Genomic DNA, 72089 nt, shown 5'->3' on the forward strand with positions numbered 1-72089 from the left:
CAGGAGGAGATCGAGCAGTTTTTCACCTGCCTCGTAGGAGTAAAAATTCCTTACGGTTACACGGGGAAGATAATCAGATACCTAGACTCAGCGAAGCAGAAGTTCAGCGGGATGAAGTCTCACGACTGTCACGTGCTGATGACGCGGATACTTCTAGTTGCAATCCGTGGGATCATGGACGCGCACATCGGTGAAACTCTATTTGGCCTATGCAACTTTTTCGACGTCATCTCTCGGAAGTTGGTTGGCATGAGGCAACTTAGAAGGCTATAGGAAGAGATCGTGGTGATACTATGCGAGCTTGAGATGTACTTCCCGCCCGCATTCTTCGACGTTATGGTGCATCTGCTGGTCCATATCATGGAGGATATCATCCAACTCGGGCCGACGTTCCTGCACAGCATGATGCCATTCGAACGGATGAATGGTGTCATCAAAGGATACATTCGCAACATGTCATGTCCAGAGGGAAGCATAGCGAGGGGCTTTTTGACCGAAGAGTGCATCTCCTACTGCACGAATTATCTAGGGATCAAGAACCCCATTGGTCTGCCCGTCAACAGGCACCTCGGCAGGCTCGCTGGATGGGGTCACCGTGAGGGTCACCGCGAAATGCATGTCGACTTCGAGGGTCGACTCGCCGACTTTGAAAGAGCAAACCTAGTCGCGCTACAACACATAGACGTGGTCGATCCTTGGGTGGTAGGGCACAAAACCTTTATTGAGAAGATGTACAATGACCGAGGCCAACAGAGGACGGACGGAGATATAATCAAAGAGCACAACTCATGTTTCACACGTTGGTTCAAGGAGAAGCTTCTGTCGTACCCTTTACATGAGGATTCTTCCGCGGAAGAACAACTCATATTCGCCTTGTCACAGGGCGCCGAGCACAACCTGATGACATATGAGGCGTACGATATCAACGGCTACAAATTCTACACCGAGGGGAAGGAGATGAAGAGCGATGGTTATCAGAACTCCGGGGTAACGATGGAATCCTACAACGGTAACGACAAGGACAGACACTATGGAAGGATCGAGGAGATCTGGGAGCTGAGCTACGCTGGAGAGAAGGTTCCGATATTCCGTGTCAGATGGGCCAAGAGCGTCCTAAAAGAAGACTGGTATTTCACCACCATGGTTATACCCGAAGCCAAATCCAAGACTGCGGGCGCAAACGTCACAGCGAAAAATGAGCCATGCGTACTGGCTTCCCAAGTGGACCAATGCTTCTTCATTACCGACCCGTCAAAGCCCAGTCGTGTTGTCGTGAGGAGAGGCAAAACGAAGATCATCAGAATGGATGGAGTCGCCAATGAGCAAGATTTCGACAAGTACGGCGACTCAAAGATGGAACATCACAACGACAATGAAGTACCAGCATACACCACGAGAAGAAGCAGGACCACCCTACCTAAAGGACGTCCGTTCAAGAGAAGAACTCCATTTGCGAAAAATAAGGGCAAGAAGATTGTGAACAGATAGCTAGCTAAGATCGATTGTATTGAAATTGTAGCCTTCATTTCTCGATTGTATTTCGACATATTGAAATGATATTTCTTCTGTTCTAGTGTCCTCATGAATATTTATTTATGTTTATTGTGGTATTGAATTTCTAACTCACAAAAAGTATTGAATTTGTTAATATTTTTTGAACTCATGAATATTTTTAAATTTCATGGGCACTTTTTGAATTCATGAATATTTTTTCAAATTTGATGATATTTTTTCATATTCATAAATGTTTTACCAATTCACAAATGAATTTAACTAAAAATCCAAAAAAAATATTGATGATATTTTTAAATAACAAATTTGATGATATTTTCAAATAACAAATTTGATGATATTTTTTCATATTCATAAATATTTTCAAATAACAAATTTGATCATATTTTTTCACATTCATAAATGTTTTCAAATTTGATTGTCATTTTCTAAAAAATTATTAGACGCAACTAAAAATAAAAAATATTACTTATGGCGCACCCCCCACGCCAGATCCCCCTCCATCTCGATCGCTATCCCCCATCGCCAGATCCTCCTCGCTGCCGACAACCCCCCGCACCGTCCTCCGCTCCACCGCCGACGACGACCCCCCGCATCCTCCCCCGCTCCACCGCCGCCGACGACCCTCCACACCCTCCCCCGCTCCACCGCCGCTGCCGACTCCTTGCACTCTCCCCTGTCTTATCGCTCGGTTCCCCCGAACGGAATCGGCCGAGCGCACCACCCACCCCCTCCCTCCCCCCAGAGCGAGACCTAGGGTTCAAGCCACCGCTGTCGGCCCTCCGATAGGCAACAAAAAATTGAATTTTTTTTACTAATGGAGCACCGCAAGGAGGTGCGCCATTGCTATCCAAAAAAAGATTACTAATGGCGCACCGCCAGGAGGTGCTCCATTGCTATCAAAAAAATTACTAATTGCACACCGGTAGGGGGTGCGCCATTGCTAACCCTCCCCCCCACTAAAATCCCCAATCCCATTTCTTCCCCAATCGATCACATCTCTCTCGATCAGCCCCCCCCCCACCCACTGCGCTGACCCACTGCGCCGCTGCCGCCGCCGCTGCCCCGACCCACTGCGCCACCGCCGCCCCCACGCCCCCGCTGCCTCCATCTCCCCATCCTCCCCTTCCTCCCCCTCCGACCCACCCCGACGCGTCTCCGTCTCCATGTCGTCGAGCACCAAAGCAGGCCGGAGAAGTCCAGCACGACGAACCGGACCATCGTCGACCCCACCCCGATAGCGTCTACGTCGTCTTCATCATCTCCGTCGTCTACCAAGGCAGGCCGCTCGCCGCTCACAGCTCGTCCATCGCGTGGAGGGGCCGCTCGCTGCCGCCGCCACGAGAGGGGGCCAAGGGAGGCCGCTCGACCTCGCCTTTGCTGCCACCCAAGAAACCTCGCCTCCCCCTCCTTCGCCCGCGAGGAAGCCCTCCCCTGCTCCGATCCTCGACAAGACCATTGACCCCGACACCAACGCCATCCCCTGGTACGCTCACCACGCCCACCCAACTCATTAACTCCCCCAACAGTGACACCCACCCGCCCGCCGTCTCGTCCCTCCGCTCGATTCGGTCTGCTCTGTCGCGTCCTAGCTACGTGCCGTGCTACTACTGCTGTTCGCCGTCGGCCATCATGGCCAGTCGCTAGATGCTACTGGTTCCCTTCTAGAGACTCTAGAGATTCGTGGGAATTTAGTGGCTGCAGGGTTTTTGCTAGGATTAGTTGCTGCAGTTTGCTAGTTCGAGGCCGCCGCTACTCCCTCTTCCTTCTGTGATTGTTTACCCTCTGAATCCGGGTGGTGGTATTTGACAAATTGAAATGGTCCGGACAAACGCATTTGGTGGTGGCATAGCTTTTCTACTAGAGGATTAATACCTTGGTAGCTCATCCAAGTTCCACCTCGGACAATAGTTCACTTCACCCCATCTCTAGTTGTTCTTGCATAGTAGGTTCACTATTGTCCTCGAAAAGAACCAAGTATCCAACTAGGAGCTGTTAAATTTGACCGACGAGCAATGAAGGTAGGATGGTTGTGAACAAGACCTGACCTGCTTTGCATGATTTCACCTGTCTGAGTCCAGATTTGCTCTAATAGATGTAAAAATAGCACTTGATGATGCAAATTTTGCCCAAGCTGCATGGTCCTCTGGTGGTAAACTTTGCTCTAAAGCATCAAGTGATGCTAATTTGGAGCAAATGTAAGTTAATGGAAGTTTGCCACGATTGGTACAACAAGTGTTGTGTTCAACTTTTCCTTGGTATGTGTTGTGTTCAGCATTTTTGGTTTGGTATATGCAAAAAGTAGAGGTTTTCCCCCTGATAGGTACAAGTGTGGTATAACAAGTGTGGCCTGATTGCATAGTTCCCTTCCTGTAGTGCACACACTCATTGCTGGAGTTTCAGTATAACAAGTGTGGTATAAAAATTGTTAGTATAATCAAAAAATTTGGTCCCTTGAATTCTAGGCAAGATAATGTGAGCTAGCCTGAAGGTGATGCACTAATGCCCAACCAATAAAAGAAAGAAAATAACCCCGTGAATGCCTTTATCTTTTATTTAGGCAGAAAAGTGCCACAAAGCAAGGATAAGATTGCTGGAGTGGCCTCTCTTTCCTTGTTATTTGATTATTTGTCAATATTTTGAAAATATTATGGGGGAACAATGGCTGGTCTAACTAGTTTATCTTTGTTGGAACCTGCATTGATTGGCCGATGCCATTCTTTTAGTATGCAGTGATTATGGCATCAAGTAAATCTTGAACTGGATAGTATTATCATGTTATATATTTCACCGTTTTGAAAAACGTTATATATATGCATGCTGATGTTGACTCTATAAATCATACTTATTGGACATGTTTTACGTGTTGATCCATCAATTGATCACATTGAGAAAGACTTGTAAAGATGATGATCATCTTTTACAGAAAACAATTTCTGTAAACACGTCCGTAACTTTGCTAGTTTGTTGGGTACCCCGAGAGGCCCTTGAGCTTGCTGGAATGTCGATTAACTTCCGTTCCGTCAAGTTCGGGTACTCCATATGTCCTATTTTCAGCAAAGGTCATGCTGAAATTTTCCGTGAATTTTAGCATGACTTTGCTAAAAATAGGACATATGGGGTACTTGCGGCTAATGCATGGGCTGGGGTATCTTAGTACTTAATTAAGTAGGATCAACTACCTCTTGTGTTATACATATAGAAGTGTGATATGTTTATTGTCTCTTGGTGTATTAGAATTCTCCTTCCCTTTTCTTGATAGGGTATATTATTAGAAGAGACCCATATATATCAGTCAACCTAGGGTGCCTCGGCATTGATAAACCCTAAATGATGAAAACTTAATTTAGCATTTAGGGTGCCTCAGCGTCGACAAACCCTAAATGATAAAACCTTGGCTTTTAGGGTGCCTCGGTGTCGATAAAAACCTAAATGATGAAAGCTTAGGCTTTTAGGGTGCCTCGGTGTCGACAAACCCTAAATGATAAAAGCTTAGCTTTTAGGATGCCTCGGTGTCGACAAACCCTAAATGAGGAGACAAGAAGAAGGGGGTTAGGAAGGGACTTGGACCTTAGCAACAACACACTAACTGGTTCCATCCCAAAACACCTAGGCAATATCACAAACATCTCTCAATTCTTCCTTGATAATAACCAACTTTTTGGCGACATTCCTCGAGAATTAGGTTATTTGGTCAACTTAGTGATCTTGTTCTTTGACAATAACCAACTTTTTGACCAAACTTTTTTCCTATTTAGAGCGAACATGGCCCACAACAATGAAGCCGGTGGTTCGGGCGGCAAGGCATTCTGGGAGCTGTGCCAGGAGATGGAGGAAGAACCTCACCGCTATGAGGACGCTGCGGAAGACACCGATCCTAACTACACAACCCCTAGTGGCGTCGGGGATGACACCACTGATGGTGCCGCCGAGGATGCCACCACTGATGATGGCAGCGCACGCACAGATGGCAGCCAACCGAAGAGGCAACGGAAGGACCGGCGCCAAGTGTCCTCCGAGGGGCATCCAACGGCGCCCAAAGAATTAGTAAAGGGGTACGCGGTTCAGCTCGGGTGCATTCTCCGGAGCACCGTCTCGATGAACACCGAGAACGTAAGTTATCCTGGTCGAGGGAATTTGCGCAACCTCCTCTTCATGAAGCTGCACGAACGATACAAGTTCCCTCGTGATGTCGCAAACACACGCCTCTCAGGGAATAAAGTGAACAATGCCGCTGTCACATCCCTAGTTCTGGTATGCAGTAGGCTAGCCCTTCATGTGAGCATCATGTTTAAATTCTAATGAAATTTGAATTGAGGAATTTTCAAAAGCCTCAGAAGACCTCTAAAAATAACAAAATTTAAATCTCATCAAATGAGTCCAAGAAAATGTTCCTGTTATTCTATGAAAATATTGGCATGAGGTAAAATGCAAGCCAATACTTTTGGAGTGACTGAAATATTTATTTTGGGCCATTTGAATTAAATCATAATTGTATTTGAGTTGGAGCAAATAAATTCTATAAATATTTTTATTGCTCCAATGATCCTGAAATGTTTTGTGGAGCTCTAGGATAAACCTTATTGCATCCACAATAGTTTCTAGATAGCTGCAAAAATAATTTCGTTAGCAAACCAAATTAAAACAAATCTGCAAAAATTAGAAAAACAGAAAATAGAAGAGAGAGAGAGAAAGAGCCAACATAGCCTTACCTGGCAGCCCACTAGCGGCCTAGTAGACAGCCGGCCTGCTAGGCCCAGCCGAGCCCACCGCAGCCGCCACCGTCTTCAACCTCCTGCCAGTAGGCAGGAGGGTGTGTGGCCGCTGTGTGCACACACGCGCGCGCCACCTCCTGCTTCCCGCCGCTACTCTGATGCGCCTGGAGACGCCACGACACCCCTGGCCTCTCTCTCACTCTCCCTGGACCCTTCCCCCTCCTCTGTTCTCTCTCTTGCACGCATCCGAGAGCGACCGCCGTCGCCGTTTGCTGCCACCGTGCCCAGAGCCACCCCCTCACCCTTCCACCATGCCCAAAGGCTCCACCTCGACGCCACGGAGCTTCAAGACGAAGCACGCGACCCCGGGAGGCCAGCAACGTCGCCATCGCCGTTGTCTTCCACATCGGGCTCCGGCCACCATCGTCGTCGATCCGCCGCACGCAGGACGTCCCCGAGCCCGCTAACCATCCCTACGGCACCGCTGTGAGCTCTGCCACCGTTTCCCCCTCTTCCCCTCTTTGTTTGATCACTGTAGCCATTGCCCCCTTGATGACCGAAATGCACCACCGCCCGCGCTCGTCGCCGGCGTGGCCCCGGTGACCTAGCGGCCCTGTGTGTGCGTTTGTTGTGCTTATCACACCGCGTAGAGGCTCTTGATCGCATTAGTTTGTGCGTTTACACGCTGCAGCCGCGTTCCCGTGCACCCCCGAGCTCCGGTCGCTGCCTGGCTCAATGTCGGCGTCATCTCCGGCCACCCCCGCACACACCGCCTGCACCACTCGATGCGCGAGTCCACCAGTAGCACATAGCGCATCTCCGCCGTCGATTTGGTTGAAGGAGGACAAAACCCGAAGCCCGCTGCCGCATCTGGCCTTGCCGGCGGCTAAACGTCGGCGGGTTGACCGCTTTGACCGGCGGGGTTTGACCCCGTCTGCCCAAGGGTTTGACCCCTCTCTCTCACTGAAGAGTGGGCCCAGGCCCCTGCTTAATTAGTGTTATGTTTAATTAGTGCTAATTAACTAGTTAATTAGATGATCCACTGACACGTGGGCTCCGCACTGCTGACAGCTTAGTTAGGCTAGGTTAGCACTAATTATCTCAATTAGTTACCTGACTCACTAACCAGTGGACCCCACAGGTCAGGTTTGACCTGGTCAGCCGCAGTTGACCTGCTGATGTCACAGTGATGCACTGCTGACGCAGTAAATGTTTTCTAGAATTTAAATAAATCTTAAATGATTTATTATTTTCAGAAAATTTCCTAAACTTCTAAAAATCATAGAGATTCAACCATAACTCCAAATGAAATAATTTATATATGAAACGTTATCAGAAAAATCCAATCTATCCATATGTACCATTTTCATGCATGTTAGAACAACTTATGACTACTGTTTAGGACAATTCAATTAAATGGCATTTAAGAAATCACATATGGAGTTTGAATTTGAATCTTTGATTCAAACCAACTTCATTTAATCTGGTTGCTAGTTGCATTAGCTCAAACCACAGCATATTGCCATGTCACACTCATGCATCATATTGTTGCATTGCATTGATTGTGTTCTTTCTCTGTTGCCGGTGTTTGTCCCCCCTCAGTAGATGTGGTTCGGACGATGAGTTCGATGACACCGATGAAGAACTATATTATCTTCAGAAGTTCTAGGCAAGAAAAACCCCCTTGTTCATTCCAATACAATCCCACTCTCTCGATCCCGCTCTCTTTTACTGCATTAGGACAACAACGATTCAACTGTTACATGCTGCGGTAGTTGAACCCCTTTCCTCTGCATGACCTGTCATTGCCACAGTAAATAGATGAAACCCACTAGCATGAGTAGGAGTTGTTTGAGCCCTGATGTGCCTACTCATTCATGTTTGTTGCCATGCCTGCTATTGCTTAGAGTTGAGTCAGGTCTGATTCATCGGGGATGAATTGGAGGTGTGTGAACATGTCCTACTGTTGAGAGCTAAGTTTGTGAACACAATTTGGTAAAGGTAGCGGTGAGAGGCCATGTAGGAGTACATGGTGGGTTGTCTCATTGAAGCCGTCCTCAGGAACTGAGTTCTGTGTTTTGTGATCCATGAACAGCTACTACCACACATTGGGTTCCGGTAACTCGGCCCCTCTCGACTTATTAATCAACCTGATCTTTGTCCAGGAGTTGCAACTAGTTTCTGGTGTTTGTAGGTAGTGTGTAATCTACCAAGTGACACCTGGTACAGGTGGGCTTGGGACAGACTACGCATAGTGGCACGGTGTACCAAGTGGCACCCGGATGGTGGGCTTGGGAACCCTGCTCACATCGTTCGGGGCCGTGAGCGACACCCTGGTCGGATCTCCTTGCGGATGGAACCCGGATAGGCGATAAACCTGGACGAGAGACTTGTGTGGTTAGTCAGGTCGTGGCCGACACCTCGCTGGGCTTCCGCTTGAAGGTTGCCAAGTACATGTCGTGTCGGCGATAAGTGGTGAGAGCGTGTGTGAAGAAGTACACCCCTACAGGGTTAACATTATCTATTCGAATAGCCGTGTCCGCGGTAAAGGACTTCTGGGTTGCCTGTACAGTTCATAGACAAGTGAAAGTGGATAATCTAAAATACGCAAGATAAGCGTGAGTGCTATGGATGGCGTTCTCGTAGGGAGGCGGGAGCGGATCCATAGTGGTGTATTGATATGGTGAATATGTGGACTCGTGTGCGCCACCTCAAAAGAGTTACTTGCAGTCGTAGTTCAGGATAGCCACCGAGTCAAAGCTGGCTTGCTACAGTTAAACCCCACCATCCCTTTGTTGATAATGATGCATCTGTAGATAGTTCTGATATAAGTCTTGCTGGGTACAATTGTACTCACGTTTGCCTATTTCATGTTTTTGCAGAGAGACTTCAGTCTCATTAGTAGTTCCGTGTGGACTTCGATGTTTAGCTTGTTACCTCAGCTACGATCTTGTGCCCTCGGTAGGATCTAGTAGATAGTCAGGCTTCTCAGCCTTTTTCATTTGTAGATATCTATACTCAGACATGTTAAGCTTCCGCATGTGCTTTGACTTGTATGCTCTGAATGTTGGGTCATGAGACCCATGTTTGTAATATCTCGCTCCTCGGAGCCTATTGAATAAAATACTTGAGTTGTAGAGTCATGTTGTGATGCCATGTTGTATTTGCACATATCGAGCATATTGTGTGTATGTTATTGAAATGCTTGGTATGTGTGGGATCTGACTATCTAGTTGTTTATCTTTAGTAGCCTCTCTTACCGGGAAATGTCTCCTAGTGCTTCCACTGAGCCATGGTAGCCTGCTACTGCTCCAAAAACACTTAGGCTTGCTGGCATGTGTCCTTCTTCGTTCCTGTGTCTGTCCCTTCGGGGAAATGTCACGCGATGAATACCGGAGTCCTGTTAGCCCGCTACAGCCCGGTTCACCGGAGTCCTGTTAGCCCAGTGCTACAGCCTGGATTCACTCGCTGATGACCGACACGTTTGATGCTGGGTCATGGATGCCTGTCCCTGTAAGTTTGTGCCACTTTGGGTTTACGACTAGCCATGTCAGCCCGGGCTCCTTATCATATGGATGCTAGCGACACTATCATATACGTGTGCCAAAAGGCACAAACGGTCCCGGGCAAAGGTAAGGCGACACATGTGGGGATACCGTGCATGAGGCCGCAAAGTGATATGAGGTGTTACATGCTAGATCGATGTGGCATTGAGTCGGGGTCCTGACAGCCGCCCTCACGAAGGTGAGCACGGCCCTGGCTACTTGGAGAGGCGCGGTGAAGAGAATGATTGACAAAGGTGATAGTTATGAGAAGATCAAGGCGAAAAATCCTTTGATCAACGAAGATGACTACAAGGAGTTTAAGATCAAGTGCGAGAGCAACGCAACCGTGGAATCAAGTCAGCGGGGGAAAGATATGCGGGACTTGAACTTAGGGGTCCACCAACTCGGTCCCGACAGTTACAGAGTGGTGGAACCTATATGGGACAAGGAGGACGCGGAACGTGCCGAGCACGGCCTACCGCCCCGCTTCGAGAAATACCGTGAAAGGCAGACCAGGAACTATGTCAGGGCCCGGTACAAGGTGGAGCCGGTAACAAAGGAGCTTACCACGGATGCGAAGACCAAGGCGCTTGAGCATGTTCTGGTAAGGAATACACCCCCGCGTAATTAGCTCCATATGGTTGCATTCTACTTAATGAAGCCTATTTTCTAAATGGTTCACATTCCTACCGCAGGACACTGAAAGCAGTAGCGCGGGGTCGTCTCAGAGCTCCCCTTGGGACAGCACTTTAAATAGGGCGTTGAACGTAATGAAAAACAAGGATAAGTTCAGTAAGGCGTCGTCAACTGGTCATGTGGCCGGCAAAGGCTTGTCCACGAAATAGTCGTCATACTATAACGTTGTTGGGCGAAAGGAGAGAAAGACCAGCTCGGAAAGCCAGTCACGCAAGGATCAAGAACTCAGGGCACAAGTGGCGCGGATTCCGGAGATGGTCCAAGAGCAAGTGCAACACCAACTAGGAACGACGCTCACCGCCATTGTGCCTACCTTGATTGAGGTGCTGCAAGCGTGGATTGCGGGCGGCCAACAGGGGCCGCCCCTGGTTCCCAGCTTCACGGCCAGCAACTCGCACAACGCGCAGGCGGCGCCATTGGTGTCTCCGGCGGAGGCGGTATTGGTTTCTCCAGCGCCGACGCGGGCATTGGAGCTTAATGCACCCGGGTGTGCGAAGAATATGCCGGCCGGCACCTCGGCAGCAAGCGGCCCCTCCGTCACTTGCACGCCCGCCATTGGCGGTGCCTCGACATTAGCTGACCTCGACGCCATCACGGTAACTAAGCCTCTCGGCTGATGACTTCATCTCCTTGCCTTTGACTGGGCATCACTGATGCCCTACATGTTTTTGCAGGGCGCCAGCGCCGATGTTCTAGGCACTCTCCTGCACTTCATGGGCGGCGAGTTGATCGATGTCGCCAAGGGCAGAATCGTTCAACCGGCAACCTCGTGTTCCACGGTAATCCGATGCCACCCACCGTGTATAGGGTTGAACTAGTTCAGGTGCTGCCAGGCCGCGACGACTTGTTACCTCCGTTTCGACCCGCTGGGGCCGACGAAGATGATGTCATGACCCTCAGCGCCTGCGTAAACTGGCCCCTGCTTTGGCCGAAGAGCCAGATTTGTTTGGGGCCGGTGGACACCACCCCATAGACAACACCGCCAGTCGTGCCGGCGCCAAGCCATGGCAAGACCGCCGCAACGCTACCGGACATGCCGGACATGCATATGGCATAGGATCGGACGATGATAGTACATTTACCAATGTCGATAAGTACTTTGCCGAGCATGGGTACGGTGACGAATTCTTGGGGCCTCCTTCGCAAGAACCCAACCCTGCAAAAGACGACCGCGATCTAGCTGGTACCGCGGAGAAACCGAGTTGCAATAGGCGTCGTCTGGCATTCAGTTCTTAGGAGACGCCTCCAGCTACCGCCTTCACCGAGCCTCAGATAGCCGAGGTGCGAAATATTATCATCCCCAACACACTCAAGAAGGCGGTCTCTGAGCAGAACTTGATCCCATTACAGAAGAAGAAGGAGGGACGAAAAAGAAAGAATAACAAGGGCGATGCGAGCCAGCCGGCACCGAGTACGATCCGTGCTTAGGACGGGCCACCTTCACCTAAGGATATCTCGAGGAGGGTGCATGTGGCGGGTAGGCCGATGATACCGACTAATCGGCTCAATGCTGCAACCGGTGCTATGCGGAGTCTGCATGATAGTGTTCTTTCTTTGGACAAGCGGTGTCTCTCCGAGAATGATGTGGCATACCCAGTTTTCGTGGCCAAGGTGCCAGAGGGAAAGGTCTTTATGGATAGCGCCATCGGGGGTACGATTGTCCTGCGGTTTGATGACATGTTCACTATGTTTAACCTTCATCCGCTGCACTACACCTTCGTTCGGCTATTTTTGCCAAGTATGGAGATGCGGATCATTAGAGACAAGACCCTGGACATCGTGATAGTCGACCCCTTCTACATGCGTGCCAAGATCTTGGGCAACACTGGGTGAGGGAGTGCTAGATTAGAGGGGTATCCGGACAGCCGGACTGTGTACAACGTCCGGACTATTGAAGCGTGTAGATACAAGACTCAAGACTTCGGCCCGTGTCCGGATGGAACTTTCCTTGGCGTGGAAGGCAAGCTATGCAATCCGGATATTATATTTCCTTCCTTGTAACCGACTCCATGTAAACCCTAGCCCTCTCCGGTGTCTATATAAACCGGAGAGGTTGGTCCTTAGAAGGCCGATCACAATTACATTCATACCATCATAGGCTAGCTCCTAGGGTTTAGCCTCTACGATCTCGTGGTAGATCTACTCTTGTACTACCCATATCATCAATATTAATCAAGAGGGAAGTAGGGTTTTACCTCCATCGAGAGTGCCCGAACCTGGGTAAACATCTGTGTCCCTTACTTCTTGTTACCATCAGCCTTGACGCACAGATCGGGACCCCCTACCCGAGATCCACCGGTTTTGACACCGACATTGGTGCTTTCATTGAGAGTTCCTCTGTGACGTCGCCGTCAGGCTCGATGGCTCCTTCAATCGTCATTAACGACACAGTCCATGGTGAGACTTTCCTCCCCGGACAGATCTTCATGTTCGGCGGCTTCACACTACGATCCAATTCGCTTGGCCACTTAGAGCAGATCGATAGCTATGCCCTGGCCCTCAAATCAGGTTCGGAAACCTGAAGCACACAACGGATACTCGAGGAGACTTGATCTTCTGCGGATTCGGGCAAGCGCCAGAAGCGCCGAACAGTCATGATGAGCACGGCTTAGACCTGCTGTCAGACGTTGCTTGGGATATCATCCCGGCAGAAGCCCCGGACCTAAATCCGGGACAGGTAGCGTTGCCTAAAGACGGAGGGCTGGACCCCGCCCCACAGGCCGTACCCTCATCGGCGATGGAGCCAAACACAGGCTTCACTTTTGAGGAAGTCGGTGACCTCGGGCCCCTGGACTCGTGTCCGGTTGTAGGCTCTAGTCCGTGCGTCCCCAGGCCCACCGATCCCGGTTGGGCTCCGGTGATGGAGTTCACCGCGGCGGACATCTTTCAGCGCTCGCCCTTGGCAACATAGTAAACTCATTCAAAACTCTCTCTTTGACAGAGAATCTCAGGCCGAATTATGTCCGGCTCGAGTGGGAAACAGGCGACGAAGACATTCGTTTCCCACCCACCACCCACTTCATAGCCAGGGTTGATGATTTAACCGACGTGCTGGACTTCGACTGCGAAGACATCGACGGTATGGACGAGATGCAGGAGAAGACTTAGAAACTATTAGGTGCCGGATTCACGCCTCACCACACGACATATACATGGTGGATACGCCCAAGGAAGGCGATGGTGAAAATTCAGAAGATAACACTCCTGGGCAAAACCAAAGCGACGGCGCAGACGCCGTTCCAAATCCGGCAACAGTAACAATATCAGCAAGAGCGCCAGAAGAATGGATACTCCGGTGAACTCCGATGGCAATAATGACCAAACAGAACCAGCGATGGAGCAGGACGAACCAGGTCACGCAGAAAATAGTCCGGGTCATACGCCTGAATAAAATGATCCAGAGGGACGAGTTCACCAATCCTGCCCATGACAAGAAGACAGTCCGAACGACGACGCATTCATCGTTCTGGAAGAACGCGTGGAACAAGAGAACCGCCACAAAAAGCTTATGGCCATAGCGAGAAGTCTGAAGAAGCAGAAGCAACGGCTTAAAGCCGCATAGGAAACGCTCAATCGCAGATGGAACAAAGTGCTAGACACTGAAGAAAGATATGGCGACGATCACCATACAAAGAGCTACAAAAAACGCAAGCTATTACCAGAATTCGACGACGAGGCTGCTCCACCGAAGAACAACATGACCAGGAGACCAGGAGTACCACCTCATAGCCACAATAAATCAGCTGCCGAAGACGCCCACGATCTACGTGAGTACCTGGAGAAGAAAGCTGGCGCAGCTAGGTCCATCTATGGACCTAAAGGAAACACCCCGGCGAGGGGCTATGTCCGTCAAAACAATTATGAAAACCAAACACCAGTTCGGAAAAAACACCGAACACAACAACAGCTGACGGCATGCCACAGCGCGTCCAGATACAGAGGGGCTGCTCACCCCCTGTGCTTTACTGATGAAGTACTCGACCATGAATTCCCACAGGGCTTTAAACCTGTAAACATAGAGGCATACGACGGAACGACAGACCTAGGGGTCTGGATCGAGGACTTTATCCTACACATACACATGGCTCGTGGAGATGACCTCCATGCCATCAAATACCTTCCCCTCAAATTAAAGGGACCGGCCCAGCACTGGTTGAAAAGCCTACCTGAAAATTCAATCGGGAGCTGGGAAGAACTAGAGGACGCTTCCAGGGACAATTTTCAAAGGACTTATGTTTGGCCTCCGGATGCTGACGATTTAAGTCACATAATCCAACAACCCGGAGAGTCTGCCCGCAAGCTTTGGAACGGATTCCTCACTAAGAATAATCAAATTGTCGATTGTTCGGATGCCGAAGCCTTAGCGGCATTCAAGCACACCATCCGGGACGAGTGGCTCGCCAGACACCTCGGCCAAGAAAAGCCAAGGACAATGGCAGCCCTAACAAGTCTTATGACCCGCTTTTGTGCGGGAGAAGATAGCTGGCTCGCCCGTAAAGGCACCAGCGACCCCAGCACATCCGAAATAAGGGATGGCAACGGGAAGCCACAGCATAATAAAAACAAACGCCAAAACAAGGAAGAGAGCCCGGACAACATAACGGTTAATGCCGGATTCCGAGGCTCTCGACCTAACCAGCAAAATAAGCAACCTAAAGGCAGTAAAGAGGGACCATTCGGTCTGAACAGAGTTCTGGACAGACTGCCAAATTCATGGCACCACCGACAAACCTGCGAACCACACGCACAGAGAGTGCTGGGTCTTCAAGCAGGCCGGCAAACTAAACGCCAAACACAAGGGAAGGGAAACACCAAGTGAAGACGAGGATGAACCTCGCCAGCCGAACACTGGGGGACAGAAAACATTCCCGCCAGAGGTTAAAACAGTGAACATGATCCACGCGACTCGCACATCCTTGGGAAGGCACGAACGCTCCCATAAAGATGCACGCGATATAGAGCCCATCGTACCCACACCTAACTACTGGGTGTCTTGTTCGATCACCTTCGATCATTATTCGGCGCGAAGGATGAAATGCCTTGGTGCTTGACCCAATAATCGACGGATACCATCTCACTCACGTCCTCATGGATGGTGGCAGCAGTCTCAATTTAACACATGAGGACACTGTCCGTAGGATGGGGATAGACTCATCCAGAATCAGCAAGATTGACACCACCTTTGAAGGGGTGATACCAGGCATTGAAGCCTACAGCAAAGGCTCCGTCATACTGGAGGTAACATTCGGCTCTCCAAGTAACTCCAGAAGCGAAGAACTAGTCTTCATCATCGCACCCTTCCAAAGCAGCTATCAAGCATTGCTTGGAAGAACGGCCTTCGCCCGCTTCAACGCATTGCCGCACTATGGCTACCTTACACTCAAGATGCCCGGTCCACGTGGCGTCATCACCGTTAGCGGAACAACGGAGCACCTTTCGTGCACAGAGGAATACGCGACGGCCCTTGTGGCCGGACTATAAGCGGCCTCTAAACAAAATTATACCAGGTCATTAAGACCACTTACACGGTTAGACGAGTCCGGCAGCCCACATTAAATCGGGGTAATTGTATATGTAATCTTATAGTGGACACCCGGGGCTAATAATAAAGCCCCACACTCTTGGCTGAACCTTATTGGCAGGCCAGCATTTTACATTTTCTACTATCCATCGCACACTTACGTTGCACTCTTCTATGAGATCCCTTTTTCCGCAGACAACGTTCGCGCGATACCCTTCCAGGATGCGGCACAACGGAGACAAAGGCATAGACGTGCAGCAGGGCCCCGTCCAACAGGTTTCTTTTTAGATTAAGCCACTATGTAAACCTTTTCTATTGCCTCTTGTTGTTTCATCATCCCACGGGTTCCATACCCACAGAGGATACTGCCGGTTTTGGCATTACGCCACGGCAGATTAATGCACGCACCTGGACATACAGGGTTTATAATGAATGGGCATTCTTGAGCCCATCACCTGTTAGAAAGTCCGAATACCTTTGGGAGTGTTCTGCGTCACGAGTTTGGTCTTATATGCATCAGCTCCGAATCATGTCTTTGGTCAAATGTTGGGATTGCCCGGCTCCTGGGTTTGCCACCTTACGTTCCGTTATAATCGGCTAAGGTGGCCAAAGGAGAACTACTGCGATTGTGCCCTGGTTATTCCGGATGAGCACCACAGTAGAGAAAGCCGAAAACTGACCGTCATGATACATCGAGAGACTCATCAACCACTCGACGACTCACCCAATCTCTAGGATTCCTCCGCATTAATGAAAGACCATTTCCCGACCAGGTACATACGTGCCCGTATTCGGATGCACGCGACGGTACCAGGGCTACATAGAAGCCCCAATATTAGAATCCCGCGGCTAAGCGAAAGTGTTACAGCTATATAGACCGGTTGCCTAGTTCGACGTGCGATCACCTCCTTGCCGGACCAAGACGTTGGATAAAGAGTGATCAGGCACATTTTTTTTCGCGAGCACCCCCGCGTTGTATGCGTGGGGGCTGAAGCCAACGACTGCTATCTTTCGGATCACACATATATGTATATATATATGTATATATATATACATATATATATATATATACATATATATATATACATATATATATATATACATATATATATATATATAAACAGCCGCACAGGGGACACAATCATATCTTCAGACACAAATTATAAATATAACCTTCTAACCAAAATGTTTTTACAATGATTTGAATCATCACTCGAAGAGGAGATTCTCTGGGCACTGCGCCTCTATCAGGCGGGCACCCTCCGTGACCTGCGCCAAGTAATGCCCGACCGGATATTCACCCCCTACTGGATCCTGAGACGCTACCATAGTGGCATCCATATCTGTCCAATATGTTTTAACGCGTGCAAGGGCCATCCGCGCACCCTCTATGCATGCTGACCTCCTCATGGCATCGATCCGGGGCACGGCCCCAAGGAACTGTTGCACTAAACCAAACTAGTTGTCCGGCTTTGGCTCCTTCGGCCAAAGATGATCTTTTACAGACCGCATCGCAAGCCCGGACAGCTTGTGAAGCTCCGCCACAACAGCCATCTTATCACTTAATAGCAGCGGATGAGTGGGAGCATAGAACTGCGACCAAAAAAGCTTCTCCACCTCCTTTTCACCCTGATCTTTGAAGAACTCCACAGCATCATCCGTACTCTTCGCCAGGTGCGCGTATGCGTCCGGCGAGCTCCAACGTCCATCAAGGGGAGCGTACTTCGGATCAAAGAATTTCGTCCGCAGCAAGGAGCCTCGAGCCGCGATTTTACCGGCCTGTTGAAGCTCCTCCCGCGCACCCCTGAGCTCGGTCCGTATTTCCTTGGTGGCGTTCAGCGCCTTACTCTGGTCAACCGATCTATCTTCATGCTCCTTCTTCAGGAGCTCATACCGGTCAGCGGCATGTTTTAACTCGATAGCTATTTCGGCTATCTTTTCCTCGCTTTGGTGATGAGCAGCCTGTTCGGCTCTCAATTCCTCGGCCGCCTTTAGGGCAGCCGCATTGCTCAGCCGAGCTTGTTCTTTGGCCAGAGCAAGTTCCGTCCTCAGGGCCTCCATGGCAGCAGCACCATCTGCAGTCGGAACAAGTTATATTAATACGTGCCACCTTGATATTTTCCTATGCAATGAGAGACAGGGCACATACCTTGTGATGTATCCAGCCGCTCATTCATCAGAGTAATATCGGCATCAATCGACCCAATTTGCCTCGATAGTTCGACAACTTCAACGGACGGGCCGACGGCCGGACCCACAGGTACCTGCACACGTTCACAACACTATCATTGTTTTATGATCCCCCGTTTGCTGCCTAAGGGTGGGTGTCGGTGTCAAAACCGGCGGATCTTGGGTAGGGGGTCCCGATCTGTGAGTCTAGGCGGATGGTAACAGGAGACAAGGGACACGATGTTTTTACCCAGGTTCGGGCCCTCTCGATGGAGGTAAAACCCTACCCCTGCTTGATTGATATTGATGATATGGGTAGTACAAGAGTGGATCTACCACGAGATCATGGAGGCTAAACCCTAGAAGCTAGCCTATGGTATGATTGTTGTTAGGTTCTATGGACTAAAACCCTCCGGTTTATGTAGACACCGGAGAGGGCTAGGGTTACACAGAGTCAGTTACAATGGTAGGAGATCTACATATCCGTATCGCCAAGCTTGCCTTCCACACCAAGGAAAGTCCCGTCCGGACACGGGACGAAGTCTTCAATCTTGTGTCTTCATAGTCTTGGAGTCCGGCCCATATGATAGTTCGGCTATCCGGACACCCCCTAGTCTAGGACTCCCTTAGTACCCCTTGAACCAGGCTTCAATGACGACGAGTCCGGCGCGTATATTGTCTTCGGTGTTGCAAGGCGGGTTCTCCTCCAAATTCCATGTGCTTGCCGAATAGTGTCCGGCTTCCTTATGAATGTTGTGCTCCTTGGCTTCCACACCCAATAATGGCCTTCTTCCACGTGTCGTTCGAATGCGTAAGGCCAGGGTATTTTTACTACCCCCAAGCCGCGCGAATAAGCTGCCTATAACAGAGGCAAGAATCCAGATACAAATCACACCATCCTCCTTTCGCGAGTACTCATTGGAGTGCCTCTGACAAAAACCACTCCATCATGGACCGTCGACGCGGCTCCTCCTCTCGCGCTCCCAGCCCTCAGCCAGGAGATTGGAGGAGATGTTCAGTCCCGCACAGCGAGCTGTTGACGCTCCAAGTGGAGGGATACCTTCCTCCGGCCTTTATGGTCCCGGTTCGAGCTGGGCTATCCACCTACAAGGGTGGAAAGCAGGCGGAGAACACCCCCAGTCCCTCCAAAGGAGAGCGGGTGGGTGCTTCGTCCCTTATCTAATAAGGGGGCTCGGGTTTCCCATACATCCGTTTCTCCGGGGGCTTCTGGAGTTCTACGGACTCCAGCTTCATCACCTTACGCCCGCCTCCATTCTGCACATCGCGGGCTTCGTAGCTCTTTGCGAGCTGTTCTTGGGCATCGAGACCCATTTTGCGCTGTGGAAGAGGTTGTTTTGCCTCATACCCCGTTCTTACGAGGGGTCGATATATCAAGTGGGCGGAGCCGAAATATGGCGCGTCGCCGGGACCGGATATCTATCCGGAACCCCGAAGAAGGCATCCGAAGACTGGCCTTCGGGATGGTTTTATGTGGAAGACGCTCCACTGCCGGACCCAGTTCGGATCGGCCTCCCGGAGTTCAGCAACGCTCCTCTGAAGAAATGCCTGAGTTGGCGCCCGCAGAGCCATCAACGGGAAGATGACAGGAGCGTCCATTATTTGATGGGCCGGATAAGGTTGCTGGCTCATTCCGGATTGACCATAATTGGAGTCATGGCCACGTGCATTATGCGAGGGGTGCAGCCGCTCCAATATAGGGGCCACCCCATGTGGGATTTTAACGGGGAGAATGACGCCACCCGTCATGGCCGCAAGGGGCCGGGATCGACCGCAGATCTGGTGAAGATCTTGTCCGGCTTGTACAAGGGGGAGAAGGAGGACTTCCTCCAACCGAGTCCATTGAACGGATTCTGCATGAATAACCCTCGGAGGTGGGTAAGCGGACGTTTTATCTATACAATCCGTGCTTTCAAAGTTAAGTGTCTTACTTCATAATTTCGACGCAGGAACTGCGCCGGGATGTGGAGGGCATACATAGTCCGACTCCACAACCCGAGGACCCGGAAATATCCCTCGATCCAGCCTCCGAAGAGGATCCAAACATAAAGGTGGAGCTAATTGACGGGGTGTTCCACCAACTCAGCATGGACAATGCTCTAGTCGCCATTACGGCTGACTACCCCGGTTTTCTCCGGCATCCCAGGTAACTATGACCGGAGTCCTGACACCATTACCTCATACTTGCTTATTTCTAACCACCGTATACCAACGATGTCTTACAGGAGGTGCCTTCAAGGCGGGAAGCCGAACCCGCGGCGGCTGACCAACAAGGGTCAGTTCGGCCCAGCAGGCGGGAGAGGGGTGCGGTGCGAATCGAAACGTCGCCGCAACGGTATGGCACGCCGCCGTTTTTAAGGAAAAGATTCCTATGAAGTATATTGATGCTCATGACTTTTCCAGGAGAAAGAGCGCTCGCCGGACTGTGCCCGGAGAGGTTGCCAACCAAGCCTCCGCCAGCCAGGCTCCAACACCTGGTCCAGAGGGGGAGGCGAGCGCAAGGCGCGAGCCGGATGCTTTATGCCGACAGGCTGTCCGCCACCAGGTCTGAGGTGGAGAGCGCCATGAATCACAGGCACCGCCGGACAGTTCTTCGTGACGCGTGTTTCTCCCCGGAGGCGTTGAACGCCTTTAACACGGGAGACGCGCACCTTCGTGCCGCTCAAGATGGTTTAACCAGAGCCACGGAGCAGTATGTGAAAGACATACGGGTAAGGGATTTTAATAGTTGTATATGCCAGTAGCCCTCGAGACTTAAAGTAGTTAAAATAACTGATTTAAGGATCATTTGATATGAAGGATCTTGCGGAGAAGAATACCCAATTGTCCCAGGAGCTACAAGAGTGCAAGGCCCAACTTGAGGCCGCACTAGCCACCGCAGGAGGAGACACAGAGACCCCCTCCAGTAACACATATTTCAAAAAGATAAGCGGTGTGCGGTGTGCGTATAAGTCTGACAATAATATTGCAGATGTTGCCGGACTTGATTCGGACAAGCAACAGCTACTGCGCTAGCTGAAGGCCGGCGAGAGGGTGCTTATGAAGCTGCAGCAGGAGAGGAACAAGCTCCAAGATGCCCGCACCCAGCTTGGAGAAGAGCTTCGGGCCCAGTTGTCTGGCTCCGTGAAGGAGGATCAGCGGCTTCATCGCGGCATCTACAGTAAGTGCTTGAGCAAACTCTTTTCAAAAGAAGAGTTCAGCGAGGAAGTCGATTGACAGGAATGTGTCTGTAGGTGTGCTCACAGGTCGCCCTGCGGAGGAAATGCCTGGTTCAACGGGTGACCAACTTCTCGAGCTGGTGCAACTGCACGAACGTGTTCGGTAGGCGATGAGTGGCGTTGCCCAGGCCTTATGGCCGCCCGTCTCCCTACCCGAGGGTCTTGGAGGGCTTGCGGAGAAGCTTCGGGGAGCACGGCAACGCTTCCGTCTATGGAAGATATCGGCCTGTCGTCAAGGCGCCAGGGAGGCCTGGGCCAGGGTGAAGACGCGGTACAAGAAGGCGGATCCGAACCACATGGCCGAAGTCGGACCAGTGGGGCCCGATGGGAAGGTGATCCCTGTGAGTTTAATGTACGGCCAAGTAGAGTTGGCCGCTAAGTATTCCCAACGGGACTGTAAATTAGACAGCCTGTTAGACGGGATTGAAGAGGAGTACAATCAGTCAATTTGACGTTGTATTTTAAAATGACATGTAAAATGCCTTCTAGCCGGATTGTAGATCGTTTGTCTTTGCAGACCTTTTCGCTTCAACCTCAGGACCCTAGAGTCCGGAGTGTGTCTGAATACCCTCTCGGTTATGAAAAAAACCGGGGCATGCATGGAGACTAGGCGTAGGGGTCATTAGTGCTTTATCAGACAAGTGCCCAACTAGTTATGTTATATTACATGGTTAGTAAGAAACATCTTCCAGGGAGAATAGTTCCGTTAGGGGTCCCTTTCCCTGGGAGGCATGCCCTAAAGTGCATGTCCGGACTGCGAAAAGAGCAGAAAAACATCTGGGGCAGATAAATAAATAAATAAGAAATCATCTTTCAAGTCACCGACCGAATATTCCCTTAAGAACGCTAGCTTTCGGCTTCACAAGTCTGAGGTACACATCCCGCTGACCCGGCAGTAACAATCGCAGAGGTGCTCCCTTTACCTCCTAGCAGAACAATCGGGAACGTAGGGGTAAGCACAGGAGCCAGGCAACCCAGCTTGGCCAAAACTTAAGTCATATCGATGCATATAATGGTGAATAAAAGGTACATGCGGAAGTTTGACACATGTGTTGTGCATAAAACCCGTATAAATAAGCTTCTGTTAAAGAAGCCCCCAGGTATAATGAGTGCGGGTAGCACATCAAGTGTGTACGAATAATGCGCAGATCGGCCCTCAAGGGCTCTATGAAAAAGGGGGGAGAAAAGAGAGAAACAAAAGACAACTGAAGTATAAAATGTGGACGGAGGAAGGAGACGAACTCTGAGTCCGGCGCTAGGCGTAGAATCTTCGGAGGCGGGCTGCGTTCCATGGGTTCGGCTCGAGTCAGTTGTCCGATGCGTTTCGCAGACGGTATGCTCCGCCGGTCAGGACTTGGTCGATGATGAAGGGACCTTCCCATTTGGGCTTGAGTTTGTCCTTTTTCTTGTCCGGCAGGCGTAGAACTAGTTCGCCAACATTGTAAGTTTTAGCCCGTACTTCTCTGCTTTGATATCTTTGAGCCTGCTGCTGATAGAATGCGGAACGAGCCTTTGCCACGTCATGCTCCTCCTCCAATGCGTCCAAGCTGTCCTGCCGATCCAACTCGGCTTCTCTTTCTTCGTACATGCGCACTCGAGGTGAGTCGTGAATTATATCGCAGGGCAACAATGCCTCTGCGCCGTATACCATAAAGAATGGTGTGAATCCGGTAGTACGGTTTAGCGTGGTCCGCAGCCCCCAGAGTATGGAGTCGAGCTCCTCTACCCAGTGCGTGTTAGATTCCGTAAGGGACCGCACTAATCTGGGTTTGATGCCGCTCATGATTAGACCATTTGCTCGTTCAACTTGACCGTTGGTTTGAGGGTGATAGACTGAAGCGTAGTCGAGCTTGATGCCCATATTTTTGCACCAGAGTTTAACCTCATCGACCGTGAAGTTCGTGCCGTTATCGGTGATGATGTTGTGGGGGACGCCATAACGGTGTACTACCCCGGATATGAAGTCTATCACTGATCCGGATTCTGCCGTTTTAACTGGCTTGGCCTCTATCCATTTGGTGAATTTGTCCACCATTACCAATAGGTATTTTTGCTTATGGGTTCCCCCTTTAAGGGGTCCGACCATGTCAATCCCCCAGACCGCGAACGGCCAGGTGATGGGTATAGTTTTGAGGGCGGTGGGTGGCATGTGGCTTTGATTAGCAAAAAGCTGGCACCCGACGCATCGTTAGACTAAGTCCTGAGCATCTGCCCGGGCCGCCGGCCAATAAAATCCTGTACGGAAGGCCTTGCCTACAAGGGCCCGGGCTGCAGCGTGGTGCCCACCGAGTACAGCGTGAATTTCAGCCAGCAGATTTCACCCTTCCTCTTCGGAGATACACCTTTGAAGGACTCCGGTTGTGCTTTTCTTATAAAGCTCTCCCAAATGGACCTTGTAGGCTTTAGATCGCCGTACTATGCAGTCGGCCTCATTTTGGTCTTCGAGGAGTTCCTGCCTAATTAAGTAAGCTAGGAATGGTTCCGTCCACGGGGCAATGACTGCATTTATTTCGTGGGCTGAAGGTGTTATGTCATTGGCAGAGCCACCGGTTGTGTCAGAATGTTCGGTGTTGGACGGTGCGGTTGGTTCCGGACTATTATTTCCGGACTCCTCTTCCCATACTACGAATGGCTTAAAGAGCCGTTCCAAGAAGATGTTGGAGGGACGGCGTCGCGTTTTGCGTCGATGCGTGCCAACACGTCGGCTGCCTGGTTATTATCCCGGGCTACATGGTGGAATTCGAGTCCTTCGAACCGAGCTGACATTTTTAAGACGGCGTTACGATAGGCTGCCATTTTCGGCTCCTTGGCGTCAAAGTCTCCATTTACTTGGGATATTGCGAGGTTTGAATCCCAGCGCACCTCTAGGCGTTGAATACCCATGGAGATTGCCATCCGGAGACCATGTAGAAGGGCCTCATATTCGGCTGCATTGTTGGAGTCCGTGTACATTATCTAAAGTATGTATTGGATTGTGTCTCCGGGGACGTCAATACGACGCCAGCCCCCAAGCCGGCCAACATTTTGGAGCCGTCAAAATGCATGATCCAATTGGAGTATGCGCCGTACTCTTTAGGGAGTTCGGCTTCGGTCCATTCAGCGATGAAGTCAGCCAAGACTTGCGACTTTATAGCTCGCCGTGGTTTGTAGGTTATGTCCAATGGTAAGAGCTCGATGGCCCATTTTGCAATCCTGCCTGTCGCGTCGCGGTTGTCTATAATGTCATTGAGGGGTACTTCGGAGGCCACTGTTATCGAACACTCTTGAAAGTAGTGTCGCAGCTTCCGGGATGCCATGAACACCGCGTACGCTATCTTTTGATAATGCGGATACCGGGACTTGCATGGAGTTAAGACAGTGGATACGTAGTACACTGGTTTTTGAAGAGGGAATTTGTGCCCTTCTGTTTCTCGTTCGACAACGAGCACCGCGCTTACAACTTGATGTGTTGCCGCAATATATAGCAACATTGGTTCGCCCAAGTTGGGCGCAGCCAGGACCGAATTTTTTTGCCAATATGGCCTTTGTTTCTTTGAGTCCGGCCATGGCAGCATCCGTCCATTCGAAGTGTTCGGTGCGCCTGAGGAGGCGATAGAGGGGCAATGCCTTTTCTCCCAAACGGGAGATGAAGTGGCTTAGAGCCTCCACGCATCCAGTTAATTTTTATATTTGTTTGAGGTCTTTTGGGATATCCAACTATGATAGAGCTCGGTTCTTGGCTGGGTTTGCTTCAATTCCTCTACCGGATACAATGAAGCCCAAGAGCTTTCCGGCTGGTACGCCGAAAACACATTTTTCCGGGTTGAGCTTGATGTCATATGCTCGGAGGTTGTCGAATGTGAGCCTCAAGTTATCTACTAGAGTTTTGACGTGTTTGGTCTTGACGACCATGTCGTCTACGTATGCCTCCACTGTTTTGCCGATCTGGGTAGCCAGACATGTCTGAATCATGCGCTGATATGTTGCGCCGGCGTTTTTGAGTCCGAAGGGCATTGTGTTGAAGCAGAACGGTCCGTATGGAGTAATGAATGTCGTTGCGGCTTGGTCTGTCTCCGCCATCTTGATTTGATGGTAGCCGTAGTATGCGTCGAGGAAGCACAATGAATCGTGCCCTGCGGTAGCATCGATGATTTGATCGATGCGAGGAAGGGGGAAAGGACGCTTTGGACAAGCCTTGTTAAGGTCTTTAAAATCGACACATAGGCGCCAGGATTTGTCCTTTTTTGGTACCATTACCAGTTTTGCTAGCCAGTCCGGATGTTCGATGTCTCTGATGAATCCGGCTTCTAATAGTTTGGCTAGCTCCTCTCCCATTGCCTGTCTTTTGGGTTCGGAAAATCGCCGAAGAGCCTGTTTGACTGGCTTGAATCCTCTTAGGATGTTTAGGCTGTGTCCTGCTAATCTGCATGGGACTCCTGTCATATCTAAAGGGTGGAAGGCAAAGATGTCCCAATTTTCCCGAAGGATTTCTCGTAGTGCGGCGTCTACATCGGGGTTTAATTGTGCCCCAATGGAGGCCGTCTTTGAGGGGTCCGTTGGATGGACCTGGAATTTGACTATTTCGTCTGCTGGTTTAAAAGAGGTGGACTTGGATCTCTTATCGAGTATCACATCGTCTCTGTTCACCGTGGAGCGCAGCGTAGTGAGTTCCTCTGCCGCTAGGGCTTCGGATAGTGCCTCTAGGGCTAGTGCGGCTGTCTTGTTTTCGGCGCGGAGTGTTATGTCCGGATCACTAACAAGAGTGATGATTCCATTGGGCCCGGGCATTTTAAGCTTCATGTACCCGTAATGGGGTATGGCTTGGAAAATTGTGAATGCCTCTCGTCCTAATAAAGCGTGATATCCGCTGCTGAACAGGGCCACTTGGAACGTGACCTCCTCGGACCTGTAATTGTCCGGCGAGCCGAACACCACATCAAGTGTAATTTTTCCTGTGCAACGTGCTTCCCGGCTAGGGATTATTCCTCTAAAGGTTGTGCTGCTTCGCTCAATGCGGCTCCAGTCTATTTCCATTTTTCGAAGGGTTTCCTCGTGGATTAGGTTTAATCCGCTGCCGCCATCCATGAGTACCTTGGTAAGGCGAAAGCTGTCCACTATTGGGCTGAGGACCAATGCGGCTGGTGCTCGGGCTGTTCGGAATTTAGGTTCGTCACTGGCGTGGAAGGTGATAGCCGTGTCGCTCCATGGATTTGTTGTTGCTACTTGGTAAACTTCGGCGAGGCTGCGGATTGTTCGTTTCCTCATATTATTTGATGCAAAAGTCTCGAAGACTGTTAATATCGTACTGGTACTTTTGGGGTGGTTCTCCGGGGCTAGAAGCTCTTCGCCACTTTTGGCCACCTGCCGCAGTATCCAACATGCTCGAAGGCTATGTGTTGGAGTGGCGCCCTCTGTACTATGAATTTTACTGGGTCCGCTGAGCCAACCCTCCAGTACGGTTCCGTGCCCTTTCTGGGGTTTTTGCTTTTTGGTTTTTGTCCTAGGTGCCTGAGCATGATGCACCCTTTTGTTTCAGACTAGGGTTGTGTTCGGAGCCGGATTGTCCCAAAACTTAGTTTCGGTTTTCCAGATACTCTCCATCGCACAGTACTTTCATACTATGGACGCTAGGTCGGCGAAGCGTGTAATTTCACGACGACTTACGGCGTTCAAGATTCCCTTGTCCGTGCAATTGTTGCAGAAAATTGAGATTGCGCTTTCCTCACGGTAGTCCTTTATCCTGTCCATAACCAGGAGGAATCTGGCCTAGTAATGATGTACTGTTTCCGTGGGCTCTTGCAGGATTTGAGATAGATCGCTTATGTTTGTGTGGGCGGGTGGAATTGAGTCCGGAACCCTGCCCAACTTGAGGCTCAAGGGACGAAAAGTTTCCGAATTTGGAAGCTTGGATTGCTGGACGTTGTCCAATGAATCTGGTTTGCTGCCTGACTTTAGGTTCAATACTTGATCGACGTCCGTCCCTCCATGGGAATCCGGCATGGAGGGATGAGGAGTCCGGACATAACTGGTCTTTAATACAGAAGAAGAGTCGCCGCGTTGTTCCTGTACCACCGCAACGTGGTGGGTAACCCGGGGAGAGTTAATCTCTCTCAGATCGGTTTTAAGCCCAATCTGATCGTAGTCTGTAGAGACCCCCAGGGCGGCGATGCGATCCAAGAGCTCGTTTACGGAAGAGAGCTCCATCGGATCTAGCTGCTCGGTGAATTCCGAGTTGACGTGAAGATCGCTTTTGATGACCCGAGAGGTCATCGTCGAAGCGGCGGCTGAATAGGCGGTCATAAGAAAACCACCTAGCCGGATAGTTTGGCCGGCGACCAAAGCTCCTTTGGCAATGGTACCGTATTTAAAGACGGGAAGAGGCATCCTTCCTGATCGTGACGGCACAGAGGAACTCTCAATGAAAGCACCAATGTCGGTGTCAAAACCGGCGGATCTTGGGTAGGGGGTCCCGAACTGTGTGTCTAGGTGGATGGTAACAGGAGACAAGGGACACGATGTTTTTACCTAGGTTCGGGCCCTCTCGATGGAGGTAAAACCGTACTCCTGCTTGATTGACATTGATGATATGGTTAGTATAAGAGTGGATCTACCACGAGATCGAGGAGGCTAAACCCTAGAAGATAGCCTATGGTATGATTATTGTTGGGTTCTACGGACTAAAACCCTCCGGTTTATATAGACACCGGAGAGGGCTAGGGTTACACAGAGTTGGTTACAATGGTAGGAGATATACATATCCGTATCGCCAAGCTTTCCTTCCACGCCAAGGAAAGTTCCCTCCGGACACGAGACCAAGTCTTCAATCTTGTATCTTCATAGTCTTGGAGTCCGGCCGATGATGATAGTTCGGCTATCCGGACACCCCCTAGTCCAGGACTCCCTCAGCGGGCAACCAGAGTCACAGGGGCTAATATCTATATGGAGCACACCTAGCGCGTGCCTTACAACCAAAGAAATAGTGAGTTTTCCATTACATACCTCAAAGCCTCTGAGCAGGCTTGTGAATGCTTCATTCAAACCTCTTGTGGCGGATTAAATCTTCTTGAGCACTGCGCTCATTAATGAGCGGTGCTCCTCCGAGAGCGCAACTCGCTCCAGTAAGCCCGTCAGTACGTCTGGACTTAGGGCGGCCAACGCATTGGCTTCCGGCCTTGGCGGATCCGGGCTCCTCCGTGACGACACCTCCGTGTCGCGCGCGTCATGAACCGGAGAGGCGGGTGGGGTCTCGCTCTCCATCATCTCCGGAGGAAGGTCGCCCGAAGACGATCCCTGTTGAGAAGATTTGCCAGCCGGACTGCAAAAAGTTGAGTCCTGGTCATCGATCCAGGAGACATACAGTACCTTTAAGTTAATGATTGACTTACAACTCGTTGGAGGGCTTGCCCGTTGGAGGGCATGATGCGGTGAGGGTGCCTGTCGGGGCAAGGACCCCTGGGGACCCTTTTTCCCCAATTTGGGCGTCTCTGCCTCCAAATCTTCAGAGGCGGCCCTCTTCTTCCCGTGTGGGGAGGCGACCTCGACCTCTCCTCCCCGACTATCCCCGGTTCGGATGCGTAGTGTGTGGGGGTTTGGATCTCTCATCCCTCCCCTTGTCTTTCCTCGAGGGCATTCTGCTGAGTACCCGGTCGAGCATCTTGGCCACGATAGGGGCGGGCGAGCCTTTGGGAAGTGGCGCCGGACACCTGATTCTCTCCGCCTTGCTGAGCCATTCCTGGACGCGGATGATGTTCAGAATAAACAATCTTGACAAATACAAAACAGGGTGTCCGGTGTCAAGCCTACTTACTTGAGTATCTAGGCGATTGCAGCTTAGGCCCGCATCCTCGGTGGTATCCGAACACGTTATCTTCCGTCCGAAGAATAATTTGCACATCTCTTCGAGCTTTAGGCCGAAGAAGTGCTTCGCAGTCCGCGGACCCTCCAGATTGAACTCCCACATCTGAAGAGGGCGGCGCTGGCACGGCAACATCCACCGGATTAACATCACTTGCATTACGCTAACAAGGTCGATATCCCTCTCAAGAAGCTCCCGGATGCAGTTTTGCAGTATTGGTACGTCGCCTGCGGGCCCCCAATTACGTCCTACGTCTGACCAGGATGCCAACTGCGATGGGGGGCCCGAGCGGAACTCGGGGGCGGCCACCCACTTTGTGCCCCTCGGGGCTGTAGCATAAAACCACCTCTGCTGCCATATGTCAGATACTTCTGCGAAAGAACCCTCCGGCCATGTGTCGCCCCTCAATCATCTTCGGCTTCACACTGAAGGTCTTGAGCCATAAGCCGAAGTGTGGCGTGACATGGAGGAAAGCCTCGCACACGATAATGAATGACGAGATATGGAGGATAGCATCTGGAGCCAGATGATGAAAGTCCAGCCCATAATAGAACATGACTCCCCTCACGAAGGGATGGAGGGTGAATCCCAAACCACGGAACAAGTGTGGGACAAAAACGACACACTCATTGGGCTCCGGTGTGGGGATAACTTGCCCTGGAGCAGGAAGCCTATGCTGGATATCTGCGGTTAGGTATCCGATCTCCCTAAGCTTCGCAATGTCCTTCTCCTCGATCGAGGAGGCGACCCACCAGCCTTGAGGATCGGATCCGGACATACTGGCGGATTCCGGAGGGGTGGAGCTTAGGTTTTGGGTGTTAGAACTTGAGGTGCGAGAAGGCGCGATGGAGGTGAAGAAAGAGGGTGAATATCAAGAGTCCCCGGTGTGACTGTTTGAGGTTTATCTAAAAACGCACGGGGTAATACCAATGGCCGTCGTGGGATCACGCACGCTCATATTGATGGAAAATCCCATAATAAACGGGACACGATCTCTGCCTCGACGGGATGTGCCAATAAAACTGCCTCGTAACACGAGTTGTTGTGGGGTAGGAAACAACGGTTCACATTGGAACGAGCCACGATACAGGGGCGCGACGCACGAAGATTGCCAGCAAGTCAGATCTATACCATACGAAGATCATCCTGCAGATCCGGACATAGTCTACGTGTTCAATAAACCACTTTGGAGTATTCGGAGGAGGAACCTGCCTTGCAATGCCGAAGACAATACTACGCGGCGGACTCATCGTCATTGAAGCCTGGTTCAGGGGCTACTGAGGGATTTCTGGATTAGGGGGTATCCGGACAGCCGGACTGTGTACAACGTTCGGACTATTGAAGCGTGGAGATACAAGACTCAAGACTTCGGCCCGTGTCCGGATGGGACTTTCATTGGTGTGGAGGGCAAGCTTGGCGATCCGGATATTATATTTCCTTCGTTGTAACCGACTCCAAGTAAACCCTAGCCCTCTCCGAAGTCTATATAAACCGGAGAGGTTGGTCCTTAGAAGGCCGATCACAATTACATTCATACCATCATAGGATAGCTCCTAGGGTTTAGCCTCTACGATCTCGTGGTAGATCTACTCTTGTACTACCCATATCATCAATATTAATCAAGCAGGAAGTAGGGTTTATCTCCATCGAGAGGGCCCGAACCTGGGTAAACATCTGTGTCCCTTACTTCTTGTTACCATCAGCCTTGACACACAGATCGGGACCCCCTACCCGAGATCCGCCGGTTTTGACACTGACACTGGGGACTGGCAAGTCGCGAGTTCACACCTCGAAGGCGTAATTCTGACAAACCCAGATAAGGATAACATCCTCGTGCCTTAATTTCCCGAGTAAGTCATCCCCTCACCACTCCGTAACATATGATTTCTTAGATTTCAATCGTTCTTTTTTTCTAACATTCCGTGTTTTGTGCAGTGACACACATTGCACACTCATCCTCTTAAGCCCAAAATATTCCATGGCCATGTATTTCATCTCGGACCATCAGTCAAAGAAAGACTACACAAATATCAAGAAAGTTCTTGATGATGTTCTCCCCGGCTACGCCAGATCTGGAGGCACCTTCAGCAGAAATTTTCGTAGGTACGGCAAGCATGTTTTCACCCACAATACGACGTTCCTGTAATGCCCCGGATTCGATGCGCCACGTGTCTGCCAGTTATTCGCGTCGTTGCCATGCCATTTGCTTGCATGTTGCACTTGGCCATGTCATCATTTGCATTTTATCATGTCATCATGTGCATCTCATTTTGCATACGTGTTCGTCTCATGCATCCAAGCATTTTCCCCGTTGTCCGTTTTGCCATCCGGCACTCCTATGTCTTCCGGCGTTCCCCTTTTGCCTCTTTTAGTGTGCGGGTGTTAAACTCTTTCGGAATGGCCCGAGGTTTGTCAAGCGGCCTTGGTATAGCACCGGTAGACCGCCTGTCAAGTTTCGTGCCATTTGGAGCTCGTTTGATACTCCAACGGTTAACCGGGTAACCGTAAAGCCTCTCTCTCTTTGCAGCCCAACACCCCTTCCAAAGTGGCCTAAAACCCATCTAAGTCTCTTCCATGCTCTCGGCCGTTCGATCATGATCGCGTGGCCGAAAACCGCTCCTCATTTGGGCTCTCCTAGCTCCCTCTACCTATAAATATGTCCTCCCCCCGAACTTTCGCGGATGAAACCCTAGCCTATCCTCCCTCTCGCCCGCCGAACATGTTCGTGCGCTGCCGGACGTGTCCGCCACCCTCAGCCACGTCACCCGGCCAATCCCGGGGCGACACGTTGCCTCCGCGCCGCCCCTCGCCCTATCTGTCGCCGCCGCGTGTCCGCAGCGCCTCCCGCGGCCCGCCGGGGCCCAGGCGGGGCCCGCCCGGCCCGATCCGGCCGCGCCGCCTGCCCGATGCCGCGCTGGCCGGGGCCGCCGCCGCCCGCCGCCCACACGACCCAGTCGCCGAATCACCGCCGCCGCGGCCGTCGCCTCGCCGCCCGACGCCGCGCCCGGTCGCGCCGTCGCGCCCGGCCGCCGCCTCGCCCGCCTCCGCGTCTCCTCCCCGGCGTGCGCCGCCGCCCTCCGCCCGCAGGCGCCCGCGTCCGCTGCGGAGCGCCGCCGCTGCCTCGCCTCCTCGCCGCGCCGACGTGTCCCTCGTCCGCGTCGCCGTGCCGCGCCCGGCCTCCGGCCGCGCCTCCCCGTCCTCGCCCCGACCGGATCCGGCCGGATCCCGGCCTCCCCGAGCGCCTCCGGCCACCTCCTCCCCGAACTCCGGCGAAGCATCCGGCGAACCTCGTGAAACGCGCCCTGGATCCAGATCTAAAACACGAGGTTGACCCCGAAAATCCACCAAGTCCCGAATATTTTGACATAATCATGCCATGTTCATCGCATCATAGCTCCATGCATACTGCTCCGTTTCGTGCGTGTAATATGTCAAATTGTTCGTCTCGACGAGTAGTTCATTTGGTTCCATTGCATCATTTTCATTTGAGCTCATCTTGATGCCCGAAATGCTGTTGGAAGAGTGCTTGTTGCTGTTAATGTGCTGAAACTGTTATAACTTGCTCATTTGTCATTTTTGCCATGTTTGATGTGTGCACCCTATGAGGTTGATGCCTACATGTGTTTTGATCTATGATATGTCATATTTCCAGAGGTGCAAACCATGTATTTTTGTGAGTTGTGTGCTGAGTGCATCAAGCTTGTTAAGTAGGGTACTTGCTGTTGCTGTTTTCCTGACAGATTCTGTTATATTTTGTTGCTAAGTAAACCTGCTGCTACAAGTCATTTCGTGCATTATTCTGGAGATGTTCACTAAGGATGTTTTGTTATACATGTCATGCTATATCCATTCATGCCCTTGGTTGCAATTATAGCCTGCTGTATCATGTTGTTATCTTGCTCCAAAGTTTGCTAAATAATGTTGTTCTCAACCTGTTAACATGATGTTCAGTTTTGGCCATATGCTTTTCTAGTGATCCATGCATCCTATGAACTTGCTCCTGCCATGCTTAGCTTCATAAACATGCCTTCTTACTGTTGGTTGCCTTGCCATGCCATGTATTGCTCTGTGGTGAGTGGTTCAAGCTCGCGAACATGCCTACTTATTATTGGTCCTGCCATGTATGAATCTGTCATATAACTTGCCATGTTTACATGGGTGCCATCATATTTTCCGTGCCCTTTTGGATCATGGTCAGTAAGGGACTTTTGATCTATGCTTTTAGTCGATTCATGCCATGCCTTTGTTTGCCATGATAAGTTCTTATAACATGTTGTTTGATAGCTCTAAACATTGCAACCTGATGTTATTTCTACAAAGTCTGAAACTGTTATTATTTGCAATCTTCCCATGTCTTTTTGAGCATGTTCTAGTTGTTTCTGGAGATAGCTCAGTGTTCATGTTTTGACATGCTTTACCTGTACTTCATGATCATGCCTTTTGTTCTTATGTTGGGGTGCTGTAGCATGTTGTTTTGATGCTTGCAAGATGCCTAGTTGCTGTTATGGACAGATTGTTGTTATGACTTGTATAGAGTGTAGGTGTTGAACCGTTGCTCCGTTTTGAGTGTGCTCTATATGAAACTTGCTTGATTTTGCATGTAGCTTCATATTATCATGTTGCATCTTTGTTTTGAGGTGTTTGCTTGATGGTTGAGTGCCTTTTGCATCAATGCCATGCTTAACTTGTTTTGCTCATATCTTCTAGGCCGTAGCTCTGAATCTAATGAACTTTATATGTAACTTGACTAGAATTTCGTGTGGATCCTCTTGGTGCTCTTTAACTTGCTGTTTAACAACTTGAACATAATGTTTGTTCAGATCTGGACCAATTTCGAAATATGCATATGAGGACTTACCGGAATTGTTATATGTTGTTTCCTGCCTCATTTAAACTTGCCTTGATGTGTTGTTCTTGTTTGCATCATCTCTTGCCATGAGTAGCCTCATGTAGCTTTGTCATGCATCATGCTTGTTGTGCATCATGTCTTGTCTATGTGTGGTGTGTTTACTATGGTGTGTGCTTCTTCTCGATAGTTCCCGTTTTGTTGCGATCGTGAGGATGCGTTCGTCTACGCTTGGTTCGTCTTGGTGGCTTCATCTTCTTCATGGACTCGTTCTTCTTCCTAGCGGGATTTCAGGCAAGATGACCGCTACCCTGGATCTCACTATTATCATTGCTATGCTAGTTGCTTCGTTCTATCGCTATGCTGCGTTACCTATCTTTTGCTCATCAAGCCTCCCAAAATGACATGAACCTCTAACCTTTGACACCCTTCCTAGCAAACCATTGTTTGGCTATGTTAGCGCTTTGCTCAGCCCCTCTTATAGCGTTGCTAGCTGCAGGTGAAGTTGAAGATTGCTCCATGGTGGACAGGGTTATGTTGGGATATCACAATATCTCTTATTTAATTAATGCATCTATATACTTGTTAAAGGGTGGAAGGCTCGGCCTTATGCATGGTGTTTTGTTCCACTCTTGCCGCCCTAGTTTCCGTCATACCGGTATTATGTTCCTGGATTTTGCGTTCCTTATGCGGTCGGGTGATTTATGGGACCCCCCTGACAGTTCGCTTTGAATAAAACTCCTCCAGCAAGGCCCAACCTTGGTTTTACCATTTGCCTCACCACCACCTACCTTTTCCCTTGGGAGTAATTAACCCAAGGGTCATCTTTGTTTTAGCCCCCCCCCCCAGCAGTGCTTGTCTAAGTGTTGGTCCGAACTGAGCAGCCTGCGGGGCCACCTCGGGGAAACTCGAAGTCTGGTTTTACTCGTAGCTTGACTTATCCGGTGTTGCCCTGAGAACGAGATATGTGCAGCTCCTATCGGGATGTCGGCGCATCGGGCGGCTTTGCTGGTCTTGTTTTACCATTGTCGAAATGTCTTGTAAACCGGGATTCCGAGACTGATCGGGTCTTCCTGAGAGAAGGTATATCCTTCGTTGATCGCGAGAGCTTATCATGGGCTAAGTTGGGACACCCCTGCAGGGTTTAAACTTTCGGGAGCCATGCCCGCGGTTATGTGGCAGATGGGAATTTGTTAATGTCCGGTTGTAGATAACTTGACACCAAATCCGAAATAAAACGCATCAACCGCGTGTGTAGCCGTGATGGTCTCTTCTCGGCGGAGTCCGGGAAGTGAACATGGTTTCTGTGTTATGTTTGACGTAAGTAGGTGTTCAGGATCACCTCTTGATCATTGCAAGCTTTCCGACCGTTCCTTTGCTTGTCTTCTCGCTCTTATTTGCGTTGGTTAGCCACCATATCTTGCTTAGTCGCTGCTGCAACCTCACCACTTTACCCCTTCCTTTCCCATTAAGCTTTGCTATTCTTCATACCCATGGTAATGGGATTGCTGAGTCCTCGTGGCTCACAGATTACTACAACAACAGTTGCAGGTACGGGTTTTGCGATGATCTTGACGCGAGAGCGAAGTTTGCTTGTTTTGGAGTTCTTCTTCTGCTTCTTCTTCGATCAGGGAATAGGTTCCAGGTCGGCAGCCTGGGCTAGCAGGGTGGATGCCGTTTGAGTTTCTGTTTGTGTTTCATCCGTAGTCGGATGTTGATCTTGTATGTTGTATTGTTGTATTCGTGTGGCCTTGTATGCCTCTTGTATGTATCCCCATCTATTATGTAATGTTGATGTAATGATATCCACCTTGCAAAAGCGCTCCAATATGCGGGTCTATCCTTTGTGGGACCTTCGAGTTCCTTTTGGATAGGGTCGCATATTGGGCGTGATAGTTCCCCTGTGTCAAGCAGCCGCCTGGCAGTCAGAAGGATGCCTACTACGCCCTCCATCACATGCGGGCGATCATACGGGACCATAATCACCTTCTGCTACCAAATAATCTCAAAGATTGGGCCACACGCTTGTCGGCAATCCAGGATGCGGATATCAGACAAGAATTCTATCGCATCCAGTCAGAGTTTGCGGAAATCATCCATCAAGATGTCCTTTGTACCTCGGGGCAGTTCTACCTCAGATATCAACCGTCCAATAGTGAGATAGAAACAACGCTACAAATGCAGGCTGACAACGCCCGCGATTTCATGACCATCATGAAAGACGGCGGCTTCATCCACGCGCCAGTCCCTGAGTCGAGTCGAAAGTAGTGATGCTATGTAGTTCTGAAATGTAGATTGTCTCATGTTGTAATATTAAATTTTAATGAACTTGTATGTCACTTTGGTTTGGACAGTCGTTCAACTTATATGTAATCGATGCTATTTATTAGTAGGACCATGAATCGTGCTATTAATGTGTTGCTTTTCTCTTCCGATCCTTCTTTTGCATCCTTATATATTGCTTATGTATTGTCTGTGAATTGCTACTAATGTTTTGTTTGGCTAGTGCACAGAGATGCCGTCGTATGTCGTGTACAAGGGTAAGGTTCCTGGAGTCTACAACGACTGGGAGGAGTGTCGGAGATAGGTTACCGTTTCAGCGACTGGGAGGCGGAAGCTAGATACGCGCGCTATCTAGCGGGAGAGAGGAGGGAGCGTTGGAGGAACCGGATGAAGACCAGTTTCATCGCGATGATGCTCATCGTGATGACCGTGATAACTCACAAGTGTAGGGGATCGCAACAGCTTTCGAGGGTAAAGTATTCAACCCACATTTATTGATTCGACACAAGGGGAGCCAAAGAATATTCTTGAGTATTAGCAGTTGAGTTGTCAATTCAACCACACCTGGATAACTTAGTATCTGCAGCAAAGTATTTAGTAGCAAAAGCGGTATGATAATAGAGGTAACGGTAGCAAAAGTAATGTTTTTGGGCTTTGTATTATTTGTAACAATAGCAACGGAAAAGTAAATAAGCGAAGAAAAATATGTGAAAAGCTCGTAGGCAATGGATCAGTGATGGATAATTATGCCGGATGCGATTCCTCATGCAATAGTTATAACATAGGGTGACACAGAACTAGCTCCAGTTCATCAATGTAATGTAGGCATGTATTCCATATATAGGCATACGTGCTTATGGAAAAGAACTTGCATGACATCTTTTGTCCTACCCTCCCGTGGCAGCGGGGTCCTAGCAGAAACTAAGGGACATTAAGGCCTCCTTTTAATAGAGAACCAGAACAAAGGATTAGCACATAGTGAATACATGAACTCCTCAAACTACGGTCATCACCGAGAAGTATCCCGATTATTGTCACTTCGGGGTTGTCGGATCATAACACATAATAGGTGACTAGAGATTTGCAAGATAGGATCAAGAACACACACATATTCATGAAAACATAATAGGTTCAGATCTGAAATCATGGCACTCGGGCCCTACTGACAAGCATTAAGCATAGCAAAGTCATAGCAACATCAATCTCAGAACATAGTGGATACTAGGGATCAAACCCTAATAAAACTAACTTGATTACATGGTAAATCTTATCCAACCCATCACCGTCCAGCAAGCCTACGATGGAATTACTCACGCATGGCGGTGAGCATCATCTAATTGGTGATGGAGGATGGTTGATGATGATGACGACGACGAATCCCCCTCTTCGGAGCCCAGAACGGACTCCAGATCAGCCCTCCCGAGAGAGATTAGGGCTTGGTGGCGGCTTCGTGTCGTAAAATGCGATGAAATTTTCTCTCTGATTTTTTTCTCCCCGAACGTGAATATATGGAGTTGGAGTTGAGGTCGGTGGAGGTCCAGGGGGCCCACGAGATAGGGGGCGCGCCCAGGGGGAGGGGGCGCGCCCCCCTGTCTCGTGGACAGGGTGTGGGCCCCCTGGTCTTGATTCTTTCGCCAGTATTTTATATATTTTCCAAAAAGTCGCTCCGTGGATCTTCAGGACATTCTGAGAACTTTTATTTTCTACACATAAAACAACATCATGACAGTTCTGCTGTAAACAGCATCAGTCCAGGTTAGTTTCATTAAAATCATGCAAGTTAGAGTCCAAAACAAGGGCAAAAGTGTTTGGAAAAGTAGATACGTTGGAGACGTATCAACTCCCCCAAGCATAAACCTTTGCTTGTCCTCAAGCAATTCAGTTTATAAACTGAAAGTGACAAAGAAAAACTTTTACAAACTCTGTTTGCTCTTGTTGCTGTAAACATGCAAAGCCATCATTCAGGTTTCGGCAAATATTATGAACTAACCATACTCACAATAACGCTTAGGTCACACAATTACTCATATCAATAGCATAATCAGCTAGCGAGCCATAATAATAAAACTCGGATGACAACACTTTCTCAAAACAATTATAACATGATATAACAAAAATGGTATCTTGCTAGGCCTTTCTGAGACCGCAAAACATAAATGCAGAACACCTTTAAAGATCAAGGACTGACTAAACATTGTAATTCATGGTAAAAGAGATCATGTCAAGTCATACCCAATATAAACCAATAATAATAAATGCAAATGACAGTGTGCTCTCCAGCGGGTGCTTTTCAATAAGAAGGGTGATGACTCAACATAAAAGTAAATAGATAGGCCCTTCGCAGAGGGAAGCAGCGATTTGTAGAGGTGCCAGAGCTCGATTTTAAAATAGAGATTGAATAACATTTTGAGCGGCATACTTTTGCTGTTAACGCAACAACTATGAGATGGCTATATCTTCCATACTACATGCATTATAGGCAGTTCCCAAATATAATGGTAAAGGTTTATACTCCCCCAACCACCAACAAGCATCAATCCATGGCTTGCTCGAAACAACGAGTGCCCTCCAACTAACAACAGCCCTGGGGGAGTTTTGAATCATGGGACTGGGCATTCCGGTTACCAGCCCTTTCTCGAGAATGAGGAGCGGAGTGCACTCCTCTTGAGAATAACCCACCTAGCATGGAAGATATATGCATCCCTAGTTGTAACATGAGTTGCTCGAGCATACAAAACAGAATTTCATTTGAAGGTTTGGAGTTTGGCACATACAAATTTACTTGAAAGGGCAGGTAAATACCGCATATAGGAAGGTATTGTGGACTCATATGGAACAACTTTGGGGTTTAAGGAGTTTGGATGCTCAAGCAGTATTCCCGCTTAGTATAGGTGAAGGCTAGCAAAAGACTGGGAAGCGACCAACAGAGAGAGCGACAACAGTCATAAACATGCATTAAAATTAATTTACACCGAATACAAGCATGAGTAGGATATAATCTGCCATGAACATAAATATCATGAAGGCTATGTTGATTTGTTTCAACTACATGCATGAACATGTGCCAAGTCGAGTCACTCAATTCATTCAAAGGAGGATGCCATCCCATCATACCACATCATAATCATTCTAATAGCATGTTGGCACGCAAGGTAAACCATTATAACTCATAGCTAATCAAGCATGGCACAAGCAACTATAATCTCTAAATTCATTGCAAATATGTTTACTTCGTAATAAGCTGACTCAAAAACGATGAACTCATCATATTTACAAAAACAAGAGAGGTCGAGTTCATACCAGCTTTTCTCATCCCAATAAGTCCATCATATATCGTCATTATTGCCTTTCACTTGCACGACTGAATGATATGTGTATAATAATAAGAGTGCACGTGCATTGGACTAAGCTAGAATCTGCAAGCATTCAACTCAAAAGAGAAGACAAGGTAATATGGGCTCTAAGTAAAATAAACAATCATGCATATCAGAGCCACTAAGCATTTTCAATATGGTCTTCTCGACCCCCAAAGGAAAGAAAATAAAATAAAACTATTTACACGGGAAAGCTCCCAACAAGTAAAAGAAGAACGAGAAATCTTTTTGGGTTTTCATTTTAATTTTACTACAAGCATCAAAATTAAACTAACTAATTTTTTTGTTTTTTCTTAAGGTTTATCAAACAGACAAGAAGAAAACTGGAAAAAGAAATTTAAACTAACATGGATAATACAATGAAAGAGTATGAGCACCGACGACTAGTGTGTGACCATGAATGTAAAGTTGGTGAGAAATACATACTCCCCCAAGCTTAGGCTTTTGGCCTAAGTTGGTCTAATACCAAGGACCGTCGCTACTCTCCCCGGTGTATTGGGAGGTGTAATCAGGATACCACTGGCTGGTCATCTCCGGATCCCAATGGACAGATGATGCACGATAAGGGTCCAGTTCAGGTTCCGGCTCAGGTTCAGGTTCTAGAGTGGATGCTTGGGCTCGATGAGCATACACCGCCTCTGGTGTGACAAGAAAATTTTCTGCAAGCAAATCAAACAATAGAGGCGTAGGCAGAATAATAGTCTCATTGTATTTCTTATTAAATCTAAGGTTATACAAAAGCATCATTTCTTCGTTGTCAACAATAAACTTATGGGCTACCATGCTCCTGTAATCTAAAATGTGAGGAGGCAATTTTGTCTCCTCTTTCTCATGGTGCCTAATATGTATCTGAAAATGTCTAGCAAGACGTGAAGCATAGATACCTCCAAATATGGGGCCTTTTGTACGATTAAGGGCTAGCCATTTAGCAACAACGGCACCCATACTAAAACTATTGTGCCCAAGCAAGGCATGTTGAAGAATGATAATATCAGGAACACTAAAGTTTCCACTATTTCCACGACTAATCAAGCATCTACTAGCAAATATGGCAAAGTAGCGTAAAACAGGAAAGTGTATGCTAGAGATTTTTGCCTCGGAACCCTTCTTTGGTTCCACTACAGCTATAGTGTTAACAGAGCCATCCACATCTTTACAATGGGGTTCCTCTAATTCTCCCTCATAGGGTATCCTACACACCGTGCAAAAATTATGTAAAGACATTTCTCTGAACTCATCATATAAATGAAATGATACTGAAGGTGGTGATTTCTTAGGATAATAATAAAAATTTTGCACGAAAGTATGTTTGGACAGGCGCACTAGTTAAAAAAAAATTTTGATACTAATGGCGCACCCGTAGCTTGGTGCGCCATTAGTTGTTTAAACTCTAATGGCGCATCAGACAGTGGTGCGCCATTAGTATATACTAATGGCGCACCATCTTTCTGGTGCGCCATTAGTGTCAATCCCATCTATAGCCATTTTCCTAGTAGTGAGATACTGATCGATCGGGTCGTGCATGAAACCGGGGAGGCCTGCATTCTCGATCAAAGAATAATAATCTTCATGAATTCCAGCTTCTTTCAAGAAATCATCACATGGCCATTCACACGACCATACTTCCTCTAAGCGAGGAAGATTATACTTGGCTTTTTTCCTTCTCTTTAGCTTGTTTTTCCTGAGAGCCTTGGCTAGAAGAGCCCCTCAAAAATTTCCTTAACATTTTCTGAGGATTTCTGAAATTTTTGTATCTTTAAAATAAAAGTGAATAAAACTAAACAAGATTGATAGCAACTACTCCTACAAGTGCCTAGAGCCTATATCATGCATTGGAATTGCTTGGGAACTCATAAATTTTAACATGCAAGCTGAAGAACATGGTTACCTATGCAGCAAAAATTTACAATGAATAAAACACGAGAAAAAAACTAATTGGACAAATGGAGGAGTCACATACCAAGCAACAATCTCCCAAAGCAGTTTTCTAAATGGAGCTTTGAGCAAGGAGATCGAAAATCGCAGCAAAATGAGCTAGAACTTGTGCTTGATATGGATGGGGATTTTTTTGGGTAGAAGATGAAGTGTGTGGGTGCTGGCATAAGTGGAGGAGGGCCACCAGGGGCCCACGAGATAGGGGGCACGCCTAGGTGGGGTGGGCGCGCCCTCCACTCTCGTGGCCTCGTGCTTGCCCCTCCTGCAGTGATTTCAGTGCCTAAAATCCTCAAATATTCCATAAAAAATCATACTAAATTTGCAGGGCATTTGGAGCACTTTTATTTTCGGGATATTTTTTATTGCACGGATAATTCAGAAAACAGATAGATAATACTATTTTTTTTATTCTAAATAATAGAAAGTAAAAAGTGGGCACAAAAGGTTGTGCCTTCTAGTTTCATCCATCTCGTGATCACCAAAATGAATCCACTAACAAGGTTGATCAAGTCTTGTTAACAAACTCATTCCGAATAACATGGAACTGGAGAAATTTTGAAGAACACTAAGTTACCTCAACGGGGATATGACAATCCCCAACAACAAGAATATCATACTTTTTCTTGACAGTAGGAAGAGGAAATTCAAAACCTCCAATAATGATAGTTGGAACTTTTCCAATAGAATCGATGCTATGAACTTGAGATTGTTTCCTCGGAAAGTGTACCGTATGCTCATTACCATTAACATGAAAAGTGACATTGCCTTTGTTGCAATCAATAACAGCCCCTGCAGTATTAAGAAAAGGTCTACCAAGGATAATAGACATACTATCGTCCTCAGGAATATCAAGAATGACAAAGTCCGTAAAGATAGTGACATTTGCAACCACAACAGGCACATGCTCACAAATACCGACAGGTATAGCAGTTGATTTATCAGCCATTTGCGAAGATATTTCAGTAGGTGTCAACTTATTCAATTCAAGTCTACGATATAAAGAGAGATGCATAACACTAACACCGGCTCCAAGATCACATAAAGCAGTTCTAACATAATTTCTTTTAATGGAGCATGGTATAGTTGGTACCCCCGGATCTCCAAGTTTCTTTGGTATTCCACCCTTTAAAGTGTAATTAGCAAGCATGGTGGAAATTTTAGCTTCCGGTATCTTCCTTTTATTTGTAATGATATCCTTCATATACTTAGCATAAGGATTTACTTTGAGCATATCAGTTAAGCACATACGTAAGAAAATAAGTCTAATCATTTCAGCAAAGCGCTCAAAATCCTCATCATCCTTTGTCTTGGATGGTTTGGGAGGAAATGGCATCGGTTTCTGAACCCATGGTTCTCTTTCTTTACCATGCTTCCTAGCAACAAATCTCTCTTATCATAACGTTGATTCTTTGATTGTGGGTTATCAAGATCAATAGAAGGTTCAATGTCTACATCATTGTTTTTGCTAGGTTAAGCATCAACATGAACATTATCATTAACACTATCACTAGGTTCATGTTCATCACCTGATTGTGTTTCAGCATCAGAAATAGAAATGTCATTGGGATTCTCAGGTGTGTCTACAGTAGGTTCACTAGAAGCATGCAAAGTTCTATCGTTTTTCTTTTTCTTCTGTTTAGAAGAACGAGGTGCCTCTAAATTATTTCTTTGAGAATCTTGCTCGATTCTCTTAGGGTGGCCTTCGGGATACAAAGGTTCCTGAGTCATTCTACCAGTTCTAGTAGCCACTCTAACAGCAAAGTCATTTTTATTTTTTAATTCCTCAAGCAAATCATTCTGAGCTTTAAGTACTTGCTCAGCTTGAGTAGCAACCATAGAAGTATATTTTCTAATGAGTTTGAGTTCACCTTTTAACTCTAGCCATGTTATCGGTCACGCGTCCTATCTCGAAAGCATTATTCTTTAACTCTCTACCAACATAATCATTAAAACTTTCTTGTCTAGCCATAAAGTCATCAAATTCATCTAAGCATGGGCTATGAAATTTAGTAGAGGGGATTTCAACTTTATCATATGTATAGAGAGAATTTACCTTTACTACCTGTGTCGGGTTATCAAGACAATGTGGTTCCTCAACAGGCGGTATATTAAGACCATGTATTTCTTCAATAGGAGGTAAATTCTTAACATCTTCAGCTTTAATACCTTTTTCTTTAATTGATTTCTTTGCCTCTTGCATATCTTAATTACTGAGGAATAAAACACCTATCTTCTTCGGAGTGGGTTTAGGAATAGGCTCAGGAGTTGGATTAATTGGTTCAGGAATTGCCTCAGGAATCGGCTCAGGAAGAGTCCAATTATTTTCATTAGTCAACATATTATTCAATAGTAATTCAACTTCGTCGACTGTTCTTTCCCTGAAAACACAACCAGCACAACTATCCAATTAGTTCTTGGAAGCATGGGTTAGTCCATTATAAAAGATATCAAGTATTTCATTTTTCTTAAGAGGATGATCAGGCAAAGCATTAAGTAGCCGGAGAAGCCTCCCCCAAGCTTGTGGGAGACTCTCTTCTTTGATTTGCACAAAATTATATATTTCCCGCAAGGCAGCTTGTTTCTTATGAGCAGGGAAATATTTAGTAGAGAAGTAATAAATCATATCCTGGGGACTACGCACACACCCAGGAGCAAGAGAATTATACCAAGTCTTAGCATCACCCTTTAATGAGAACGGAAATATCTTAGGGATATAAAAATAGCGAAATCTATCATCGTGAGTAAAAAGGGTAGCTATATCATTTAACTTGGTAAGATGTGCCACAAAAGTTTCAGATTAGAGGCCATAAAAAGGATAAGATTCAACTAAAGTAATAATCTCAAGATCAACAGAGAATTCATAATCCTTATCAGTAACACAGATATGTGAACTAGCAAAAGCAGGGTCAGGTTTCATTCCAGCATTAAGAGAATGTTGCTACCATTTAGCTAATAATTTCTTAAGATCATATCTATCATTGCAAGCAAAGATAGCTCTAGCAGCTTCTTCATTCATAACATAACCCTCAAGAACAACAGGCAATTCGTAATCATTGGGAGAATTTCATCATCACTATCATCAATAATAGCATCTTCAATAATTTCATCCCCCCTAACTCTAGCAAGTTGTTCATCAAGAAATTCACCTAATGGCAAAGTAGTATCACGCACAGAAGTAGTTTCATCATAAGTATCATGCAAAGCAGAAGTCGCATCATCAATAACATGCGACATATCAGAATTCATAGCAATAGCAGGTTTAGGTGTCGCAAGTTTACTAATAACAGAAGGAGAATCTAGTGCAGAGCTATATGGCAGTTCCTTACCTCCCCTCGTAGTTGAGGGCAAAATCTTGGTTTTAGCGTCTTTCAAGTTCTTCATAGTGATCAACAGATATAAATCCCAAGTGACTCAGTGAATAGAGCTATCGAGGGTAAAGTATTCAACCCAAATTTATTGATTCGACACAAGAGGAGCCAAAGAATATTCTTGAGTATTAGGAGTTGAGTTGCCAATTCAACCACACCTGGATAACTTAGTATCTGCAGCAAATTATTTAGTAGCAAAAGCGGTATGATAATAAGGGTAATGGTAGCAAAAGTAATGTTTTTGTGTTTTGTAGTAGTTGTAATAATAGCAACGGAAAAGTAAATAAGCGAAGAACAATATGTGAAAAGCTCGTAGGAAATGGATCAGTGATGGATAATTATGCCGGATGTGATTCCTCATGTAATAGTTGTAACATAGGGTGACACAGAACTAGCTCCAGTTCATCAATGTAATGTAGGCATGTATTCCGTATATAGTTATACGTGCTTATGGAAAAGAACTTGCATGACATCTTTTGTCATACCCTCCCGTGGCAGCGGGGTCCTATCAGAAACTAAGGGATATTAAGGCCTCCTTTTAATAGAGAACCGGAACAAAGCATTAGCACATAGTGAATACATGAACTCCTCAAACTACGGTCATCACCGAAAAGTATCCCGATTATTGTCACTTCGGGGTTGTCGGATCAAACACATAATAGGTGACTATAGACTTGCAAGATAGGATCAAGAACACACATATATTCATGAAAACATAATAGGTTCAGATCTGAAATCATGGCACTCGGGCCCTAGTGACAAGCATTAAGCATAGCAAACTCATAGCAACATCAATCTCAGAACATAGTGGATACTAGGGATCAAGCCCTAACAAAACTAACTTGATTACATGCTAAATCTCATCCAACCCATCACCGTCCAGCAAGCCTATGATGGAATTACTCACGCACGGCGGTGAGCATCATGAAATTGGTGATGGAGGATGGTTGATGATGACGACGGCGACGAATCCCCCTCTCCGGAGCCCCGAACGGACTCCAGATCAGCCCTCCCGAGAGAGATTAGGGCTTGGTGGTAGCTCCGTGTCGTAAAATGCGATGAAACTTTCTCTCTGATTTTTTTCTCCCTGAACGTGAATATATGGAGTTGGAGTTGAGGTTGGTGGAGGTCCAGGGGGCCCACAAGATAGGGGGGCGCGCCCAGGGTGAGGGGGCGCGCCCCCCTGTCTCGTGGACAAGGTGTGGCCCCCCCTGGTCTTGATTCTTTCGCCTATATTTTTTATATTTTCCAAAAAGTCGCTCCATGCATTTTCAGGACATTCCGAGAACTTTTCTTTTCTACACATAAAACAACATCATGGCAGTTCTGCTGAAACCAGCGTCAGTCCGGGTTAGTTTCATTCAAATCATGCAAGTTAGAGTCCAAAACAAGGGCAAAACTGTTTGGAAAAGTAGATACGTTGGAGACGTATCAGACCGCAACTCTCTTCTATGTGATGGTAGTTTAGATGATCGATATCGACTTGTAATGTGAAGACAAACTCGCTACTCGCGGTCTCGAGACTAGTAATGTTCTAACTTTGTTCGGTATTTTGGAGACTAATATGATGAATTGTACTCGGAGACTAATCTACTATTGTATTTGATAAATCTGTTGTTTATATGTTGTGCTGTCTATATTCTATGCAGTAATATGTTTTTTAACCTGTGCAAATATCAGAAAAGAAAAAAATAATGCCTAATATTCATACTAGTGGTGCCCCACTAAGCACTTTAATGGCGCACTGCAATAAGCACACTAGTGGCGCATCATCTACAAGTGCGCCATTAGTAAGCCAGAGCACAAGGTAAATATGGCCCCCTGGGAGGCATAGTAATGGCGCACCGTGTGCCATACTAATGGCGCTCTCCCTGGTGCGCCACTATTGTCTGGTATAGTAATGGCGCACCAGGGGTGCACCATTAGTATTAATTACTAGTGGCGTGATGCTAGTGGCGCACCAGTAGTGCGCCATTAATACCCAAAACAGGTGCGCCACTAGCAAGCCTTTTCCTAGTTGTGACATACGCATTGAATTTTTCTTGTTTAACAATGAAATTATCAAACTCATCCAAGGATTGACTAGCAGACTTATTACGAGGAATATCACCTTCATCAAATCTATGGAGAGAGTTTACCTCTAGGACCCGTGTCGGGTTATCAAGACCATGTATTTCTTCAATAGGCGGTAGATTCTTAACATCTTCAGCTTTAATACCTTTTTCTTTTATAGATTTCTTTGCCTCTTTCATATCTTCAGGACTGAGAAATAGAATACCCCTTTTCTTTGGAGTTGGCTTAGGAATTGGTTCAGGAAATGTCCAATCATTATCATTACTCAATATATTATTCAATAGCAATTCAACTTACTCAAAAGTCCGTTCCCTCCCCGCGTAGTTGAGGGAAAAATCATGGTTCTTTGATGTTTCAAATTCCTCATAGTGATCAACAGATATAAATCCCAAGTGACTCAGAGAATAGAGCTATGCTCCCCGGCAACGGCGCCAGAAAAAGGTCTTGATAACCCACAAGTATAGGGGACCGCAACTATTTTCGAGGGTAGAGTATTCAACCCAAATTTATTGATTCGACAAAAGGGGAGCCAAAGAATATTCTCAAGTATTATCAGCTGAGTTGTCAATTCATCCACACCTGAAAGACTTAATATCTGCAGCAAAGTCTTTAGTAGCAAAGTAGTATGGAAGTAACGATAACAGTGGCAAAAGTAACAGTAGCAATTTTGTAGCAATCGTAACAGTGGCAACGGAAAAGTAATCAAGCAAAGATCAATATGAAACGAGATCATAGGCAATGGATCAATGATGGATAATTATGTTGGATGGCATTCATCATGCAATAGTTATAACATAGGGTGACACAGAACTAGCTCCAATTCATTAATATAATTTAGGCATGTATTCCGAATATAGTCATACATGCTTATGGAAAATAACTTGCATGACATCTTTTGTCCTACCCTCCCGTGGCAGCGGGATCCTATTGGAAACTAAGGGATATTAAGGCCTCCTTTTAATATAGTACCGACCAAAGCATTAGTGTTGGGAAATGTAGCACATGCAATTTAAAAACAATTCCTATGCTCACGCAAGATCTATCTAGGAGATGCATAGCAACGAGAGGGGGAGAGTGTGTCAACGTACCCTCGTAGACTGAAAGCGGAAGCGTTTGACAACGCGGTAGATGTAGTCGAACTTCTTCTTGTTCCGACCAATCAAGCACCGAACGTACGACACCTCCGAGTTTCGCACACATCCAACTCGATGATGTCCCTCGAGCTATTGATCCAGCAAAGTTTCTGGTAATGTTCCGTCAGCATGATGGCATGGTGACGGTGATGGTGAAGTGATCCGCGCAGGGGCTTTGCCTAAGCACTACGTGAATATGACCGGAGGTGTAAACTATGGAGGGAGGCGCCGCACATGGCTAACATATGTTGTTGTCTGTTCTAGCGGTGCCCCCCATCGTATATATATATAGGTTGGAGGGGAGGAGAGGCAGCTAAGGGGTTGCCCCAAGTAGGAGGAATCCTACTTGGGCGCCTCCCAATTCGGCCTCCCCCCATCCATATTCATCCGGAGGGGAAGGAAGGAGGAGGGAGGAGAGAAGGAAGGGGGAGGCCTATTTGCTCCCCTTCCTTTCTCTATTCCCCTCTTTACTTCCCCCCTTATTTCAGCTTACATGGGGCGCATCAGCCCCCTTCTTGGCCCATTAGGCCCATGTAGTTGTCGGGGGGATGCCCAAAACCCCTTCTGGTCACCTGATATGTACCCGGTACCCCCGGAACACTTCCGGTGTCCGAATATCATCATACAATATATGAATCTTTACCTCTCGACCATTTTGGGACTCCTCGTCATGTCCGTGATCTCATTCGGGACTCCGAACAACATTCCATCACCAAAATCACATAACTCATATAATACAAAATCGTCATCGAACGTTAAGCATGCGGACCCTACGGGTTTGAGAACTATGTAGACATGACCGAGACACCTCTCCGGTCAATAACCAACAGCGGAACCTGGATGCTCATATTGGTTCCCACATATTCTGCGAAGATCTTTATCGGTCGTACCGTAATGACAACATACGTTATTCCCATTGTCATCGGTATGTTACTTTCCCGAGATTCGATCGTCGGTATCTTCATACCTAGTTCAATCTCGTTACCGACAAGTCTCTTTACTCATTCCGTAATACATCATCCCGCAACTAACTCATTAGTCACATTGCTTGCAAGGCTTCTTATGATGTGTATTACCGAGAGGGCCCAGAGATACCTCTCCGATACTCGGAGTGACAAATCCTAATCTTGATCTATGCCAATCCAACAAACAGCTTCGGAGATACCTATGGAGCATCTATAATCACCCAGTTACGTTGTGACGTTTGATAGCACATAAGGCAGTCCTCCAGTATCCGGGAGTTGCATAATCTCATAGTCAAAGGAATATGTATTTACATGAAGAAAGCAATAACAACAAAACTGAACGATCAATATTCTATGCTAATGGCTGGGTCTTGTCCATCACATCATTCTCCTAATGATGTGATCCTGTTCAGCAAATGACAACACATGTCTATGGTTAGGAAACTTAACATGTTTGATTAACGAGCTAGTCTAGTAGAATCTTACTAGGGACACGGTGTTTCGTCTATGTATCCGCACATGTATCAAGTTTCCAGTTAATACAATTCTAGCATGAATAATAAACATTTATCATGATATAAGGAAATATGAAATAACAACTTTACTATTGCCTCTAGGGCATATTTCCTTCAGTCTCCTACTTGCACTAGAGTCCGTAATCTAGTTCACATCACCATGTGATTTAACACCTAGTTCACATCGCTATGTGACCAACACCCCACTACTAGGGAAAACCTTATACACAGAACTTTAGCAGTAGCGTGGGTCAAAAAAGCACGCTGGTGCTAAGTAGAAGTAGCGTGCCTACGCAAACTGCGCTACAGATAAAGTTCTAGCAGTAGCGTGCCTTGTTCTAAACACGTTACTACTAAAATTCCCACGGCTTAGCCGCTAGGCTACACATAGTAGTAGCGATCTATATCGAACCGCGCTACTGCTACTTTCTTTGTAGCAGCGCGTTTTATTCTAAACTCACTACTGCTAAAGGATATAAAATTAAATGGAAAGCAAATAGAAAGGTAATTGAAAATGAAAGAAATAGAATAAGGTGAAAGGAAAAAAATAGAATGTGAAGAAAAATAAATGAAAAAGGGAAAAAAGAGAAAGGAGTAGCAGTAGGTGTATCCGAGAACGCGCTGTAGCTAACATAGCAGTAGTGCGCTTTCTGGAACGTGCTACTGCTACTTCTGACTTAACCACGGGGTTCGTCCTTCCCCACGGCCACTTCCCCCAAATACTACTCCTCCGCTCTCGCCGTCGCCATTGCCTCTCAGCCGCCACACGCTCTCCGCACACCCTCTACGTCCCCCCGACCCCGGATTCAACGTCGCCCCCGCCCCCGACCTCAACGCCACCCCGGACGCCGCCCCCGACCCCGACCTCGACGCCGCCCTCCTCCGCGCGCTCGAGCCCCAACCCTGACCTCGACGCCGCCTGCCCCTCCCTCATCGCAGGCACCCGAGGTGAGCATGCTTGCTCCTCCCTCTCCCCTACCTCTGCATAGGGTTTCTTCATATTTTAGTTGCATCAAATTAGTTAGGGGTGATGTAAGGGTGGAAACGAATTGGATGCGGATGCAGATCAAATTAGTTAGGGTTCATGTAAGGGTGGAAACAAATCAAATTTCTAAGAGGAATCATAAAACGAGTAAAATTTGACCACTTATTTCACTTTTAAGTTGGATAGTTGGAATATCCACTACCACTTTCCACCCCTAGGTTCATCGAATTAGATGGTAATTAGGGCAGTAGTTCCTAGGTACAAATTAGTTAGTAAGAACTAGGTACTAATTAGGTACTAGTTTATTTTTATTTACAGTAAGTTTATTTTTAGTAAGAACTAGTTGAATTAATAGAACTAGCTAGTAAGAACTTGTTATTTTTTTAGTTAAAGAAATTTTCCCGCATCGACGTGGACGATGCCTATCCCGCATCCTCGTCGTCGAGTCGGCAGAGGACACCTGCGTCACTAGATGGGCCATATCCGGGACTGAGCTCCGCCGGGGTGGTACTGGGAGGCGCTACCTACCGGGGGGCGCAGGTTGGTGATGAGCCAGCATATCGTTGACCCGAACCTTCTTTGGTGGTGGCCGTGTGGGCCAGTGACGGTCCAGAGGCTCGAGGACACCGCGGAGATGGTGCGTCACCGTGTCAGTGAGGAGGACGCGCACTCCCATCGCTACTTGTTTGCGTTGGAGCACAGGTTCTCCAATACCTGGCAGGTTCTCCAGGGATCTCACTGGAGCTATGATCCTGTGATGGTTCCTTCTGTGTGGGTGTGCACCACCCGTGCCGATACCCGTCGTGCTCAAGGGTTTTAGTTGTATTAGTGATGTTATATGTATGATACTATTCAGGATGTATTAGTGATAATATTCGATGATGTACGGATGCATGAGATGATTTACTTTTGCTTATTGAATGCATGCGAATTTGAGTCCTATAAGATATTTTGAAATGTATATCTTGTGTTTCTCAAATAGGATATCTGCTTGCCCAAGTGGCCGGTCATGTTTGCAGGTTACACCTCCGAGTGGCCTATGTTTTGCCGGAGTGTTGATTCATTTCCGTTCCGGCAAATTTTAGGCGCTCGATACGTCCTATTTTAGCAAAGGTCATGCCGGATTTTTCCGTGAATTTGGGCATGACTTGTGCCAGGATACGTAGGAAATATCGAGTGCCCCGGATTTGTGTGTTGAGTATCCTGGTAGTTGTCTTCGATCGATTTTTAATTAATGTTTCAACTATGAACATAGAAAGTGTCTGACGACGAAAAGGATTTCGGTATTTGCAAATACTGCGAAGACGAGCGCGGCCTGTGCGACAAAATCTTCCTAGATGATGATAGGCGCTTCAGCATCAAGCTGGACGAGAACTTCGAAGTGGATACGATTAGTCACAATGACAAGTCTTTTTTTCGTAATTAAGCATGACAAGTGCTTCATTTGCTTCAACTTATAATTTTTTTTACTATTCTACTACCGTATCCCCTGCCATTCAAGAGTTTTTGTATTGGATAAGATAGGTTTCAGTCATACTACGGAGGTAAAGAAAGTTTACTTGAAGACCGAGCATGGTTATATTTTCCACGTAAAATTATACAACGCGGACGACTACACCTTTTTTGGATGCAAAACATGGCGAACACTATGCAAGACTTATGCATTTGAGCCTGATATGGTTATCACCTTTGATATTCGTCCAGAAGATGATATTGAAGGTAATACCGACATCTGGGTCGATGTGCAGACGCCTCTAGTTATACCATTATGTGAGTTTCTCAACCATATTTATATCTTTGATATTGTTTATTCAAAAATAGTTGACAACGAATTTATATTGCCAGCTTATTTCTGTTCAAGCAAACATGTCCAGCGCTTGGTAGACAGGACCTACTACTGTCCCGTGGCTGAACTAAATTGCGAGGAGCTAAGTCATTATGTTTCATGGCTTGCGGATCTTGATACTGTCAAGACAAATTTTCTTCCCGCACTTAGAAATGTTAGTACTCAAAATGTGCGACCAATAGTGTTCGAAATGAACTACAGTAACATCTATTTAGGAAAGATGGTAATATTTTTTACTATTTGTCCTCAGTGCATCTTTTCGATACATTATTTTTAAGCTAAACTTCATTGCTAAGTATGTTACCATACGATGTTCTTCAACAGGGACTCCCGATGAATGTTGTGCCTCATGGGATCGAGACTAAAGGTACCATGAGTATTATTAGCTTACGGCCAAGATATCCTACAATGCACTATAGTGCATTCAGGATTAGCGACGAACTCTTAATTGTACAAGACTGGACCAAATTTGTGATGGAGGAGCGCAGAGAAGTACTAGGGGGCAGCAATCAGAAGCGCAACACACAATTAGGAGACAGGTTCATCTGCATGCTCCAACTTCATGAAGGAGGAGAGCTACACATGTTTTATGTCATTTTACCTGAGAGAGAGCAGCAGGAGTGATTAGCTAGCTAGAAATGAGTTTGAAGATGATGATGTGCTACACAATGACTATGATGATTAAATAGCTAGTGTTGGTGGTAATGACTATGATGATTATTATTAGCTAGTGTTAGTGGTGATTAGATAGCTACCGCATCTAGTGTTGGTGGTGATTAGCTAGCTAGAATGAGTTTGAAGATGATTATGTGCTACACTATGACTATGGTGATTAAATAAATACTATTGGTGGTAATGACTATGATGATGATTAAATAACTTGTGCTAGCGGATTAGATTCAAGTGGAGGCAACATGTGGTGCACATCGAAAGTACTACTAGTCCAAACTAGATCAAGTTTGGATTAGTAGTATACTTTTGACATGCACCACATATTGCCTCCACTTGAACCTAATTCACCTTCATTTGACACACTGTTATGGACATAATGATATAAACCTCATAATTGGTATTGTACCAAACTTTGTATAACGGCGGATAAATACACTAAAAATAAAAAAAATAAAAAAAATAATACTAGTAGTGGTGGATAGTAAACACGCTGCAACTAGCTAGATTAGCAGCAACGCGGGATAGAAGAAGCGCTGCCGCTATGTGTCTTAGCAGTAGCGCGTGTCACACGCGCTACTACTAAGTAATAGCTGTAGCGCCTTATTAGTAGAGCATCAACACGCGCTACTAGTGGGCTTTAAACCCGCGCTACTACTAGGGTTTTCCCTAGTAGTGCCCAAAGGGTTTACTGGAGTCAATAATCTAGTTCACATCGCTATGTGATTAACACCCAAAGAGTACTAAGATGTGATCATCTTTTGCTTGTGAGAGAAGTTTAGTCAACGGGTCTGACACATTCAGATCCGTATGTATTTTGCAAATTTCTATGTCTACAATGCTCTGCATGGAGCTACTCTAGCTAATTGCTCCCACATTCAATATGTATCTAGATTGAGACTTAGAGTCGTCTAGATCAGTGTCAAAGCTTGCATCGACATAACTCTTTACGACGAAATCTTTATCACCTCCATAACCGAGAAACATTTCCTTTGTCCTCTTTAAGGTAACTAAGGATAATTTTGACCGTTGTCCAATGATCTATTCCTGGATCACTATTATACCCCTTGCCAAACTCATGGCAAGCTACACAACAGGTTTGGTACACAGCATGGCATACTTTATAGAACCTATGGCTGAGGCATCGGGAATGGCTTTCATTCTCTCATTATCTTCTGCCGTGGTCAGGTTTTGAGTCTTTACTCAATTTCACAACTTACAATACAGGCAAGAACTCCTTTTTTGACCGATACATTTTGAACTCCTTCAAAATCTTGTCAAGGTATGTACTCATTGAAAGTCTTATCAAGCGTCTTGATCTATCCCTATAGATCTTGATGCCCAATATGTAAGAAGCTTCACCGAGGACTTTCATTGAAAAATTCTTATTCAAATATCCTTTTATGCTATCCAGAAATTCTACATCATTTCCAATCAACATTATGTCATCCACATATAATATCAGAAATGCTAGAGAGCTCCCAATCTCTTTCTTGTAAATACAGGCTTCACCATAAGTCTGTATAAAACCATATGCTTTGATCACCTTATCAAAGCGTATATTCCAACTCCGAGATGCTTGCACCAGTCCATAGATGGATCGCTGGAGTTTGCACACTTTGTTAGCACCTTTAGGATCGACAAAACCTTTTGGTTGCATCATATACAACTTTTCTTTAAGAAATCCATTAAGGAATGCAGTTTTGACATCCATTTGCTAGATTTCATAAAATGCGGCAATTTCTAACATGATTCGGACAAACTTAAGCATCGCTACAAGTGAGAAAATCTCATCATAGTCAACACCTTGAACTTGTTGAAAACCTTTTGCGACAAGTCGAGCTTTGTAGATAGTAACACTACCATCAGCGTCCGTCTTCCTCTTGAAGATCCATTTATTCTCAATGGCTTGTCGATCATATGGCTAGTCCACCAAAGTCCACATTTTGTTCTCATACATGGATCCTATCTCATATTTAATGGCCTCAAGCCATCCACTACTGCAGGATGCTGCTAACGTGACACTATGATCAGAGACCCTTCGAGAAACTGTGTGCGATGCAATAATCACAAATGGCGGTGTCAGAGAACCGTCTAAAATGTGCAAAACGTTTGTGATGACGGCTGTATCAAACACGGTTCAGATTTTAGTTGCGTGTGCGATGCAGGGCATACGGTTTAGTTCAATTAACTGTTTGCGATGAGGAGGAACAAAAGAAATGGGCAGCCAGATGAAGGCGTGTGTGATACACAACATACGGTTCACTCGGATGAATTATTTGTGATTAGGCAACACAAAAGAAATGGTCAGCCAGATCAAGGTGTGTGCGATATACAGAATGCGGTTCACTCGAATGAACTGTTTGTGTTGAGGCAAGAGAATAGAAACGGTTCAATATAACAAGATGTGTGTGATACGCGGCAAACAGGTCTGTAATCAGAATGTGTGGGAAGACCGTTAACAACACAGAAGATTGCTTCTAATTAGACATATGTGATATGCTCTGTCTACACAACATGTATTGGCCACTTGGGGACGAGCGGTCATCCGGATACGCCGTAAGGATGCGAAGAGGCATCCTATATCAGCAAGTACTAGCTGTTCTACCAGTAGCTCATCTAAGAACTCTCAAGTTAAGTGTGCTCAGGCTGGAGCAGCCATCAGATGGGTGACTGGATGGGAAGTTGTGTTGATGTTAAATTAACTGATAGGATGGGTCATATTGGTCAAATGACCGAAATGACCCATTCCCTCAGCTAATTTAACCTTGAGATCCTTGTTTTTTATTTTTATTTTATTTTTTAACATATGTTAAAGAAGGTCTACCGCATTACTTTTTGACAATCTGTATACGTGGCATACAGTTGATCCATCCAACATGTTTGTGATGGAATAAGCCGTGTGTGTTGTGGGCAAAAGGTTGCTAGTGTACAACCATTTGCGATTGATGAATTCATTACCGACGGGTTCCCTGGTGTGGTCCGTGTTCATCTCATCATCATCTACTTCTTGTGCTAGCTCGATGTTCCTTTATATTGTAAGTTTCCATTAATTGATGGCGTTCTATGAACATTCCATTGTTTCCCGCCATTTCCTCACGTGTTTCCGGCCACCCAGTGATATTGCAAATAAACCTAGGCGCGGCGCGATGCACGGAGGCAACCAGTGCAGCCTATAGCACATCCACCTTTTCCAAGCATGCCAGCGCACCAAAAAGCTGCCTCTGCCATCAACCTCGTCGACAAGGAAAACCAGAAGGCTCCACGGCCCATCGAGGCCGTGGCGCTCCCCGGCAACATGATGGATGACACCGTGATGCGCGTCATCACCAGGGTTGAGAAGACCTTTGGCACATGTCGCTTCAGCGCTGCAGATCAAGGTACACATGTCAGTGCTGAGAGGTTGCAGCTCGCCATACAACATGATCGATGGCACGCCGCAGAGGAAGTTAGGCGTGTCCGTGCCGATAGGCTGCAGCTCGCCACACGGAAAGAGCGTTGGCGCGCCGCACAGCAAGAGCGGATCCATCGGCACTTGCCTGCTGTCGATAGGGCGTTGCAGCTGGGTACACGTCCCGTCAGTACCCCCATTCCTCGCCAGGAGTGGACACAACCCTCTGCGTCGTACTTGCACCAGAGGATGGCCGCGCCGTACTTGCACTGGACGCCTGCTACACCGTTCGCATGGGTTGCGTTGTTCGCCTTGTCCGCGGCCCGCTCGATGCCAATGCACTGGTCTGTAGGCTCGACCGCCTCCTTGGCCCAGGTTTCCACCCAGGCGCCGTAGAGGAACATGGTCGTAGCATCCTCGAGGTGGCGATCTCCGATGAAATAGCCAACTTGGAGCTCGAGATCGCGCTCTGGATGTACCGCGAGCGTGTCGACCGCTTGGACGAATGCTTGCACGAGTTCACACAGAGCCAAGAGCTACCGTAGGCAAGGGCTGCTGGTCATGGTATCATGGACGCGTTTTATTTTGTTGAGTTGTTTCGACGTGGATAGCTATGTATTCACAGAAATCGTACTATTGATCTATTTATTGCCCTGTTTCAATGTGTGTACTCTGTTTTCCATTCTTATATGTTCTGTTTCAATGTGTGTTTACACGCTTTCCATTCTGTATATGTGGATGATAACAGATAGATTCAAATTAGTATACAAAAACAGATAGAAAATGGAATTCATAATATATATATATAATATTAATTGTTCATTAGTTCATCACAGAATATATATAATATCATTGCATATACGTGATGATACTTAACTACTAGGTGCAATGCATAAAATTGAAAATGAACAATACTAAAACTAATAATCCCTCCTGGGGCCAGTATTCCAGCAGCCCCTCGCCAGCATCTCCCTGGTGCACGACGTCTTCCTAGAGCAGAGGCAGCGCTTGACATGTCGATATGCTTCTTGCAGGCGGATGTGCGCGAACGATCTTGCCATTTCGTTGGGCACCCACCAGAGGTCCTCGTCGGTGGCACGTTAGAGCTTATCGGCATAGCTCCACGCAGCGACGAGGCGCTTAACGCATTTTGCCATCCTCGCAAATACCCATCTTCATACACCTCCTCCTCAAGACGACGCGCCCGCCCCCAAAGCTCCACCCCTCCTTTTTCCAGGCGGCATCACGGGCTTCACAGGCCTCCTGGTACCTGGCATCCTTCTCTGCCATCTCCTTCTTGAAAGCCATTTGTCTGGCTTTCTCAGCCGGTGGCAGCGACTTCCAAAGACAAAGATCGTACTGGCCCCAAAATCAATCCAAATTTGGGGGGTCCGGTGCAACCTCGTCCGGGGGCGCGTAGGTATCCTCGTCGCTGCTCTTTGAGTGAGCGTCCTCAGGGGGTGGAGACTCCTCGTCGGCGCGTGAGCGGACCGGCGGCGCCATGGCAAAGATTTGAGAGAGATAGAGAGATAGATAGATAGAGAGAGAGAGAGAGAGAGAGAGGGCGAGCAAGGGGAAGATCTATATGAGAATGCAGGCGGGACGACGTGAGCAAGGTAATATTTATTGGCGGCCAGAATCTAGATCGAAGGGATCGTCGGAATGTACGAGTACTGTAGTGTGAATTACATACGATTCCCGTAGCAAAATCCGCGTGTGAACATAATAGCTGACAGTTCCCAATGTAGAACTGTGTTTGATTAATAAAGCCCGCCACTCACCTTCCAAACCTCGTGGCGCGAAATAGAGTGCTAATCGTGTGGGGCAGTTGTCTTGCCAGATTATACATTTTCTTTTTTGAACACCGGATATTTACATCGTCTGATGATTTTTAACTCGCACACAAGTACACAAATATGATTTTTCAAACTATTATGGTTAGCCGTTGCATGTAGATGTAGATCAAATTTTAATTATAGTCATTAAATGGCTAGAAAATCACTTAAATGTCTTCAAAAGGTCAAATGACCCCTGAATTTTCCAAATTTTCACATGAAAGTTGTATTATTGCACTTTACACGTAGAAAAAGTTGAAGGCCCGCTATCTGTCGTTCACCATCAAACATGCATTGTTCCCTTCTTAGAACCACGAGCCTTCTAGTGAGTTGCTCCGGTTTCTGAGGGGTGTGTGTCCAAACTTTCGTCAAATAGACCAATTTTTGTACCACATCATCTTGGTAGCATGACATTACATTAAGCAAGGTTTCATGTTTCTCTGATCATTTTTTAATTTTTTGGAATAAAAATGCCATGGCACTCCATGCATGTACATATGTCCATGCCATGAGACCAATATGTTTGAAAATTCCTTCTAATTTACTGCACATGGAATTAACTCGCACACAAGTACACAAATATGATTTTTCAAACCGTTACGGTTAGCCATTGCATGTACATCTAGTTCAAATTTGAATTACGGTCATTAAATGGCTAGGAAACCACTTAAATGTCTTCAAAAGGTCAAATGACCCCTGAAATTTTCCAAATTTTCACATGACAGTTTGTATCAGTGCACATTACACGTAGAAATTTTTTGAAGGCCATAAGAGGAAGCTATCTGCCATTCGTCATCAAACATGCATTGTTCCCTCTCGGAACCACGAGCCTTCTAGTGAGTTGCTCCGGTTTGTGAGAGGTGTGTGTCCAAACTTTTGTCAAGCAAGCCAATTTTTGTACCACATCATCTTGGTGGCATGACATTACATCAAGCAAGGTTTCATGTTTTTCTGATCATTTTTTTAATTTTTTGGAATAAAAATGCCATGGCACTCGATGCATGTACATGTGTCCATGCCGTGAGACAAATATGTTTGAAAATTCCTTCTAATTTACTGCACATGGAATTAACTCACACACAAGTACACAAATATGATTTTCAAACCATCTTGGGTAGCCGTTGCATGTACATATAGTTCAAATTTGAATTACGGTCATTAAATGGCTAGGAAATCACTTAAATATCTTCAAAAGGTCAAATGACCCCTGAAATTTTCGAAGTTTTCACATGACAGTTTGTATCAGTGCACATTACACGTAGAAATTTTTTGAAGGCCGTAAGAGAAACCTATCTGCCGTTCGTCACCAAACATGCATTGTTCCCTCTCAGAACCACGAACCTTCTAGTGAGTTGCTCCGGTTTGTGAGGGGTGTGTGTCCAAACTTTTGTCAAATAGGCCAATTTTCTACCACATCATCTTGGTGGCATGACATTAATTACATCAATCAAGGTTTCATGTTTTCCTGATCATTTTTTAATTTTTTGGAATTAAAATGCCATGGCACTCTATGCATGTACATGTGTCCATGCCGTGAGACCAATATGTTTGAAAATTCCTTCTAATTTACTGCACATGGAATTAACTCGCACACGAGTACACAAATATGATTTTTGAAACCGTTATGGTTAGCTGTTGCATGTACATCTAGTTCAAATTTGAATTATGGTCATTAAATGTCTAGGAAACAACTTAAATGTCTTCAAAAGGTCAAATGATCCCTGAAATTTTCCAAATTTTGACATGAAAGTTGTATCAGTGCACATTACACGTAGAAAATTTTTGAAGGCCCTAAGAGGAAGCTATCTGCTGTTTGTCAGCAAACATGCACTGTTTCCTCTCGGAACCACGAGCCTTCTAGTCAGTTGCTCCAGTTTGTGAGGGGTGTGTGTCCAAACTTTCGTCAAAAAGGCCAATATTTGTACCACATCATCTTGGTGGTATGACATTACCTCAAGCAAGGTTTCATGTTTTTAATTTTTTGGACTTTAAATGCCAATGCACTCCATGCTTAATTGTGTCATAGTCGTTAGACCAATATGTTTGAAAATTCCTTCCAATTTACTCCACGTGGAATTAAATCGCACACAAGTACACAAAGTATGACTTTTCAAACCGTTTTGGTTAGCTCCTGCATGTACATGTAGTTAAAATTCAAATTATGGTAATTAAATGGCTAGAAAATCACTTAAATGTCTTAAAAGGTCAAATGACCCCTGAAATTTTCCAAAATTTGACATGACAGTTGTATTATTACTACAAATTTTTCTCGTACATTTAAAACACCATCCGTTGCCACTTTATTCCAAATTCGTCTTTCACTGCTAATAAAAAATATCTACAACATCACACACAGTTGTTTTGTAGGAATCGTTTGCGATGAAATTTTTTGGGTCTATTTAAGTCTTCCTCCTTAAGGTTTGCCGGCTCGTCTGCTCCACTGCCGGCAACCACCGAATCCACAAATCTCGATTCCCATTCCTGCACCCCCTTCTTGCAAAGATGATGTAGTGTCCAGACCTCAAACAGTCAAGTCTCTATGCATCAGTGTCATCCCTGGATCGGTAATGCTGACACGCACAGTACTCGAGGAATTATAACAGAGTTTCAATCACACACTTATTACACGAGTCCTCATAAAGAGTATGATTAGACAAAGATATCATGGATGAAGGCCATCTAAGCTAGATAAATGTGGAAGCTTCAAAGGTAAATGAGTCCATCAACTCCAACGGCATAGCTGAGTGCAAAACAATGACCTATCGCACCTTATTCGTCGTCTGAGTAGTCTGCAACATAAGCTATTGCAGCCCGAAACGGGTCAGCACATGGAATATGCTGGCAGAGTTACACTGTAAAGCAATGATAATGCAAGAACTATATCTACATGCAATATTTGGCTGGTGGAGGCTGTAAGTTTCATGGTTTTTCATAAAGATAGTCTTTCCCTACAACAAAGGAATACATTTATTTAACTACTCCCATGTTGCCCATTATTTGAGAAGGTAAACCCAACTCAAATCCCAATTAAAAGTATCATCATAAACTCAATTCAAATTAATTAAAGTAACATGATGAGATCACATCAATAGATTCAAGTACTAGATACTCAAGATGTCCATAACCGGGGACACGGCTAACCATGATTAGTCTATACACTCTGCAGAGGTTTGCGCACTTTTCCCCACAAGACTCGATCTCCTCTGTTAAATTTCTCGCACTTCATGATGTTTGATAAACGGATGACCGAGACACAGTCTTTCAGAAGCATTAACTCTTTACTCTGGGTAGACAGTACCACCTACATCCCCTACATCTGCTAGCCTACCACTGAAAGAGGTCACACAACATACTCAACTATGCCAGAGCCCATAATGGTTTGTGGCTGCACACGGAAGTTTCTAGCATGAATAATCTTATGATACCTTTGAGCCTGGGTGGCATTCCATAGGATAATCGCACGGGTACTCTGGGATTTCCAAAAACAGGCAACAGTTAGATCCCCAGGTGCCTCAACCAATCCACCCAGATGTATATTAAAGTTGTCACCTTAATGTTATCCATAATTAAATAACTCTCCAACTTCCATGTGTGAATCACGATCCAGTCCCCGTCTACCAGCATGGCTAAGCAATAATAAGCATATCCTATATTCCCGGGGTGATCAAAAGGTATTAGGTTCCTACCTCAAGCACTACAACCAAAACCACCTGTTACTAATCCTACTCATGCATATATTTGAGGGCAATACTAATGCATAGTAAAAACTGGGTATAAAAGAGTATGATAAAAGTGTAACTTGCCTTGCTGACGATCTGCAAACTCTAGAGATTCGTAGTAACAAGATTCGCACTCCGGGTAATCTAGCGTAGACAAACAATAACATACATAAGCAATCACTCAAACGAAACACGAGAAAAACCGAGAAAAGGTCCAAATCAAACACGAAACAACCAAACGACTTAAACTAACAAAAGTCAAAACCTAACAGCAATATTAACATGTGAATTAGATCTTAGCAGTAGGTACATGTGATTAGCTACGATTTGCAAAAAGATTCAACTCAAACGGATCAACGAAACTCAAAACACGAACGAGACAAGATCGTTCACTAATCTGGACTAAACCCAAATTTTACAGTACCAAAATGATGTTCAAGTTGGTAACAGAAAGAACAGAACGATACGAAGATTTAGGCGCTGGTTTCATCTAATTTGGATAAACGGGTAAAAAGTTATGCTAGTTTAAAGATCAGAGGCTAAATCACGATAAAAATAATCGCAGATAGGTCCCTGGCCGAAAATAAACTAAAAAGAAAAACTTACGGCGCGAACATTCGCTAACAGAACAGAGCTAACGAATACCGTTCGTTAAAACGAACGAATGAACGAAGTTCATCAAATAATAAAACCGAAACTAAAACGATCTAAACCTTAACATAAAAAACCGAAAATAAAAATAACCAAAGAAACATCGGTTCTGACGGTTTTCAGAGAAAAACCGACGATGATCAATGGCGGCATCGGTGGCGGATCGGCGGCGTCAGGCGGCTGCGGGAGGTGGCGTGGGGCGGCGTCGGTGTGCTTCGGCTGCGGCGGCGCTCGGCAGCGGGGTTCGGCGAGAAGAGGAGGAGGCGGCTGCGTTGGGGCGGCTTATAAAGCCCCCCCTCCGAGCTCTCCGACTTGGAGAGGGGGTCGGCGTGGCGGCGACGAGTCAAACTCCTCCGGGAGTCCGGCGTCTCCACGGCGGCGGCGCGGCTGGGCTTCGGCCTGCTCGGCTGGGCCTTTGGCCCAGTCGGGCGGCGAAACGTTTTTTTCAGATAATTTCGCCCGAAATAAAGTTCGTAATAAAATATAAAAAATTTCTAAAAATACCAAAAACAATTTTCACCGTCTAAATAAAATATTTAGAACAAAGTGAACATTTTTCTGGCCTAAGATTGCAATTTTCAAAAATGCATATTTTTCTAATTCGAATAAATAGCAAATAAAATATCAAATAAATCATAATTTGATTTAAAATTTCTTTCTCCAATATTTCTTTTAATTTGAAGAAGTCATATTATCTTCTCTCATTTATTCATAATATTGGAACTAATTGGAGAGAAAAGTAATAAAATCAAATTGATCCTCTCTTCAAATTTGAAATAAATTCAAATATGATTTTTGTGAAACCTCCAACTCTCTCCTTGGGTCCTTGAGTTGCTTAAGATTTCTAGGATCTAAACCAAATACAAGAATAAACATGATATGCATATGATGATCTATGTATAAGATCCAAATTGAAAATTTGGGATGTTACAAATCTACCCCCCTTAAGATGAATCTTGCCTTCGAGGTTCGGGTTGGTCAGCAAAACGTTTTGGGTGGTCTCTACGGAGATCTTCTTCCCGCTCCCAGGTGGCTTCTTCCTCGGTATGGTGGCTTCACTGAACTTTGCAAAACTTGACAACCTTGCTGCGAGTAACTCGGCTGGAAAACTCGAGAATCTTGACTGGCTTCTCTTCATAGGTCAAATCACTGTCTAACTGAATAGCTTCCAGTGGCACTGTATCTCATAGAGGAATATTGGCCATCTCTGGATGGTACTTCTTCAACTGGGAATGTGAAACACATCATGAACTTCTGACAATCCTTCTGGCAATTCCAGCTTGTATGCAACTTCTCCAATGCGTTCCAAAACTCTGTATGGTCCCACAAAACATGGTGCTAGCTTTCCCTTGACTCCAAAACTCTTAACTCCTCGAAGAGGGGACACACGAAGATATGCTCAGTCTCCTACTTTGTAAACTATCTCCTTGCATTTAGTATCCGCATAACTCTTCTGCCTGGACTTGGCTACCTTGGGTCTGTCGCGAATCAACTTAACCTTCTCTTCAGAGTCTTTGATTAAATCTGGTCCGAACAACTGTCGATCTCCAACTTCATCCCATGATAATGGTGTCCTGCACCTCCTTCCATACAAGGCTTCAAAATGGGTCATCTTCAAACTGGCTTGATAACTGTTTTTGCAAGAAAACTCTGCATACGGCAAATTTTCATCCCATCTAGATCCATAATCTAGCGCACAAGCTCTCAACATGTCCTCGAGAATATGATTGACTCTATCGGTTTGTCCATCTGTCTGTGGGTGAAAGGTTGTACTGAACTCTAGCCTGGTACCCACAGTTTCATGCAACTGATTCAAAAACTTTGAAGTAAACTGGGTTCCTCTATCTGATACAATGGTCCTCGGAACTCCATGCAGACATACGATCCTTGTCATGTATATCTTTGCCAACTTAGCACTCGTATAAGTGATCTTTACCGGGATGATATGCGCTACTTTAATCAAATGATCGACTACAACCCAGATAGAGTCATAGCCTGAACGAGTCCTAGGTAATCTAGTGATAAAATCCATGCCAAGTTTATCCCACTTCCATTCGGTATCGGCAATGGCTATAGCAATCCAGCTGGCTTCTGATGCTCTGCCTTAACTCTCTGACATACATCACATACTGCTACATATTCTGCAATATCGTTCTTCATTCCTGTCCACCAGAAACTTTCCTCAAATCCAGATACATCTTAGTGTTTCTTGGGTGAATTGAATATGGTGAATCATGTGCCTCCTACAGAATCAACTTCCTGATCTCGGGGTCATTAGGCACATATATGCGATACTCAAACCATAAAGTGTCGTGCTCATCCTCACGAAATCCTTTAGCCTTTCCTTTACTCATCCTTTCCTTTATCTCGACAATCTCCTTGTCAGTTTTCTGGGCTTCTTTGATTTTATCCAAAAGAGTGGACTTAATTTCCAATGCTGCAACATAACCTCTCGAAACTATCTCCAAACGTAGCTCTCGAAGATCATCTGCTAACTCCTTAGGTAATTCTCTAATTATGAGCGTGTTAAGATAGCTCTTGCGGCTCAAGGCGTCTCCTACGACATTGGCCTTTCCTGGGTGATAGTGCAATTTCATATCATAATCCTTGATGAGCTCCAACCATCTCCTTTGCTTGAGGTTCAACTCTTTCTGCGTGAAGATATATTTCAAACTCTTATGATCCGTGTATACCTCACAATGGTTTCCGATGAGAAAATGTCTCCATGTCTTCAGTGCATGCACTACGGCTGCTAACTCCAAATCATGTGTAGCATAATTCAGTTCATGAGGTTTAAGTTGTCGCGAGGCATATGAAACAACTCTTCCTTCTTGCATAAGTACAGCTCCAAGGCCTCGGCGTGAAGCGTCGCAATATACTTGATAATCCTTATGTTGGTCTGGAAGAATCAGCACTAGTGCTGTAACCAAATGTTTCTTTAACTCCTAAAAACTAGATTCACATTCCTCAGTCCATTTAAACTTGGTGTCCTTCTTTAATAACTCCGTCATGGGCTTTGCAATCCGGGAGAAATTCTCAATGAACCTCCGATAATAACCTGCGAGTCCAAGAAAACTTCTGATCTCTCCACCTGATGTGAGTGCCACCCATTTAGTCACAGGAAAATTTTGTTTTCTCCACTCTAGATTTTGCCAACTTTTCTTATGCCACTCTAGATTTTGACATTCCACTTTTGCCGCTCTTAGATTTTGACAAATATCACAATTGCCATTCTATGGCAAAAGCAAAATAATTTTATTTTATATTTGCCACTCTTAGTTTTTGACAATTATCACAGTTGCCACTCTGAAAATTTTGCTTTTGCCATGGGAATGGAAATTATGATAACTGTCAAAAACTAAGAGTGGCAAAAGTGAAATGTCAAAATCTAGAGTGGCATATGGAAAATTGGCAAAATCTAGAGTGGCAAAAACAAAATTTTCCCTTTAGTCACACAGTCAACCTTGGTAGGGTCTACTGCTATTGCTTCTCCGAATATAACATGTCCGAGAAATCCAACTTCCTTTAGCCAAAACTCGCATTTGCTAAACCTGACATACAACTGATGTTCTTTGAGCTTCTCAAGAGCCAAACGCAAATGCTCCTTATGCTCCTCTTCGTTCTTCGAGTAGAACAATACATCATCAATGAACACCATGACGAGCTTATCCAAAAACTCCATAAACACTTTCTTCATCATGTTCATGAAATAGGCAGGTGCGTTAGTCAGACCAAATGACATAACGGTATACTCATATAACCCATACCTTGTGGTAAAAGTTGTCTTTGGTATATCCTGCTCTCGGATCTTCAACTGGTGATAACCTGATCGAAGATCGATCTTAGAGAAAACTTTAGCTCCATGCAACCGGTCAAACAAATCATTGATCATCGGCAGTGGGTATTTCTTCTTGATCGTCACCTCATTCAACGCGCGATAATCAACAACCATCCTTAAACATCCATCCTTCTTCTCCACTAGAAGCAATGGGGCTCCCCAAGGTGATGAACTTGGTCGAATGTATCCTTTCTCCAGTAACTCCTTAATCTGCTTCTTAATTTCCTCCAAATCTTGTGCGGCCATCCGATACGGTCTCTTTGATATGGGTCCGGTTCCTGGCAATAGCTCAATCAAAAACTCAATGTCTCGATCTGGTGGCATGCATGGTAACTCCTCTGGAAATACGTCAGGGTAATCCTTCACCACTGGTACTTCCTCCTGTACAACTACTGATAAGGAATACACTTGAGTCCTCTTCGGCACATGCTGGGATACATACTTGATCCTCTTTCTTTCTAGGGTGGTGAGAAGTATCGACTTACTAGCACAATCAACGTTTCCATCATACTTCGATAACCAATCCATGCCTAGTATTATATCCAGTCCTTGTGACTCCAAAATTATTAGATCAGAGGGAAACACATGGTTACCAATGGTTAAGGGAAACACATGACTCCAAAATTATTAGATCGGCTGGCCATATACTCTACTCCTGGCGAGCTTACTAGCATGGGTGACATAAGGGCTAGGGTTGACAAGTTGTACTTATCCACAAATCCCCTTGATATGTATGAATGCGATGCACCAGTATCGAAAAGAAAAAGTGACTTAAATGCATTAATCAAAAACTTACCGACAACTGCGTCGGTTTGATCCTCAATCTCCTCCACGCTGATGTGGTTCAGCTGACCTTTGGTGAAGGGGTTGGGCTTCTTGGCAGAACCTCCATGCCATTTCCATTCTTCGCTTTAGGACATTTAGTGGCATAATATCCGGTCTTTTGGCACTTGAAACAGGTAATGTGGCTCAGATCCCTCTCGGTTGGTGTTGAAGGGGTGGAACGGTTCTGGCTGCTGCTTCCTCCGTTCCCATTGCCATTCTTGGGGCCACTATGGTTATGCGAACTTGCTCCATTGTGCGTATATCCTCAATGGTTATGGACTCCATGGTTGTGGGTATGTCCTACCGAGTACGGGGAATAGTAGGGCTTCTGCTGAGCTCCTGAAGTGTACCTCCCCTGTCCATACTTCCTCTTGCGATTATCAATCTGTTGCTGCTTGCCTTCAATCATAAGAGCCCTGTCTACCAACTCCTGGTAGTTGTTGAATGTTTCCACCATCAACTGCATGCTCAGCTCATCATTTAGTCTTTCCAGAAACTTCTCCTGCTTAGCGGCATCTCTAGCTACGTCATCAGGGGCATAGCGTGCTAACTTGCTAAACTCATCCACATACTAGCCTACTGTACGTCCTCCTTGGCACAAGTTGCAAAACTCGCTCTTCTTCATACCCATAGCTCCTGCTGAAACATGGGCAGTGCCGAAAGGCTGCTGAAACTGATCCCACGTAATAGTGTCAATGGGGTAAGTGGCGGTGAAATTTTCCCACCAAGATGCTCCGGGTCCATCAAGCTGATGTGCGGCAAAACGCACCCTCTCCGCATCTGTGCATCTTGCAGGGGTCAGCTCTCTTCCAATCTTGCAGAGCCAATCATCTGCAACAATCGGCTCGGTGCTAGTAGAGAACACCGGAGGATTCAGCCTTAGAAAGCGGGCTAAGTGATCTACAGGGGGTGGTGGGGGTGGGTTGTTGTTGTTGCCTTGGTTCTGGTTCTGAACTAGTATCTGCATCAAGGCATTCTGCTGCTGGATCAACTGAGTGAGCTCCGTTGGGAAGGCAAATCCATTGTCACGTCTTGGAGGCATCTAATGGGTTAGAATGGGTGAGAAAACATAATAGAATGGGGTCTAAGAGAGATTCACTACCCATAATGCTCATGAGACAAACACAATCAATATCATCACTTCAATCAATAGCACACAAGATCACACAAAGCGGTCTAACCTATGATTACAAACTCGATCGTTGCTAACTACTTGGAGGGAAATACTACTAATTACAATGGCAGTCGTCTAGAAATTTTCATCAGATGAAGACTCCATGATATCTGCTCGAACTTCGTCATCATAATCGTCATCACTATCAAGGTCGGAGTCGGTGTCGTCGATGATGATGTAGTATTCTGGGTGGTTTTCCTCCTTTGGCGCAGGGTCTCCCATGAATATTCCTAGCTTCTTCTTCAGGTCTTCATTCTTCTCCAGTAGTACAACAATCTCTTCCTCGTATCCATCGCGCGTCGACTTGAGTTCTTCCTCCAGCTCGTTGTTTCTCCTCACCAGTTTCTTGATCTTCTTCATGTGGATAATTTGTTGATTCTTCTATCGACGAATATGGTCTCCCATCTCTTGAATGTAAGCTGCAATTGGTCCATCCCTCCTGGTACGAATCATCTCCTATTTGTCATCTCGGCGACCACATATCTGGTAAATGGTATTCTCCAGCTCCTTGTGATACACCTCACATATGCGTCCAAAGGTGATATGTGCGGCCATGCTCTTTCCTATACTCCAGTTTGGTGCATCCAGGTAGAAATCAATAGGCTCCCTTGTTGGCGCAAATGTCCTCCCAGGTACCCAGACTTTGATCTTCCAGCGCTCCTCTTCTGGTATCGATGTAGAGAAAGTCCCAGTGAAGCTTGGTAATCTGATGTTCAAATACTTAGTGACTTCCTTCAAGTGCTTTCCGAAAGGGGTGTCATCATCCGGCTGAGTGAACCTGTTCCTGGGATCAACCATCTATAGAGTAGAAAGAGACGAGAATTAGAAATGAGTAGAGAAGAGAAATCCTATGGCTCATTCTAGTGGTCGCATCCTACTGTCAGCATGTGCTTTGATACCATCTTGTAGCGACTAGACCTCAAACGGTCAAGTCTCTGTGCATCAGTGTCATCCCTGCATCGGTAATGCTGACACACACAGTACTCGAGGAATTATAACAGAGTTTCAATCACAAACTTATTACATCGAGTCCTCATAAAGAGTATGATTACATAAAGAAATCATGGCCAAAGGCCATCTAAACTAGATAACTGTGGAAGCTTCGAAGGTAAATGAGTCCATCAACTCCAACGGCATAGCTGAGTGCAAAACAACGACCTATCGCACCTTGTTCGTTGTCTAAGTAGTCTGCAACATAAGACATTGCAGCCCGAAACGAATTAGCACATGGAATATGTTGGCAGAGTTACACTGTAAAGCAATGATAATGCAAGAACTATATCTACATGCAATATTTGTCTGGTGGAGGCTGTAAGTTTCATGGTTTTGCATAAAGATAGTCTTTCCCTACAACAAAGGAATACATTTATTTAACTACTCCCAAGTTTCCCATTATTTGAGAAGGTAACCCCAACTCAAATCCCAATTAAAAGTATCATCATAAACTCAATCAAATTAATTAAAGTAACATGATGAGATCACATCAATTGATTCAAGTACTAGATACTCAAGATGTCCATAACTAGGGACACGACTAACCATGATTAGTTTATACACTCTACAGAGGTTTGCGCACTTTTCCCCACAAGATGCGATCTCCCCCATTGAATTTCTCGCACTTCATGACGTTTGAGAAACGAATGGCCGAGACACAGTCTTTCAGAAGCATTAACTCTTTACTCTGGGTAGACAGTACTGTCGGTGTCAAAACCGGCGGATCTTGGGTAGGAGGTCCCGATCTGTGCGTCTTAGGCTGATGGGAACAGGAGACAAGGGACACAATGTTTACACAGGTTCGGGCCCTCTCGATGGAGATATGAGTAGTACAAGAGTAGATCTACCACGAGATCGTAGAGGCTAAACCCTAGAAGCTAGCCTATGATGATTATGATTGTGATCTTCCTTCTAAGGACCAACCTCTCTGGTTTATATAGACATCGGAGAAGGCTAGGGTTTACATGGAGTTGGTTAGAAGGAAGGAAATATAATTTCCGGATCGCCAAGCTTGTCTTCCACGCAAAGGAGAGTCCCATCCGGACATGGGACAGAGTCTTGAGTCTTGTATCTTCACGCTCCCATAGTCCGGACAAATTATATAGTCCGGCTGTCCGGATACCCCCTAATCCAGGACTCCCTCAGTATCCCCTGAACCAGGCTTCAATGACGATGAGTCCGACGCGCAGTTTTGTCTTCGGCATTGCAAGGTGGGTTCCATCTCCGAATACTCCAAAGTGATTATCGAACACTTAGACCATGTCCGGATCTGCAAGATGATCTTCACACACCACCATAGAGAGAATGATATCTCACAAATGTAATCTGCTGACAACTTTTTTAGACAACATGACATGTCATTACGGTCGGGTCATTATTCGAACCGTTTTCCCACAACCAGCCATAGAGCATATTGCGAGGCGGTTTCCTTGACACGTCTTGTCAAAGCATAGATCGTGTCCACTTATCACGGGATTCTCATCAATACAGGTATGGGTAATCAAACCGCGCCATCAATCGTGGCGCCTGGGAAGTAAGCGATTCTCAACGGGCAAGTGGGGAGGCGCACCGCTTTTGTTGCCTTTTATAAAGGGATAAGGGTTCCCCATTTTTACCCACGCCTTCTTCCTCCTTTGCTCATCCCTGCCTCGTCGAGCTCCAGCACCCTAGCCCAAGTCTTCTCCGCACAACTAAACATGTCCGGAGCAGGAGGCAAGTGGGTGGCCTCCACCGTGAAGGAGAAGCATATCGCGAATCTTCGGCCGGCCGGATACTTGGCCACATACATCGTGCACCGGCTACCAGATGACGGGCAGATCATTCCAACTCTGGAACCCCACGAGAGGGTCGTGTTTCTCGCCCACTTCATCCATGGACTGGGATTTGCACTTCATCCCTTCGTCCGTGGGCTCATGTTCTACTACGGGCTAGATTTCCATGATCTAGCCCTAAATTTCGTCCTCAACATCTCGGCGTTTATCGTAGTATGCGAGGCCTTCCTCCGCATAAAGCCTCACTTTGGCTTGTGGCTACAAATCTTCTGCGTGAAGCTGAAGATCGTGAGCGGCCAGCAAGCCGAGTGCGGGGGCCATGGTGAGCAAGACGCCTAACATCACCTGGCTCAACGGCTCCTTCGGGGAGACCGTGAAAGGGTGGCAATCGGGGTGGTTCTACATCACCGAGCCGCGCGATGCCAATTGGGCAGCGGCCCCCGAATTTTGATCTGAAACCCCCATGCGACTCACCTCCAGGGAAAGGAAGGGCCTATCCTGGGGCGAACCTGCAGAGCTGACCGAACTCCAGAACTGCATCAAGAATATGAAGGACAAGAACATCAAGCTTGTCAACGTGGTCCAGGTCAAACACCAGACGCTTCGAAAGCTCTATGGCATGACGCACAAAGATGCATGGAAGGCGCTGTTCAAGGCCTCTGAAGTACCTC

This window comes from Triticum aestivum, chromosome 3B, assembly GCF_018294505.1.
Source record: "Triticum aestivum cultivar Chinese Spring chromosome 3B, IWGSC CS RefSeq v2.1, whole genome shotgun sequence".
NCBI classification, from domain to species: domain Eukaryota; kingdom Viridiplantae; phylum Streptophyta; class Magnoliopsida; order Poales; family Poaceae; genus Triticum; species Triticum aestivum.